This window comes from Mustela erminea, chromosome X (assembly GCF_009829155.1).
Source record: "Mustela erminea isolate mMusErm1 chromosome X, mMusErm1.Pri, whole genome shotgun sequence".
In the NCBI taxonomy this organism is placed as follows: domain Eukaryota; kingdom Metazoa; phylum Chordata; class Mammalia; order Carnivora; family Mustelidae; genus Mustela; species Mustela erminea.
The window spans coordinates 113,681,282-113,752,579 of record NC_045635.1 but is presented as its reverse complement, the minus strand read 5'-3'; the positions used below and the strand labels follow the sequence as shown (position 1 = coordinate 113,752,579).

General features: G+C 47.2%; 1 protein-coding gene and 1 non-coding gene across 2 annotated transcripts; both read right to left on the bottom strand.

Moving 5' to 3' along the window:
- Nucleotides 1-22,925: 22,925 nt before the first annotated feature.
- CT55 (cancer/testis antigen 55) lies at nt 22,926-66,468 on the bottom strand. Its single transcript, XM_032329725.1, has 6 exons — nt 66,259-66,468; nt 63,479-63,660; nt 56,289-56,433; nt 48,493-48,605; nt 47,567-47,751; nt 22,926-23,031 (listed from the first exon to the last, which is right to left on the bottom strand). Exons 1-6 carry the CDS (start codon nt 66,350-66,352, stop codon nt 22,926-22,928), a joined length of 825 nt encoding a protein of 274 aa, XP_032185616.1. The 5' UTR covers nt 66,353-66,468.
- Nucleotides 62,393-62,499, bottom strand: LOC116583752. Its single transcript, XR_004282865.1, has one exon. It is a non-coding gene; the product is annotated as a U6 spliceosomal RNA (small nuclear RNA).
- Nucleotides 66,469-71,298: the final 4,830 nt, after the last annotated feature.

Below are 71,298 nucleotides of genomic sequence, written 5' to 3'. Positions count from 1 at the left end.
GTATGTGACCTTTCGTGTTTTCAGTCTTCATCCACGTTATCTCACGTATCAGTACTTCATTGTGATGTAGTGTTTGAATGTAAGTGAGGTCCTGAGCCCACGACCAAGAAAGAATTCCTGAGACAGCTTTAGCACCAACAGGCAGATTCTTTAAGCACAGGGACAGGACAGGGGTGGCGGGGGCAGAAAGAGCAGCGCGCTGCGTTCGGGAAGGGTGACTGATTATATACTTGGGAGTTGGGGGAAGCAAGGGAAAAGGGAGGGTTTCTAAAGAACTTTCATATGCTAAAGACCACCTACAAGACACTGAAGGCCTTGCCATTGTCAAAATTAAGGTTGTTTTTCCCTCTAGTAAAGCATTAACATTAGGATCCTTGGGAGATTCCTTCTGGAAGTTAGGTTATTGTAAGAATGCTTTTTCCTTGTAAATCCCTGGCATATTTGTAAACTGAGGGAGACGCCAGTCCTGGAGGACTGTGATCTTTATCAATTAACCATTTGCTTTTTCTTCCCTTGGCTTTAGGGCATCGGGGAGTGCCTGAGGATGGTCACGCAGATGCCACCTGAGATTGGGGTGGGTTGGGGGGTGTCAACTTGGGCTCTGCCCTCAGCTTGCCCTCTGCTCCCTGAATTGTATTTTACTGCTGAGCGGTTTTATGTAGGTACGTCATACCATTGTTTGGCTATACAACCTTGTATGAATATAGAGCTGCGCAGGAAAAAGAAAATGCCATGAATTAAAGTTGACACAGTTTCTCTTTTTACTTAGTGTTGCAGAATGTGATATAACCACACAGTGGTGTGGATAAACTAACCCAGATCAGTTACAGGATACTGGGGGGGGGTTCCTACCTTTGACCATTATACATAATTCTGCTATGAACATTCATGTACAAATTTCTGTGTGTAGACATGTTTTTGTTTCTTTTGCATAGACAGATAAAGGTATGATTGCTGGATCATATGGTAACTGTATGTTTCATCACTTGGGGAAGTGCTGGACTATCTAGCAAAGAAGATACACCATTTTACAGTAGTGTAGGAGGGTTCTAATTTCTCCACATCCTCTCTACCACTTGTTATAATCTGTCTTTTTCATCACAGTACTGTGACATGGTGTCTCACTGATTTATATGGTTGATAATGATATCAACCATATCTGCATATGCTTACTGACCACTTTGTAAAGGATATTAATGTTAGCTACAAGATTTATCAAATATTTTGTGGGTGTGATATGAGCAAATTTTCATCAATAGTCATTATCTAATGTTGTTCAATTTCCCTGGGTCACTCCTACTGCCTTTTCTGTATACCAGTGTCAGGGAAGAGGCAAACATAAACTCTTCTTGTAGAAGAAATACATATAATCCCTGCTTTGTAAGAACTTACATGATCACAAGGAATCTTGTTTTCCAGAATGGAAGTCAATTTTTAGTCAGAAGTGCTTGTAAACTAGATTGAAAAATAAAGGCAAAGTGCTTCAGAATAAACATTTTTCCTTTTGTTGACCTTGATCTTGATATGCTCGAGCTCCTGGGCAGAAAGAAAAGATAGAAATTCTCTTAGTGCTAGAGGCACCTGGTTGGCTCAGTTGGTTGGGTGTCTGACTCCTGATTTGGGCTCAGGTCATGATCTTGGGGTCGTGGGACTGAGCCCCTGCACTGGGCTCTGCCCTCAGTAGGGACTCAGCTTAAGACTTTCTCCCTCTCCCTCTGCCTGCCCCCCTGCTCATGTTCAGGCATTCTCTCTCTCTCTCTCTGTCTCAAATAATAAATAAATAAATAAATAAATAAATCTTTTTCTTAAAAGAATATATTCTCGTTAGTGCTAATAAATTTGCTAGTTGATTTTCTTATAACACATATTGAAGACTTAGCCATTTCAACCACTTGTAAAAACATCTAGATAAACTCACCTCCCAAGCAGTGGTAATGATTTTGCACATTCCAGAATTATATGAATTGATGTAGCAGTTCCACCGTAAGCTTTGAAATTTTTCTCAAAAGGATGCTGGCTTTAAAACCTCAGGTTTCAGGGCCCCTGGGTGGCTCAGGGGTTAAGCCTCTGCCTTCACCTCAGGTCATGATCTCAGGGTCCTGGGATCGAGCCCCACATCGGGCTCTCTGCTCGGCGGGGAGCCTGCTTTCCCCTTTCTCTCTGCCTGCTTCTCTGCCTACTTGTGATCTCTCTGTCAAATAGATAAATAAAATCTTTTAAAAAAAGTAAAACCTCAGTTTTCTCATTACGATACTTAGAACTATAATGTCCTTCATTATTGCAGTAAAAATTTAAACTGATTTCCTGGCCAAAAAAATCAAAGTTTGGTGATTGTTGCTATAAAATGTATTCCACCTCCCACCCTAGGTCTGCTACTAGGGCTTTGTTTCCACTGTTATATAAATGTGGTACCAATTCTCTACCCAGGAGCCTCCTGCCATCCTCTCCTGCTACCCGTGCCACAAGGGGTGTGGATCTTGCAAAGGGTCCGTTCATGTCTCCCAGATACTCTCTTGTGTCCACTGGGTCTTAGGAGCCACGGATCTTTACTGTCTTCGGCATCGATTTCGCTTTTATATCAAACCAGTTGAGATCTGTTCTGGTTTCTTTTAAAGGAATATTAGACCATGAGAGGGCATAGTATGTGATGTACAAGTAGGAATATAAAAGCACCTGGCTGGCTCAGTTGGTAGAGCATGTGACTCTTGATCTTGCGGTTGTGAGTTCAAGCCCCATGTTGGGCAGAGAGCTTACTTAAAAGGGAAAAAAATTGAGGTGCCTGCGTGGCTCAGTTGGTTAAGCCTGCCTTGGGCTCAGGTCATGATCTCAGAGCCCTGGGATTCAAGCCCTACATCGGGCTCCCTACTCAGCGGGGAGCCTACTTCTCCCCCTCCCTCTGCCTGCTGCTCCCCATTTGTGCTCTCTCTCTCTGTCAATAAATAAATAAAATATTTAAAAAGAAAAAAAGAGAAAAAATTAAGTGTTGACCAGGGCACATGGCTGGCTCAGTCGGAAGAGCATGTATGACTCTTGATCTCAGGGTTGTGAGTTCAAACCCCACATTCAGTGTAGAGATCACTAAAAAATACTTAAAAGGAATATAAAAGGTAGGAACTCAGCTGTCTCTTTGTTGTGTAATGGTTTGGTATTATTTCAAATCAACTTGTTTCTGACTTAAGTCTGTTTTAATCCACTTGTTTATGACAAAGACAAAAAAGTTTTGATAGAAGAACGAAGCAAATTGTGTCAGGATGTCATCATCTCATCTGTTCTCACTGACAAGGACACACCAGCTCAGAATGCACCACCCACTGGTGGCTTATCTGTAAAAAAAAAAAAGAAAAAAAAAACATGTGAAGGAGGGGCACCTGGGTGGCTTGCTTGAGCGTCCAACTCTTAATTTCGGCTTGTGTCAGGCTCCTCACTCAGCAAGGGCAACTATTTAGAGATTCTCTCTCTCCCTTTCCCTCGGCCCCTCCCCCCACCATGCTGGCTGGCTCTCCCTGCCTCAAATAAATAAATCTTTAAAAAATATATGAGGGCGCCTGGGTGGCTCAGTGGGTTAAGCCGCTGCCTTCGGCTCAGGTCATGATCTCAGGGTCCTGGGATCGAGTCCCGCATCGGGTTCTCTGCTCCGCGGGGAGCCTACTTCCTCCTCTCTCTCTCTCTGCCTGCCTCTCTGCCTACTGGTGATCTCTCTGTGTCAAATGAATAAATAAAATCTTTTAAATAATAAAATAAAAAATAAAAATAAAAAAATAAAAAATATATGAAAAGGGGCGCCTGGGTGGCTCAGTCGGTTAAGCATCTGCTTTCAGCTGAGGTCATGATCCCAGGGTCCTGGGCTCAAGCCTGCACTGGCCTCCCTGCTCAGCGGGGCTTCTCCCTCTCCCTCCTCTCCTTCTCCCTCTGCCTGCCACTCCCCCTGCTTGTGCTAGCTTTCTCTCTCTCTCTCTCTCTCTAGTGAATAAATAAAATCTTTTAAAATATGAAGAAGCTGGGTGCCTGGGTGGCTCAGTGGGTTAAGCCGCTGCCTTCGGCTCAGGTCAAGATCTCAGGGTCCTGGGATGGAGCCCCGCATCAGGCTCTCTGCTCAGCAGGGATCCTGATCCCCCCCCACTCTCTGCCTGCCTCTCTGCCTACTTGTGACCTCTCTCTCTGTCAAATAAATAAATAAATAAATAAAATCTTAAAATAAAATATGAAGAAGCAACATGTCCATGTAAGGGGACATTTTGATTATAAGTACCAAGAATTTGGGAGGACTATCCAAGAGTGTTTGGTCTGGACAAGGCCACACTGTGCTGATCTAAACAGTTCTCCAAAGACTTTGGGGGCAATTAGCTACTGCCACAGTAAAGACACCTCTTTTTTCCAGCAGTGATGAAAGCCACACACTGGCCCTGGGAAAGACATCTTCTTGCCTAGCAACACTGGTGGGCCCATTGGTTCCCTAGCTACCTGCTCCAGCAACAGGGCACTTTTACTTCTACGCTGGCAGCTGGAGGTCAGCTTTCCATTGGCTAAGTCAGCTCTCCCTAGTACCAACATATACAGAGGTATACCTCCACTAAATCTGGACTTTATTCTTTTCATCTTCCTTAACTGGAACAATAGTGTGATCTATTTGGATTACAATGTTTCTGTATTAGTCTACTGAAAGACATTATCCTGTGTGCTATTGGCTTATGCAATTCCTAAGTCAACCTGCGTTAAATATATTGTTCAGGGACACCTGGCCGCCTCAGTAGGTAGAGCATCTGCCTTTGGATCTGGTCATGATCCTATGGTCCTGAGATCAAGCCCCACATTGGGCTCCTAGCTCAGCGGCAAGCCTGCTTCTCCTTCTGCTTCTGCTGCTCCCCCTGCTTATACTCTCTCTCTCTCTGTGACTCTTGCAAATAAATAAATAAAATCTTTTAAAAAAAATACATTGTACAGGGGCACCTGGGTGGCTCAGTGGGTTAAAGCCTCTGCCTTTGGCTCAGGTCATGATCCCAGGGTCCTGGGATTGAGCCCTCACATCGGGCTCCCTGCTGAGTGGGGACTCCGCTTCCTCCTCTCTCTCTGCCTGCCTTTCTGCCTACTTGTGATCTCTGTATGTCAAATAAATAAATAAAATCTTTTTAAAAATACATTGTACAGTCTCTGATCAGAATTTGCCTCTCACCATTGCAGTGACCTCACGGGATCCTAGAGGAAGGGGCTTGGACCTGCTGTTTGAAATCCAGCCAGGAGAGAATGGGAGGTCATCCATCCTGACTTCCCATGGCAGGTTATTCCCTAAAGATCCTGCCAGTGTTATCTTACCCTGACCCCAGGGGCAGGGACTTAGAAGAAAGGAGATCTGTCAGCTTGATCTGCCCCCAGTCGGCTCACACACACGTGTGCACACCAGGCTCTGTGCTGTTTTACTTTTCTCTTTTATTTCATTTTACTGTTTTGTGCTGAGTGTTTTACATGTGATGTTTTGTGATGCAGGCAGCAGAGAACAGCTCTGCCTGGGACAGTCGCCAGCAGGGGCGAGAGATTGGGGGCCGGGCGAGGGCTCCCCGTGGGGTGCCTTTCTACTGCCTCTCCAGTGCCTGGGGCTCTTTGCTCTTCTGGGCTCAAGGCGCAAGGCCTCCAGGAAGAGCAACCGGCATTGGATGACACGGGCAGGTCTGCCTGGGGGGAGGTGACAGTGTGGAAGAGAGGTGACACCTTGGAGCCTGGGTTTGATATGATTACAAGATACTAATTCTTATGTGTCCATATGCAATAGAACTACATGTGACTGGGGAACTCCAGAAGGAGGAAAATAAAAAGCTGTGTACCCAGAAAGGGATCTGGGGTGCACAGGAAAGTGAAGTCAAGAATGCACACCCCAGCTGGTGGGTGCTATGTTACAAAGAGGAGCAGCAAACGTCCCTCCCCCGCCAGCAGATGGGCTTCACACAAGTCCAGCGCCAGGAAGTGGGGATCCAGACTCTTCTCCGCATCTTGCGTTCCACGGAGGGGCTGGGCTCCACTTCGGGCGGCACAGCAGTGGAAAAGTGACGTGGAGACAGTGGAGACCTTCCCAGTGAAAGGAAACAGAAGCAGTGACCCCTTTGCAGAACTAGTGGCGATGTTTTGACAGTTGTGACTCGCTTCTTGTACTTGGTGCATAGAAGCAGATGGAAGGGTTAGTCTTCCCTCTGCTTCGATGCGCTTGTGATCATAAGGTTCATGGGTCTTGTTTTATGGGGTTTTTCCCTTTTTCTGGGTCCCTGGGTGAGCAGGAACCATGATTTTTTTAAAACAAAACCTTCCCCAACTTTGGACAGTGCACAGAGTATACTCTCCACCAAAATCCAGTGATCAGCATTTTGTCATAGCTGATCGTGGTGTCCCTTGAGAAACCCATGGGAATCTACCAAATTCTCACTTGAGCTGTTTAAATGGAAGAGTGTCTGGTAGAGTGCACTTAAATCTAATCTCAGTCATCAAAACAGAGTCATGGCCCCTCAATCGACTCCTCATATTTGAGCCAGTTTATTTTATTTTTATTTTCTTAAAAGATTTTTTTCATTTGTCAGGTTGAGAGGGAGAGAGAGCAAAAGCAGGGGAGTGGCAGGCAGAGAGAGAAGCAAGTTCCCTGCTGAGCAGGGAGCCTGATGTGGGGCTTGATCCCAGGACCCTGAGATCATGACCTGAGCAGAAGGCAGATGCCTAACTGACTGAGCCACCCAGGCGCCCCTTTGAGTCAGTTTATAGACCCAAAATCCCTTGATGAAAGGGAGGCCAGGTCCTCTTTAGAAAGATCTCACTACACGGCCAGAGACACATACTATTTTTTGTTTTTCTTGTTTTTTTTTTAAAGATTCTATTTATTGATTTGACAGACAGAGATCACAAGTAGGCAGAGAGATAGGCAGAGAGAGAAGGGGAAGCAGGCTCCCTGCTGAGCAGAGAGCCCGATGCGGGGCTTGATCCCAGGACCCTGAGATCATGACCTGAGCTGAAGGCAGAGGCTTTAACCCACTGAGCCACCCAGGCGCCCCATTTTTGTTTTTGTTTTTAAGATTTTATTTAACTATTTGACAGAGAGAGAGAGAGATGGCGAGAGAGGGAACACAAGCAGGGGGAGCGGGAGAGGGAGAAGCAGGCTTCCCGCTGAGCGGTGAGCCCAATGAGGAGCTTGATCCCAGGACCCTGGGATCATGACCTGAGCCAAAGTCAGACACCTAACGACTGAGCCACCCAGGTGCCTGGAGACACATACTGGAGATCTTTCAGCCAGCCTTCTCCCAAAGGGACGTATGGCCCATTACCAGGGTCACAGTGCATTAGGGAGAAGGAAATAATCAGATTTGTGGGGAGGTAGTGAACACTGTCCCAGAGCTGGCGCTAATTCCAGGCATTGCTGTACCCCGCACCCATCTGAGTGGGGGCTCATGGAGGTCAGGTGATCAGTGGAATTGTAGTGCAGTCCTGACTCACCGTGGGCCCATTAAGTCCCCAAACTCACCCTCTCATATTTCCCCAGTTCCAGACTGTAACTGGAATAGATATACTCAGCAACTGGCAGGATACCCACATTGGTTTTCTGACCTGTGGAGTGACAGCTCTTATGGTAAGAAAGGGCAAGTGGAAACCACTACAACTTCCACTACATAGGAAATGAGTAATCCAAAAGCCACGCTACATTCCTCAAGGGATTCAGAGGGCAGAGCTGCCATCAAGGACCTGAAACATGCAAGAATGGTGATTCCCACTACACTCCAAGTCACCTTGCATATTTTCTTCTTTTTCAAACTTTTATTTAAATTCCATTTAGTCACCTTGCATATTTAGCCCATGTAGAAAACAAATATATCTTGGGGCTCCTTCACAGAAGGTTAAGCGCCCCACTCTTGGTTTTGGCTGGGGGGTGGCGATCTCAGGGACACAGTGCTTTATTGTAAACTTAAGCAGGTGGGGACTCCAGGTGTAGCTACTGTTTCAGATGTGATTTTGATAAAGGAAGGATGTTATTAGGGTTTGGAGTAGATGGCCAAGAAAGAATTCTTTCTTTGGTGCAAAGATCCTTGGTGCAAAAGGTGATTTTATTAAAGCACGGGGACAAACCCATGGGCAGAAAGAGCTGCACTGAGGTCCTGAGGAGTGGTCCATTATGGACTTCCAAGTTGGGAGGGGCTTAGGGATATCGTAAGTCTCTAAGGAATTTTGGAAGCAAGGTTTCCAGCACCTTGAGGGGGCTAGCTATTGCTGGGAAAAGATCATTTATTACTGTCGAATAAAACCTTAGTCACGAGACCCTTCAGATGTATATTGGTGGGCCATATGATTGGGGAATGATTGCCAAAACATATCTCGGGGGGTTTAGAGATAAAGGAAGTTTCCAAAGCAATCTTTATACGTTAAAGTAGACTTAGAGGACCCTGGTGGTTGTGTTGATGGGGAGGTCAGGCTAGGCCTGCCTTTTGCCCTTAGCAAGGTATCAACATTAAGGCAGTTGAGTCCCTAGAGGAATGTCACTCTGCCTCTTTCAAGGACTTGTCAGTGGGCTATAGGTAGTAAGGGAATCTCATAATTTTTCTTCTACCTTTGTTTCCCACATCAATTTCATTGCTGGAGCAAATAAACAGATAATCTGGTAGCTGCTATGCCTCTAGTGATCTGGCTAATGCTTCTTTGATTCCTCAATAACTGTTAGTAAAAACAACAGAAACCATTTGAGGTCAACTGGCAAGTCCAGCAATATATCTTCATCAACCCACTGTACGGATATCTCAACTTTCTAATCCTGTGTCCTGCTTTATTTCCTGGGAACTTGGTCAACCTTCCTCCCACAAGATATCACAAAGGACTAGGACTGGTGAAGATAAGCTGACTGGATCTAGTGAGCAAAAAGTAGCAACTCCTCCAGACTTCAAGCTCCCCTGAGTGTCCACTGGCTCCAGCTGGAAGCTCAGTGACCTTCATGCTCTTCCCTGAGGCAAAGATTCCTTCAAAAGGATTTCTGTTCCCGGCCTGTTGATTCTGATCAGAAGTCAATCTGCCATCACTTATCACCACAAAAGGGACCCAAAGCAAGGGAAATTCTTAAGAGAGATTTCGGGGGAAACCTTCAAAAGAAGACCACGGGTTTGGGGCGCCTGAGTGGCTCAGTCGGCAAGCATCTGCGTTCCACTCAGGTCACAAGCTCAGGGTCCTGGGATGCAGCCCCTCGGAGAGTCTGCTTTTCCTTCTCCCTCAGCAACCCCCCGCTTCATTCGTGATTTCTCTCTTTCAAATAAATAAATACAATCTTAAGAAGAAAAAAAAGACCACAGTTTGTCCCTTCGCATTCAACAAGAGAACAAGAACAGTTTAAACAACAGGGTGAGTGAAAATGTGTGTATGTGGCTGTGAGTGGAGGGCGTGGGGGTACCCCCTTCCCAGGACCCCCCCCCCCATCTGCTGTCCTGCACGCCCTCTTTCCCTCCCCCGCCTTTTCCCTCTGCTCCCCTGCCTCACTGCGAGGTAAGCTGACCCCGAGCCTCAGGGCCGAACGGTTTTTTCTGACTTCCCCATCAGCGGAGACCCGGCCCCGCGGGCGGACCAGACCGCTGCCCCTAACAGAACCGCAGCGAAGGCTGCGTTCGTTCCGGGACGGGTCTCCCTGTGCTGTCCAGGCTGGATGCGGAGGCTGCTCACGGGCTGGGGCCGCTGCCGGTCCCCACGCCAAGCTGGACCCGCTCGGTCCCCGACCCGGGCGGCTTCACCCCTCCCCAGGCCACGCGGCGGCCTCTGGCTCCCGGGAGCTTAGCCAGAGCGACGGCGAACTTGCGCGCTTCTCCCGCACACCCGAGCAGCGCCGCGCCCGCTGCCGGGCTCCCCGGTCCTCCCGCCTCAGCCTCCCGAGGCGCGGGTCTCCGGGCGCGGCCACCACGGCAGGACGGCAAGTTGGAAGCACCAGCTACACACCGGCAGGGTCGTCCAACGTACACGCTGCTCCCCTTTCCGTCCTCCAAACCTCCCCGGAGCCTCTGAGCCACGGGGAAGTGAGGCCCAAGGGGGTGGGGTAGGCAGTAAGGGGCCCAAAGTCCCACCGCCAGGGGCCTCGAGAGCCGGGATCGTGACCCCTGGGCTCCAAGTCCCTGGACCGCCACGACTGCCGCCGCAACAGCGCCTCCCCGCGGGGACAGGCGCTCTTCGCGCTCCCTCTGCGCCCCGCGCAAATCTGGAGGCTCCAAGTCCCGGATGGAACCACAAAAACCCACTGGCCCAAGTATGGTCGCCTCGGGGCGATCCAGAAAACCCGAACCGGGAAGTAAGAGTCCGCGGTGTCTCAGTCTTCGGGACCAACCCAAACCATGTAAAAGCCCGCTCTCGCTGTCTGTCCGCCTGACCGATTCCCTCATCTCGCAAGCTCTCTGCGTGGACGGGGCAGGAGGCACAGCTTCTTCGAGGCTCTGCGGAAGCAGCTTCTGCACCGGGCTGTGGATCTCCCGGGACAGGAGGGCCAGGAGCCGCTCGGACCCCAACAGCGCTAGGACCTGCTCCAGGGTGCGCATCTCAGCGGTGGCAAAGCTCCAGGAGCCGCCTGACGGTTCCCCGGGGCCCAGGGACAGAAGCCACTAGCGCAGGAGGGTGGCCACCAGGCTGCGCCCTGGGGTGGGGGTGCGGGGGCAACTCCTGGCGGCAGGCGGCGTCACTCCTGGGGTGTCTCCATCAGGAGCCTTTCACTCCTGGGAGCCTGGGCGGGACGCCAGGGTCAGGTTCCTGGACCTTCTAACCCCAAAGCCAGCTGCGCCCCGGGCGACAATAGCCAGCAGGATCGGCGTGCCCCGGGATCCCCGTCCTCACGGAGCTGTCTCCAGGACTATGTCCTCTGTGGGTTGAGGGCGGCTGGGCGCCTTCCCCTCGACCCACTTTGGCCCCGGGTTGGAGGGCACAATCGCAGGCGTCTCTCTCCTGGGTCCGGGGCCCACCAGGGAAGTCCCAGCACTCAAGTCTGGTGTCTCAAGACCAGTGTGAGGACGACGTCTCCGCATTGACAGCATCGTCTCTGGCCTTGCACCAACTCACTGGGGAGGGAAAATGTGACCCCAGCGACGGTGCCAATAAGACAAGAGGGGGGCCGCGGGGGTGACCCAAGTATCCAGGAGCCCTCTGGTGGTGGCCGCGGTTAGGAGAGGAGTGGTCGGGGTAGCAAGGTCGAAGCTGGGGTCTTCAAGAGAGGAAACTAGAAGGGAAACTCAGGCCCAATGTGACCCGCGAGAAGGGGACCAGAGTCCTAAGCTTAGGGAAGTTTATTAAAATGTGAATTCTCCAGCTCATGCGAGATGCGGTGCGTCAGGAAGGGGCCCATTAATCTGAAGTTTTTCCAGGGCCTCTCCCTAGAAATTCTTCCTGCACTGAGAGGCATGAGAAGCAGTGATCCAGGAGTAAAAGAGTTAAAGGAGTGGGGTTGCACCGGGGCGGCTGTAAGAGAAGCCCTTGCTAGGATCAGGAACCGGGGACCTCCCACCCATGCCCCTGGGCTCTGGAAGGACCTAAGACCAGAAAAGCGAAAGCTCCCAAATCGGCAGGAGGCCCCTAGGAGGCCAAGGAAGTGGCAGCCCCTCCCACGTCAGCCGGCACCCAGGCCCAGACAGCAGAGCGAGTGCCTCTGGACCTGATGGGAAATGTAGTTCGCAAGGCCACCGAAAGCCTGCGCTCTGCGCAGCTTCTCTGTGGCTCCTGGGAAGGTTGTGGGACCAGACGCAATAAGCCCCTGAGCCGCCAGAGGGCGCAGCGGTCCCGCCGGGACGGGCGGCGGGGCTCCCATTCTGCCAGGGCGACACCTACTGGCCGCCTCCAGCCCTGACCCGGTGACCCGCGCGTGGACGAGCGACGGGCGGCGGGCCCCTATCCGGTCCGGGTCCCCGCCGCCGCTCCCTGCGACCCAGCCGGGCCTTCCCGGGGTTGTCCCGGGCCAGAGCGCCCGTCGGGGCGCTGGGACATCCTGTGGGGAGCCCGCGGGGGCCGTGCCCGCGCCCCAGGCAGCCGATTTGTAACCGGCTTTTAGACGTTCCCGCGACGTGTCTCTCCTCGCCTTTCCGCGAGTGCCCGCTTTGCACACACCCTCTTTATCCGTGGGCCGTGTGAGCGCGGGCTCACTCGGGCCGGTCTGGGGAGAAGCCGTGAGTCCTGGGGTGCAGCAGTGAGGTTTCCCCGCGGGAGGGCGGGTGGAGGGACGGCGGGACAGTGAGGGCCCCGCGGGACGCGGTGGAGGGTTCGGGCCCCTCTGGGGAGGGCGGCGGGCTGCGAGGCTGAGCAGGGTCAGGGCGGGTCCGCAGCCCAAGCCGGCCGGGTTCCTGGATGCCTTCCAGAGGAGAGGGTTCGGTGCCCAGGCGGGGACGTAGAGGCTTTCTAGGAATGAGTCGTGGGGAGCAGTAACCTTGCTCAGCGCTTCCTCTGGGCCGGGCCAGGCCAGGCGCACTGCCTCTGGCTTCCACGCAGCTGCAGCCAGCACAGGACATTTTCTGAAGCTGACATTGCAAGCAGAGACCCCGGGTGTCCTTGGAGAAACTGGCACGGGGGGGGGGGGGGGTGCCTGGGAGGCTCAGCCGCTGGAGCTGGTTTCAGCTCAGGTCCTGATCTCGGAGTGGGAAGGTCAGGCTGCAGCCCAGCCCCGAGTGGCTGGACAGTCTCTCTGTCTCCCTCGGCGCCCCCCGCCCCCCCAGAAACCAGTCCATGTTTCAGGAAGAGACACTTGCCCGGGGATGGGCGGGGAACAGTGCCGTTCTCCGAGACTGAGCAGCAAGAGTCCCGAGGATGTTTTCACCTGCTCCCCTGCAGGGAAGAGCGAAGGTCCCCGAGTTGTGGGTGGGCAGCTGGAGGGAGAGCGTGAGGGCGGGTACAGGTCTGGAGACCTGTGGAGACGCATGTCCCCACCTCTGTCACCACAAGCGTGGCCTCAAACGTTGCACGTAGAACACCTGGATGTTTGCGGACATGGGCATCACCAGGTCTGTGCATTGTGGCCTTGGCACCGTTTCCCTCTGGCACTGACCGTGGGACCTGGGACAGCTTACTCAGTGCCCGTCAGCCTCCAGCCTCAGTCCCTCCATCTGTACCCAGGGCATCGTGCGAGTCCCCGCCTGCTCGCTCTGCCTGAGCGCCACGTGACCTGCCACGTGGGGGAGACTTGGAACAGCACCGGGACATAGCGCCATGAATGTGATCAGGGTCCTTGGTTCCTGGTGCAGACCAGGTGGCTGGCGGCCTGCCTTGTGGCAGTGTGTTGCTGTCATGAGAAAGCCCTCTGACTTGCCATCACAGGACAAGGGTCAGGCTGATGTGGGCGGAAGTACAGGCGTGTTGAGTGGAGAAGAATGAAGGGTTGTGGATTGGCGGCCTGGGGAGGCGAGGCTCTAGCTGAGACGCCGATGGCTGAAGGTGACCGAGGGTGACTCGGGGTCACATGGACTTTCAGAATTATTTGCCAAAGTTGTTGATATTGCTCCTCATTTCTTTTGCGGCCTACCTATATTCTGCAACACAAGACAACCCATATTAGTGGCACCTGGGTGGCTCAGTGGGTTCAGCCTCTGCCTTTGGCTCAATTCATGATCTCAGACTCCTGGGATCGAGCCCTGCATCGGGTGCTCTGCTAAGCGGGGAGCCTGCTTCCTCCTCTCTCTCTGCCTGCCTCTCTGCCTACTTGTGATCTCTCTCTCTCTCTTTCTCTCTCTCTGTCGAATAAATAAATAAAATCTTTTTTTTTCAAAAAAGACGACCCATTTTGGACTGGAATTGGGATTTCAGGTCACCAGATGTATAGGACTTCATTTAAGGGATGAGGTTCTTAGCCTTGTGCCCATGGCTTTTAAAGCCAAGCTGTCCGGTAGGCCCTTCTACAATGTTATCTTTGGAGCATTTGAAATGTGGCTAGTTTGAATGAGAAACTGAATGTGCGGTTTCAATGGATATAAACTGAAACAGCCCCATGGAACCTGTGGCTACCATATTGGGTAGTGGAGCTCTAGAGGGTCCCTGTATGATCGAGAACATTTTGTGAGTTTTTGGAAAATGGATGCAGAATTCGATGTGTCTGTGTGTTTTTCTAGGAAGTGATTCCATGGCCTTCATTAGATACTTAAAATCACCAACAAAGATTAAGGTCCGCTGCTCTAGGGCGTGGTGGAAAGTGAGCAAGTTAAGGGAGCCGAGTATGGCCACTGGTAACCACTGCTGTTCCCCCTTTCTCGTTTTGTCCTGTCCTCAGCTGTGGGTGGCCCCTCACGATGAACCCCTGTACTGTTTACTTCTTCGTCACAGGCTGGGACCGTTAGCCTGAACCCCACTGGTGTCACACTCAAACTCTCATACATTCAGTTGTTTTAAATAGTGCCAAAAAACCCATTTTCTTTTTTTTTAAGATTTTATTTATTTATTTGACAGAGAGAGAGAGATCACAAGTAGGCAGAGAGGCAGGCAGAGAGAGAGAGAGAGGAAGAAGCAGGCTCCCTGCTTGAGCAGAGAGCCCGATGCGGGGCTCGATCCCAGGACCCTGAAATCATGACCCTGAGCCGAAGGCAGAGGCTTTAACCCACTGAGCCACCCAGGCACCCCCCAAAAAACCTATTTTCAAAGCCATTTGGAGCCTGCCTCATTTACATGCTCCATAAAACTTCACCCATCGCCTGCAAACCACAGGTGAGTCGAGTACTGGGCTGTATAAATGTCCCCAAACTGTTGCTTCTCTTTGGCCTGTCTGACCCGGGGACTCCTCACCAAGCTGCTGAGTGACATTACTCAGACACAAACATTTCCTCTCTCATTTCCCCTCCTTCCCTGAAAATGCCCTTGCTGTATTCCCCACTTAGGGGGTGGTACCCATGCCTCTGCCTCTGGAAGGTTTCTTGTGGGGAGGAATTTCCCCTCCCAGACAGCCCTGTCCTTGTGCGGCCCAAATAAAGCTTGTTACTGCGTCTCATGGTCCTGTGTCTCCCTCGATCACCTCCCCACCCCAGTTCCTGAACTCACTATAAATCCTTACAAGAAGGGAGCCTGGGTGGCTCAGTGGGTTAAGCCGCTGCCTTCGGCTCAGGTCATGATCTCAGGGTCCTGGGATCGAGTCCCGCATCGGGCTCTCTGCTCAGCGGAGAGCCTGCTTCCCTTTCTCTCTCTCTGCCTGCCTCTCCATCTACTTGTGATTTCTCTCTGTCAAATAAATAAATAAAATCTTTAAAAAAAAAAATCCTTACAAGAGAGAGACAGATGGAGCAGATGTGGTAGTAGGAGATAGTACTTTGGAAGCCAGTAGTTGGTGTGATGCCAAGAAGGGGTCACGAAGCAAAGAATGTAGGCAGCCTCCAGAAACTGAAAGAGACAAGGAAATGGAGCCTTGCCTGAAGCCACCAGAAGGAATGTCACCCTCTAACAACTTAAGTTTAAATTTCTCACCTCCAGAAGGCTAAGAGAAAAAAAGAGTTTTTCTTTTAAGCCACTAAATTTGTGATAATTTGTTACAGAAATAATAGGAAACTAACATACCTTGTATATATGCATACCTATAAATATTTCTACATCTACCCATCTGTGTCTGTCTGTTAAGATAAATATGACTTCATACCAGTGTCTCTGGCTCTGATCCATTACTGCGTGGATCATTCTAGCCTTCCCTTCCTGCTTATCTATAACTGTGCTCACCTACAGTGGCTCCCAGCATTTGGCACCCATAAACTTCGTTTGTTCAACCAGTATACATGTAAGGCAGTTTCAGAAATGTTCAGCGATAGCCCCGTGAGAATTTATCACCCTGAAGACAGTGGTTTGCCTTTAGCTTAGCCCCCCTACTTTTATCTTTTATTCATCCCCCAACTTTTTTTTTTAAGATTTCATTTATTTATTTGACAGACAGCACAAGTAGGCAGAGAGGCAGGCAGAGAGAGAGGAGGAAGCAGGCTCCCCAGTGAGCAGAGAGCCCGATGTGGGGCTCGATCCCAGGACCCTGAGATCATGACCTGAGCCGAAGGCAGAGGCTTTAACCCACTGAGCCACCCCGGAGCCCCTCATCCCCCAACTTTTAAGTTTTGAAATATTTTGAGATTTTATTTATTTGTCAGAGAGAGAGAGAACGCGAGCACAAGCAGAGAAAGCGGCAGGCAGAGGGAAAAGGAGAAAGCAGGCTTCCTGCTGAGCAAGGAACCTGATGTGGGCTCCATCCCAGGACTCTGGGATCCTGATCTGAGCTGAAGGTAGATGCTTAAACAACTGAGCCACCTAGGTGTCCTAAGTTTTAAAATATTTTAAACATATGGAAAGTTTGCTTTCTTCTTGGCAAGCTTAGTGCTATGGACGAAATTTCTCTCCCTGTTCTTCTTGTTCCTTCTGGATCTCAGTCCCCTTCCCCTGAGGAGCTCTCCCAGAAGATGCTTGTCAGGGTTTTGTTTTTTTTTTAAGATTTTATTTATTTATTTGACAGAGAGAGATCACAAGTAGGCAGAGAGGCAGGCAGAGAGAGAGAGGAGGAAGCACGCTTCCCGCTGAGCAGAGAGCCCGATGCGGGGCTCGATCCCAGGACCCTGAGATCATGACCTGAGCCAACGGCAGAGGCTTTAACCTACTGAGCCACCCAGGCCCCCTGCTTGGCAGGGTTTTAGACTGGCTTGACCCTCACCTCTACCTGGTTGCCTCACCCAAGCCCCTGGCCTTCCCAGATCTGCCTGACTCCTCTCCTGGTGGCTTTGTGGCTCCTGTCACATCCCTCTTCAACCTCCAGCGTCTCCCAGGAGCTTGTCCCCGGGTAAACACACCTGTATAATTGTATGCAGTGGCACTGGAAAGACAAGGCTATGTTCTCAGAGACTTGGAAAAGAAAGGGAGAATGTCAGGACAGGGGCGCCTGGGTGGCTCAGTCGGTTAAGCATCTGCCTTCGGCTCAGGTCATGATCTTGGAGCCCTGGGATTGAGCCCTGCCCCCACATTACTGGACCCCCTGCTCTGTAGGGAGTCAGCTTCTCCCTCTCCCTCCGCCCCTCCCCTTGCTCTTGCTCTCTCTCTCTCAAATAAATAAATAAAATACTTTTAAAAAGAAGGCTGTTTGGAGATTTCAGTACTGATGGACCTTGTGTGTTACCCACTGAAAGGCACAGTGTAGAGTTCCCCAGACATCTTGGTCAAGGGAGTGCTTTGCTCACAGAACACTTACCCATTTCATAGATCTAGTATTCCACGGAAGACTTTGGGAACTATGGCTCTATACTTTAAACTGGTGATCAATGCATCTGGGCCCAGGACACAGATGGGAGGTGATGGGGATCCCTAACGGATGGGCAGTGAGACGCTAAAGAGACTGCCCCCTCTCACATCAGCTTTGAGTGCCCCTGGGGTGGTCATGGACTGAATCCCTTCTTGGGTTTTGTCTCACTGGGTCATGCCCCATTGAAGGAAAGTTCTTTCCAAGTTCCCTGAGCCTGTCTTACTGTAAACAGGGATTTTACTGGATCTCTTTTAAAGGGGACAACTCTACTAAAGTTAATTCAGAGGGCAAGCAGCTGGGATCCTCCAGGTCCCTAGGGGTCCCCAGTCATTTCCATGATGCCCCCAAAGCTGCAGCCGGAAGTTGTGATAGCTCTAAGGCATTTTGCCAGTATTAGATGACAGGTGGGATTGGTGACAGAAAGACAGTAGGAAACAGTGGGGTCGGGCACTGAAAGCCTATTCTGAACCTCGACAGAGATCCACAATTGGACTCAAGCCAACCTAAAGAAGGCCCTCTGTGGCATACAGTGGCCATGGTGGCGATGAACTGGACTCACCACCCAGAGACGCATTTCTGAGAACCCCTAGGGCAAGAGGCACACATGATGGGGATGTCGTGTTGGGTGTGGTCATGGGTGAACCTGGTGGGGAGGAGCAGCCTAAGGTGTGGCCCATTCCTAAACACAGAGAGGGTAACAATGGGGATATTTATTTTAAAGATTTAATTTATTTATCTGTCAGAGAGAGAGAGAGTGAGTGCACAAGCAGGGGGAGCAGCAGAGGGAGAGGGAGAAGCAGGCTCCCTGCTGAGCAAGGAGCCCAACATGAGACTCCATCCCAGGACCCTGAGATCATGACCTGAGCCGAAGGCAGACGCTCAACTGACTGAGCCACCCAGGTGTCCCAGATATATTTTTTTAATTTTTTTAAATTTTTTTATGATTTTATTTATTTATTTGACAGGCAGGGATCACAAGCAGGCGGAGAGGCAGGTGGGAGGGGGGACTGAGGGAGGAAGCAGACTCCCTGCTGAGCAGAGAGCCAGATGTGGGACTCAATCCCAGGACGCTGGGATCCTGACCTGAGTGATGGGGATATTTATCAATCCGGTTCCAGCTGCCATGGGAGACCGGGAAGGGAGGTGCCGCTGCCCTCTGCACGCTGAGGAACCCCTCCCGCAGCACAGGAGACGCTGCAGCTGGGGCCCCTCTTGACTGGATGCAAGAACACAGCTGCTCACGCCCACAGCCTGAGATCCTTATGAAATCCCAGGGAGAGCCCCGTGCCCCACTGTCCCCCCGGGGTGGGGGCACACCTTCAGGTGGAACAGATGGCCACAGTCTTGCTCTCCCTTCCCTTGGGGGGAGATTGTAATGCCTACAATGCAAACGTTCTTTAGACATCTGTAAACTTCTCTGAAAACTTTCTGTGACTGGGGCTCCCAAAACCAGATTGAATTATATAATTTTATAATTATAAAGCCGCTTAACAGATTGAGCCAGCCAGGTGACCTGATCACGTATTAAACGTTTAACCAATTAGGGACTCCTGGGTGGCTCAGTAGGTTAAGCTCCGACTCTTGATTTTGGCTCAGGTCAAGATCGGGGTTCTCTCCCTCTGCACTCTGTACTGCTTCCCCTGCCCCCCTGCTCATTCATGCTCTCTAATATATAAATGAATCTTTTTAAAAAAGTGAGCATATGATCAGCCCTAGAGAAGAAATATAATTATATTTCACTGAAAATTTTACACAGTGGATAGAATATTGACATATTTAAGAAGCAGACAACGCCAAAAAGATTCTGACAGTGACTTAATGTATTTTGATTCTTGCCATTCAAAGCCAGCTGCCACCTCAACACCCACAAGGCTGCTGACTAGTCACCCATGACTCTCAGCCTGAGAACATTTTCTCACTCTTGGAGCATGCCGGACATGATACAAGGCCATCAGAAGGGCCAGAGATTTACTGCCCCTGGAAGCTGCTAGTCCTTCATTAATAATGGTTGGTATTTCACAGCTACATGCTCCAGGGACCAAACCCAATGATCTTGTTTCCTGACCCCTCCAAATACCCCAGCCAAATCCATTCTGCAGGGCCCCTTCTTCTCTGTTCCCCATCATCAACTCCAGGGTCAACCTTGTGACTTTTCTGACCACTATCCGGTAACAGAACATCTTCAGTGAGCTTAGTATGCCACAAGGTCAGTGTCCTGTCCAAGGTAATAACCACAACTCTAATCTATTTTCGGAGCCTGTGCCTCTCCCTTCCCCCAGCTCTGGCTGGCGCCAGGCTGAAGCCTTGGGTAGGAAAGGGGAACAAGGTGTGGTGTGGCCTGGTCCTCCTGCTGAGACTTGGCCGGCACCTGCCTCCCTCTCTTTTTGCAACCCTTGGTCCCGGAGGGTCTGTTCAGCATGGGAAGGAACAAGAGGTCAGGATCATGACAGGTCTCCTTTATCTGGATGGATTTTAGCAGCTGTTTAAATCTGACTTTTTCTTCTTTGGTGGGGTCTTTCAAGGCAATTTGGAGACCTCATCTCTGGGTCTCCATACCACGCTTTCCCTGATATATGACCACGTAGAGAGCTGCCCCCAACCCTCCCAGTCACTCCCCCACTTTTTTTTTTAAAGATTTTATTAATTTACTTCAGAGAGACAGCCAGAAAGAGCACAGGCAGGGGGAGGAGCAGAGAGAGGGGGAGAAGCAGGCCCCCTGCTGACAGGGAGCCCACAGCGGGGCTCTATTCCAGGACCCTAGGATCACAACCTTGAGCCACCCATAAACCCCACAGTCACTCCCTTTTAAAATGTATTTGTGAGGGGCGCCTGGGTGGCTCAGTGGGTTAAAACCTCTGCCTTCAGCTCAGGTCGTGATCCCAGGGTCGTGGGATCGAGCCCCACATCGGGCTCTCTGCTCAGCGGGGAGCCTGCTTCCTCCTCTCTCTCTGCCTGCCTCTCTGCCTACTTGTGATCTCTGTCTATCAAATAAATAAATAAAATCTTTAAAAAATTTCAAAAAGATGTATTTGTGATTCTGACTTGTTCCCACTGTCTCCCTCAAGCTTGGAGGGAGAACAATGGAGGCATCCCAGCGGCCTCCTTGAAGACCCATCCCCTCAGTAAATGCGAGGTGTAAGGCATTTTCCACTTAGAAACTCCACAGTTTTTTCATCCTCTCCCAAGAGGGCCCCTCTCAGTTCCAAACCCCCAGACGCTGCCATGTCAGGAAACCTTCTCTAAGGGGGAATTGCCAGCCTTGCCCTGTAGCACGACCAGGAGTCACAAGGACAGTGAGCACGTGAACAAATCACACCCCAAACCACAAGAAGGGACCACATAACTTCAGTTTTAATGGTGCCCTCAGGGGAAGGATTTGTTGATCCACATCATTTTCTTGGATTTTTCATAATCCCCAAGGATCGTGGGTGAGTAGGTCACGTGGCTTTTTGGCAAAGGCCAGCTCCACCCTGGTGTTTTCTGCGTCAGCGTCCACAGCCATTCCCTCAGATTCTCGTCATTTCTGTGCCTCCCCAGCTGCCTCCCCAGCAAAAAGCTCAGCACATTTTGAGAGGCCGTGGGTTTTAGGTACTCGTCTGCCTTCTTCCTGATGCTCGGCGTGGGCGTGCCGGGACCCACTTCAGAATGTTCTTCCTCCATACCTGGCTGACACTGCAGATGGCTCCAGGAAGAAGCACAACTGGAAAAAACCTGTAAAAGTGGATGGGATCTAGAATTAGTTATAGGGGAAATAACACGTGCCCCAGAAGTCCCTCTGAACGCCCATCTACTTGCACATGCGTGTGCGTGTGTACACACACACACCTAACACACACACACACACACACACACACACACTGACTTAGTCATAAGATACCGCCTTGAGGTGATAGCTGCCATGAAATGCCAGCTTTATCATTTATTTGAACCCCACAGATATAATGAAGATACTTCTAGAAGCTCTATTTTGTTCCATGGACACGTTTATCAATTCCTGTTTCTATCACTAATCCTATAGAGTATGTTTTAATAGATAATATGATAACAGATAGATAATAGATATTTAATAGCTATTAAGATAATCCCTCACATTTTCTCTTTAAGATAATTGTATAACCCAGTCATCTAGTTCCAAAATCACACTTGTGATTTCTGACTGGAATTGCACTGAAGTCATAGATTTAGAGGAGAATTGATATCATTTCAAAGATTAGTCTTCCTTCCCCTGCCCCCCAAAATAATTAAGATATTATTTTAGTGTTCAAACAGGAAGTATATAAAAGGTTCATGTATATTTTCCATAGGTTTCTTTCAAAGAATTATATTGGTAGGTGTTTCAAAATGCTTGTGACTAATGAGAATCAGACATTTTATTTCTATTTTATTTCTTAGAATATGCAAAATGTGCTTTTTATGTGTTTAACTTGTATCAACTGACCTTTCCTGATCTACCTCCTGGGTGATGGCTTTGGTTTTTCTAAGAAGGAAATTCCTTTAGAAAAAGGCAGTTTTGCTTCTTTCTTTTAGTAATATAATGCACTAATAACAGTAATATAATGCACTAATAGTAGTTTTTATCCCTTTGTGATGTCTTTTAGACCCTGAACACCGTATCTGAGTGTCTTGACACGATTCTCCAGGGGGTGGGAGGAAAGCAAGGGGAGGGGTGAGTTGGTCTTCCTGCCTCTCAAAAAAAGGAGTGTGTGACCTGACTGTCATTGACCTCAACTGCTTCAAGTGTCACATGAATGAGGATAATAACTGTCCCTCCTCTGGCACCCCTCACCCACTCACTGTTTTCAGCCCTGAACCAGAAGTAACCCAGGTGATAACCGCCAGTGTTCAGATCAGGCATGTGGCCTCAGGTTCTGAGAGCCATTGTGAGTCACCATGACACCTCTCGGGCTTAGCCAATGGGACCTCAAGGAGGAAGAAGAAGACAAGGAGAGAAGAATTGCTCCTCTCACTCCTCTCTCGACCTCTCTTCTGGACGGACCGTCGTCTCTGACCGTCGTCTACAGAAACCTCAGTGGTCTGTGAGGTAAGCCACCCATTTGTAATATGGTTTGGGGCCGTTGCCACACTAACCCACCCGATGAATCCCAGCCCTACTGGGTAGAAGGGGGAGGTTACAGGACTACCATTTGTTCAAACCGGCATGGAGTCGGGACTGTAGAGAAGTGGGGAGGAGCATGGGCTCTAGATCCGGGGCTTTCTAACTTCCTTCCTCTTCTCTTTTCAGGCTTTCTCCGTCGGGTTCCTTTCGTGAAGGCATCTACGGTGTCGACCGGTCATGGAGAAAGAAAAGTCTGAAGTCCAGCCCAGCACATCCACACCCAGTGATGAGAAGAAGACGAGTGGCCGCCGCTCAAGACAAAACATGCCAACCAAAAATGTGCTGCACTTCCTGCTGGAAAGGCAGGTGGGCAGGCACAGGAGCGATGTGGATCTGTCCACATGGCTGTGGATGCTGACCTGAGCCACCCGGGGGGAGGTGGCTGGCCCTTGCTAAAAGAAACAAAAAACAGGGGCCTTACCTGCTTATGCCTACCCACAATTTTTCAAAGTGCAAAACAAAAACAAAATAAAAATTGATTTAATATGACATCCATCTCCCTTGTTTCAGCTACTACAATAAAAACTTTTCACCCCTTTCGGTTTGATATGCTTTTATTGCTCAAAGGGCGTTTTTCGCTTAGTTACCCTTAGTTACGCTTAGTTACGCTTAGTTACGCTGGGGATTCCATGCCTGGTAACGCGGAATGCAGGGGCTCTCCGGGCCTGGGAGGTGGTGAGATCCCACAGCAGGTCCCATCTCGTCCACCTTTAACCTGAAACAAGAGCCGGGGAACGGTGATGCAGAAGCGGGTCCTTCCAGAACCGAGACTCCTGTCCCTAGGCCTGGCTGTGTCCCCCTGGGAAAACTAGTTGCTACCCTGGTGAAAGACGTTGTTGAAGAACGGGCCACGAGCGGGGTGGGAAGTTTAGGGTACTGGTTTTGATTTTGTTATTCTGCCGCTCATGGGAATATCATTTTAGACACTATAGCATTGTGCCTTTGTTGGTTTTATTTCATATTTTAAAAAAATCAGGGGCGCCTGGGTGGCTCAGTGGGTTGAGCCGCGGCCTTCAGCTCAGGTCATGATCTCAGGGTCCTGGGATCGAGTTCCGCGTTGGACTCTCTGCTCAGCAGGGAGCCTGCTTCCCCCTCTTTCTCTTCCTGTCTCCCTGCCTGCTTGCGACCTCTCTCTGTAAAATAAATAAAAATAAAAAAAAAAATCAGAGCACATGACATTTTAATACGGGAACGTAACACCTCCAGGGCCTCCTGAAGGAAAGGGCTCTTCTCGCTGTCCCCCGGGGGCCCCCCTCGGCGGGGTGGGGTAAAGCCTGGTGGGCAGCAGCTGGCAGCGGAGAATGTGCGGGGCTGAATGAGGACGTGGGCGTGCAGAAGCGGGCTGTCGTGCACCGTGGGGACGCGGCCTGCCCACGGGAGAATGGGAGGGGGCGACGACCAGGGCACCCGAGCGAGGGCGGAGCCTCGGGAGCAGCACAGCCGTGGGCTCGCCTGTCCCGCGAAGCGGGGGACGATTCCAGTCCCTGTGCTCCCTGCCGGGCGGGCACAGTCCTCTGCCACCCCAACACGCGCCTGCCCACACCTCGGGACGCCCGCTCCTCCGTGTCCCTCCCGCCGGCGGTTAAGCGCAACCACTGCAGCCCTCCACGTGCAGTCACCTCCCCGGGCATGTCCCCTGTGCCGCCGCCGTCTGACTTGGCCTCTGGGGTCGCGGGAGGGGCTGCTTCGCGCACCCGCTGCCGCGCGGCTCACAGCAAAGGGAGGCGCGACGGGCCGGGTCGCTTGGGACGAGTCCCACAGCCGCCACCTTGAGCGACGGGAAGCGCTGCGCTGAGGGCTGTGGCCATGGACCTTTTGGTGCCAGGCGGCGTGGGCGCACAGCTGTGCGCACACGTCCCCGAACCGGAGCAGTGGGTGGCACTCGAGAAGCCCCAGAGCAGCTGGCACTGCCTACGGCGCATCTCCGTGGTGCGCCTGACCCTGGGCAGAGGCCGGTCCCAGGCAGCACACACGCGGTGGCACCTCCGACCACAAAACAGCTGAGGGCCATGTTCGTGGGGCAGAGGTTGTGGGGCGGAGGTGGGGGTGGGGGGTTGGAGGTTGGAGAGGCCTGGGCACAGAGACTCCACCGAGTGCCTATCGATGGATCATCGATCGTACTGGAAGGACATCCCCCCACCACAAAGTTACGGGGGGGGGTGCATTTCAGTGTCCATGTGCAGGGCCCCATTTGTGTCTCCGAAAGTCAGAAGCACAAATAAGACATTCAATAGGGCAGCGGCTGGCAAAGACAGGAGAGGGAGACAGAAAGAGGGAACGGGAAAGGAAATTGGCCCCAGGGGTCGATCCTGGGCACTGCCTGCACAGCACTGCTCACGTCCACACCCATCCTCCTTAACAGCCTTCTGGTTCGTCTAGGGGCCCAGACCCTCTTCCCAGAGGAATCCTTCCCATGGGGCTTGACAGCATCCCTAGAGAACCAGCACCGAAGGTCCAGGAAAGAGGCTCCTTCACTCCCAAAGGCTCCGGAAAAGCGGACACAATGCCCAGCCTTCCTCAGTCTTCCTCGAGTGAGGAAAGGAACAGGAACAAGAAGTGAAAATGCAACGAGGAAGGGGTGGGCCACCTCTCTTTCTCGATTTTCAGTTGGCTGCCTGCCTCTCCTTCCCTCTCCCCCAAGTCTGAGCCAGCTGGAAGGAAAGGGGAGGAAGGGGCTCCCTCCTGTGTGTAAAGGGGGTCTGTGCTCTGAGGGCCACCTGAACCCATTTAGCGGAAGGATAAATGGACATGCTGCTGGTAAGTTACATACACATTTTTAAAAAAGATTTTATTTATTTATTTGACAGAGAGATGAGAGGCAGGCGGAGAGAGAGAGGGGAAAGCAGGCTCCCTGCTGAGCAGAGCCTGATGCGGGGCTCGATTCCAGGACCCTGGGATCATGACCTGAGCCGAAGGCGGAGGCTTTAACCCAATGAGCCACCCAGGCGCCCCACATAAACATTTTTTAATAAAGATTTTTATTTATTTATTTGACAGAGATCACAAGTAGGCAGAGAGGCAGGCAGAGAGAGAGGAAGGGAAGCAGGCTCCCTGCTGAGCAGAGAGCCCGATGTGGGGCTTGATCCCAGGACCCTGAGATCATGACCTGAGCTGAAGGTAGTGGCTTAACCCACTGAGCCACCAGGCGCCCCTACGTATACATTTTAATTGTAAAGAATCTTTCTAAAGAAAACATACATCTGGGGGCGCCTGGGGTGGCTCAGCCTGGGTAAGCTTCTGACTTTTGGTTTCACCTTGGGCCAAGATCTCCAGGTTTTAAGATCAAGCCCCGTTTGGGCTCAGCGCTGGGCACACAGTGGGCTTAAGATTCCCCTCTCCCTTGCTGCTTCCCCCCACGCGCCAGGTGCTGGGGAGTTCTCTCAGTCAATCAATACTTTTTTAAAAAAGATTTTATTTCTTTGACAGAGAGAGACACAGGGAGAGAGGGAACACAAGCAGGGGGAGTGGGAGAGATAGACGCAGGCTTCCCACTGAGCAAGGAGCCTGAAGCGGGGCTCAATCCTCAGACCCCGGGATAATGACCTGAGCTGAAGGCAGCCGCTTAATGACTGAGTCACCAAGGCGCCTCAATCAATAATTTTTTTTTTTTTTGAAAAGAAATACATGTGTCTAGGAACAAAAGTTCGAGGCCCATGGGTGGCTCAGTTGGTTAACTTCCAACTGTTCAGACTTCAGCTTCGTCTTGATCCCAGCGTCTTGGGCTGGAGCCCCATGAGGGGCTCCCTGTCCCATGGGAGCTTGCTTCTCCCTCTCCCTGCTGTTCCTCTTGCTTGTGTGCTCTCTCTCTCTCTCTCTCTCTCTCTCTGACAAATAAATATTTTTTAAAAAGTTCTATTAGCGGGGTGCCTGGGTGGCTCAGTGGGTTAAGCCTCTGCCTTCGGCTCAGGTCATGATCTCAGGGTCCTGGGATTGAGCCCCACATCCGGCTCTCTGCTCAGCAGGGAGCCTGCTTCCCTTGCTCTCTCTCTCTGCCTGCCTCTCCGCCTACTTGTGATCTCTCTCTCTCTCTGTCAAATAAATAAATAAAATCTTTTTTTAAAAAAGTTCTAGGAACATCTGGGTGGCTCAGTCAGTTGAGCATCTGCCTTCGGCCCAGGTCATGGTCCCAGGCTCCTGGGATCGAGTCCCACATCAGGCTCCTTGCTCCGCCCAGGGGCCTGTTTCTTCCTCTGCCTCTGCTCTCCCTGCTTGTGCTCTCTCTCTCTCCTCCCAACAAATATATAAATAAAATCTTAAAAAAAATAAAAAATAAAAATAAAGTTCTATTAGCATCAAGTACAGTCTCTAAGACTATAACTTCTCTCTGAAGGCAAAATAGCCATTAAATCACTTTGTTCTTTTAGACATGCTTTTGTCTAGGGAGTGGAGCAAAGGTCAGTGTGAGGCCGTCCATCCATCCATCAAACAAACAAACATAGGCAAAATACTTCTGCCAGCTCATTTTCCCAGACATCACACAGTTACAGAAACCTTTCAAAAATGTGTCTCTTTTCCCTGAAATAATTCAATTATGATTCATGAAATCATGAAGTCACGTTTACTGTCATAACATTTTAGAACTCTTGAAAGCTTAGACTGTATTTCCTCTAAACACTTCATGTTATACATAAAATGCTGAGCCGTTAAGTAGGGCACAGTGACTTGGAGCTTTCCCCAGTCTCTTGCTCAAACACTGGGACAGAAGCCCTCAGTCCTGTTGCCTAGAACTGTATACTATGTTTCTCCATGGGACTGCAACAGATATTTTTAGTCTACTCAACTTGATTCCAAGTGGCCTTTTTTTAATGAAGACTTTATTTATTGATTTGACACAGAGAGAGAGAGAGAAAGAGAGAGATCACAAGCAGGCAGAGAGGCAGGAAGAGAGAGGGGGGAAGCAGACTCCCCGCTGAGCAGAGAGCCGGATGTGGGGCCCGATCCTAGGACCCTGAGATCAAGACCTGAGTTGAAGGCAGAGGCTTAACCCACTGAGCCACCCAGGTGGCCCCTCCAAGCGGCTTTTTGTAGAATAGACATTAGAAATGCATTGTGATAGCTGTGAACCAAAAATTAAAATATTGGGGATAAAATTCCATTTACAATAACAGGAATAGAATCGGCCACGAACCACATTTAAAGGAAGAATGCAGAGCTCTGACTAGTCTTTTCAGATATTATACAATGTGCAGACCTTATTAAAAAAAGGGGGTGCCCGGCTGGCTTAGTCAGAGGAGCATGTCACTCTTGATCTCAGGATTGTGAGTTTGAGCCCCATGTTAGGTGTAGAGATTACTTAAATAAATATATAAACTTTGTAAAAAAAAAAAAAAAAAAACCTTAACAAAAGGAGAGATGAAGTTCTGCCGACCAACAGGCAGAAAGGTAGTCAGGGAACCCAATAGGTTCTAGCTCCAACAAAAGGGGATAAAACCAGAGACGGAAACCACTTGAGAACTACCCTTTTAGCTACCAGTGACCTTCCCTTTGTTCATACTCCACACCCCTCCCCTCCCCCTCTGTTGCTGATCTGTTATTAAGCAATGTCTGGCTGAATTAAGGTTGCTGTGATTCAAATCAGGTAATAGGCAGAAGTGTAAATAAAGGAGATGGTGGGTTGATGCTGTTAGGAAAACAAAAGTAAGAAACAAAAGAAATAAGGAGAACACGATAACACAACAACAAAATACAAAAGGCAGAGAAAGTATAATTCTAGGAAAAAGAACTACTCCCAGGTAGTGTATGAGAAAGTTAGACATACTCTTTTTTAATAGCACTAAGAAATTTTATATCATGGGGGAAAAATGAAATTAAAGAAGAAATGATTAGATAAAGAAGGAAATAAACAGTTAACAATGAGCAAAGTTCATGTAAGAAATGGAAGAAATAAAGCCCCTGCTTAAATGAAACCACATTAGAAAATGAGGAATCAGAAATGGAGAGTGCTGAAAAACAGAAAAAAAAGAGGGCTGATACAAGGAAATAGAATAGTAAAGAAAAAAAAAAACAAAGAAATAAAAGCCTCTCAAAGACAGGGGAAGACGTGGAAGGAAGAGCACAGTGTCTTAACCTGTGGGCTGTTGTTACCCCTCCATCTGCAACTGCAAAAGTCATTGTTTTAACCCACTGAGCCACCCAGGCGCCCCAAAGATTTTATTTATTTATTTATTTGACAGATTAGAAGAAGGCAGAGAGGCCGGCAGAGACAGTGGGGGAAGCAGGCTTGGAAAAGTCATTGTTTTAGAAGGGGGACCTAGCATTCTGCTTTTTCTCCCCCCCCCCCTTTTTTAAAGGCTTTATTTATTTACTGGGTGGAGAGAGTGAGAGAGAGAGCACAAGCAGGGGGAGTGGCAGGCAGGAGAGGGAGAAGTAGGCTCCCTGCAGAGCAGGGGGAGCCCTATGTGGGGCTCGATCCCAAGACCCTGAGATCATGACCCGAGCTAAAGGCAATCGCTTCACCAACTGAGCCACCCAGGTGCCAGTACGCTGCTTTTTCTATTCTCTTCTGCAATTTATCATGTCAGAAGGTTGAATTTGCCACAAATTCAGTGGATTAAGCATCAGAAATGTATTGCCTATCAGTTCTGCAGATTAGAAGTCAGACATCATGTGTGGTTAGTGCTACCCCTTTGGAAGGCTGTGAGGGAGAGCCTGTTCCAGGCCTCTCTAGCTCCTGGTGGTTTGCTGGCAAGATCTGGCATTTTTTTGTGTAGTAGTCAGGGTTCTCTGAAGACAGGGCCAATAGGGTGGCTGGCTGGATGGATGGATGGGCAGACGGACAGATGGATTATAGGTAGATAGAGGCAGATTTATCAGAAAGAATTGTCTGGAGTTATTATGGAGGCTCTGAAGTCCCAAGACCTTCAGTCAGCAAGCTGGAGACCCAGGAGGGCCAATGGTGAAGGATCTTGTCTGAAAGACAGCAGGCTTGGCACCCAAGGAAAGCCAACGTTTCAGTTCAGATCTCTGTCCTCACTCAATCGCTCAGTCAGGCAGGAGGAGTTTCTTCTTATTCATAGGAGGGTCCGTTTTTTTGTTCTCTTCAGGTCTTCAACTGTTTGAAAGAGGCCCACCCACGTTAGGGGGCAATTTGTTTTACTCAATCTACCAATTCAAATGTTAATCTCATTCAAAACACCCTCCAGACACACCCACAGCAATGTCTGACCATAGGGCTCAGTACCCTGTGCCTCCAGGCCAGTTGAGACGTAAAATTAACCCTCCTGCATACAGCTCTGCTTCATCTCCCAGATCTTGGCTTCCCCTTCATGTGGCAGTCTCCCTGCACACAAGTGTGCCCAAATGTCCCCTTTTTAGCACACCAAGCCGTACAGAATTGGAGGCCCATCCTCGTCAAGAATAACCTCATCTTAACTAATTGCATCTTCAACGACCCCATTTCCAAATAAACGCACTTTGAGGTGTCGGGGGTTAGGACTTCAGCATATGAATTTGTCAGGGGCACAATTCAATCCATAATGGAAGGCACAAGGCACGTCAGTGATTTTTTCAGAATATTCCATTCTAAGCGAATAGTGGCCCCCACCAGGCTTACACAATGGGAATTTGCCTACTGTGGGTAACAGATCTTCTCAAGTATGTGTGGTGTCTAAACAGGGTGTCTCTCTTGATCGGATGGGGGCCCCCAAGGGTGGATGACAATCAGGTGGAAGCCAGTGGCGTTGGTGGTGAAAAAGATTCACCTGAGGCAGAGCAAAGGGGATAGAAGTTTCTGGAACACAGCTCGAGGGAGCTGTGGGCAGGACAGCAGGGGTGAGGCTTCCTGCCAGGAGGCAGGGGGTGGGGGCCGTTTTTAAAGGGGGAAGAGGAGGGGCTATGGTGACCTATGGATTTCTCCCATTTTTGGTAACAATGCCTGGGCCTAAGTAGCCCATTGGTCACTTAGGGCCTATGGATATCTTGAGGAGGGTGGCTGGGTGGTCCTGCCTGGATTCAGCCAGGGGGTCCCTGTGGGCCCTTTCTACAATCCATCCCCAAAACATTGCCTAAAAGCAGACTCTACAATACGCAGTGACATAAGAAATTTAGGCAGCCGTGAGCCCATTTTGCAAAACTGTCTTTAAGGCAAAAAGTAGAGTCAGTCATGACCTAAATCAAAGGAAATGATTTAGGACTGGATGAACAGGTTAAAAGGAGAGGAGGATTGTGGTTGGAAGTGTGTGGAATAAGAACTACTTTTGCTATATCAAAGTATATGACATTCCAATATTTTTATACTAAGCTTGTATTAATTTGTCATCAAACCTGTTTTTTTAAAAAATATTTTATTTATTTTATTTGACAGACAGAGATTACAAGTAGGCAGAGAGGCAGGCAGAGAGAGAGAGAGAGAGAGAGAGAGGAGGAAGCAGGCTCCCTGCTGAGCAGAGAGCCCGATGCGGGATCCGATCCCAGGACCCTGAGATCATGACCTGAGCCGAAGGCAGCGGCCTAACCCACTGAGCCACCCAGGTGCCCCCAAACCTGTTTTTTTTTTACCGTTTTATTTCTCTATGTGTCAGAGAGAGAGTGCACAAGCAGGGAGAGCAGCAGGCAAAGCGAGAAGCAGGCTCCCTGCTGAGCAAGGAGCCGGCTGGATGTGGGACTCCATCCCAGGACGCTGGGATCATGACCTGAGCGGAAGGCAGACACTTAACCCACTTAGCCAACCACGCGTCCCCAAAACATGTTTTGTTTTGTTTTGTTTTTTAAAGATTGTATTTATTTGACAGGCAGAGATCACAAGCAGGCAGAAAGGCAGGCAGAGAGAGAGGGGAAGCAGGCTCCCTGCTGAGCAGAGAGCCCGATGTGGAACCTGATCCCAGGACCCTGAGATCATGATCCGGGCCGAAGGCAGAGGGTTAACCCTCTGAGCCACCCAGGCGCCCCAACATGGTTTTTTTTTTAAAGTCACTTTGTTTAGTTCTCTTTGAGTTAATACTACTAAACACAAGTCTTTCCAAATGAGCACTATCACAGTGTCCTTTGAATAACAAATATCATCTTAACAATTTACATTTGTGTATTGCTATAGAATTTTAAAAGTAATATTACAATATCATATTAATATTCACAGCCACCTAATTACATTGGTGCATGTATGTTAACTCTGTTTTAAATATTTTGCCTCAGATCATTTAGCTATAAATTATAAATTATGAACCATGAATCCATTTAGTATACAGTTTACTAAAATGTGTTAAAAATATTTGACTGAATAATGATTGTGAAAGTCTTGAGTAAAATAGAGCTAGTCTTGAGGGTGCCTGGGTGGCTCAGTGGTTTAAAACCTCTGCCTTCAGCTCAGGTCATGATCCCAGGGTCCTGGGATGGAGCCCCACATTGGGCTTTCTGCTCCGCGGGGAGCCTGCTTCCCCCCCCCATCCCTTGCCTGCCTGCCTCTCTGCCTACTTGTGATCTCTGTCTGTCAAATTAATTAATTAATTAATTAATTAAATCTTTAAAAATAAATAAATAAATAAATAAAATAGATCTAGTCTTGGTGGGAAAGAACACTCAAAAGGAGTTCTTTGAGGTACACAATAATGCTTGATGTGGCTGTGGGTGGACATCAGTATATAAAATTTAGCTTTACATCAGCATCCAAACAAATCCTCCTTTCTGTGAGTCTTTTGCTTGATTAGATTTTACCTTCTTTTTTTACTTCTGCTGAATTGTAATTTCATTTCAAAAAATGAAATAATTTGAATAAACTCATGTTTGTTAAACAGCTGTCCATCTTTCAAATACAAATAAATTGGCTTTATTTTTTTTATTTTTTAAAAGATTTTATTTATTGATTTGAGAGAGAGACAGTGAGAGAGAGCATGAGCGAGGAGAAGGTCAGAGAGAGAAGCAGACTCCCCGTGGAGCTGGGAGCCCGATGTGGGACTCGATCCCGGGACTCCAGGATCATGACCTGAGCTGAAGGCAGTCGTCCAACCAACTGAGCCACCCAGGCGTCCCTAAACTGGCTTTAAATATGAACTCTAGACCATATTGAATCTATCACTTTCCTTTGAATAACCAAGGACACAAAGCCATAAATGCAGTTTTTAAATTATTATACAATTGTCTGGGTTTTTTAAAAAATAACAAGATGCAGATGACTGAGGATCCAGATACAAATTAGTGACAAAGAAATGGAAGATTAGCAAACTAGAACTTGGGGCACCTGGGTGGCTCAGTAGGTTAAGCGTTTGCCTTCGGCTCAGGTTGTGATTCCAGGGTTCAGGGATTGAGCCCCAAGTCTGGCTCCCTGCTCAGCGAGAAGCCTGCTTCTTCCCTCTTCCACTGCCCCTGCTGGTGTTGCCTCCCTCACTGTGTCAAATAAATAAATAAAATCTTATTTAAAAAAAAAGAAAGAAAAGAAAACTAGACCTTGATGAGCAGACTAGTGGGCAGGATCTTTCATGATGAATGTTGAGCAATGATGCTGATGGGGAGCTAAATCCACCATTGTGGTGGAAAATTTTGTGCCTCGCTAAAATCTAGTCTTTTCTTTTTGAAACTGGCAACCACTTGGCTTGTGATGTCTCTAATGCATCCTGCTTTGCTTTCTCTTAAACTGCTTGCATGTGAAAGCAGAAATGAAGCTATATTAATTCATTGTCCTTTTTGCCACTGATTCTCCATTACATTTGATTTTTAAAATTTTATTTTTATTTTTTAAAGATTTTATTTATGTATTTGAGAGAGAGTGAGAGAGAGAGAGATCATGAGTGGGTGGAAGGGTAGAGGGAGAAGCAGACTCCCCAGTGAGCAGGGAGCCCAATTTGGGACTTGATCCCAAGACCCTCAGATCATGACCAGAGCCAAAGGCAGGGGCTTAACTGACTAAACCATCCAGCTGCCCTACATTTGTGAATTTTTTTTAAGCCATGGTGCTGGGAGGGAGAAGATGAGTAGAATGCCTGATACTTCCTGCACTGTTGCCTGGGAAAAGTGACCATCAATATTTGTTTGCCTAGACAGTAGTTTGGGAGTACTTTGCAGACAATATAGGAAGGGTCAAATTTGTTTGTTTTTTTTTAAATTTGTATTTTTTTCTTTAAAAAGTATAAATGGGGTGCCTCGGTGGCTCAGTGGGTTAAGCCTCTGCCTTTGGCTCAGGTCATGATCTCAGGATCCTGGGATCGAGCCCAGCATCCGGCTCTCTGCTCAGCAGGGAGCCTGCTTCCTCCTCTCTCTCTCTGCCTGCCTCTCTGCCTACTTGTGATCTCTGTCTGTCAAATAAATAAATAAAATCTTTTAAAAAAAGTATAAATAAAGAATATATTTAATTAATGATAAATAAAAGAGAATAAAGTATTTATTGTTTAAATGCTTTCATTATTGTTGCCTTTCATGATGATTTTAGCTAAAATTTTAACAATTTGAGAGTTATTTGTAGGAAACAAAGTCATAATTTATTGCTAGTCACTTCACTCTGTTCAGTGACTCAAATATTGATATACTTCGAGACAAATCGCCAAAATTAACAAAAAGCAGTTTTAAGAACTGATGTGCCCAGCTCTCTGCTTGGCAGGGAGCCTGCTTCCCCCCTCTCTCTGCCTGCCTCTCTGCCTACTTGTGATCTCTCTCTGTCAAATAAATAATAAAATCTTTTTTAAAAAATTGACGTGCCATTTCCCATGTGCCAGGTTTGTGAAAGAACTATTGTCACCATTTCATAACCGTTTCCAGGAAAAAGTGTTGTATTTAAATACATGCTCTAGATTTTATGGAAGTTCCAATTATCCATGGTTACATAGCAATTTATAACTCGGGATGAAGTCCTTCAACCAGTGTCAGTATTTAATTTGATAGTGTTTTGTTAGGTATTTGGGGCCACATTAAAGAAAATCAATTTTCTTTTCTATATTATCACATCAGAATGAGAAAAAGCACCTTTCCTCCCTGCTGTACACCTGTCGTTTCAACAGGAAATCTCACAGACATGGTAATTATTTAGCAGAACATCGACGGAAGTGCAAGTAAATAAGGCCGCATAGCAGTCTGAAACTTGTGCTCAAATGCATGTTCAAGAGAACCTTTAACATATCAAAACATTCTAAGTTTTGTCCTGGTAATCTTAAAAAAAATAAAAGTGCCAGTTATTTTACCAGCAAAGTGGGTTTATTTGGGAACAGCAGAGAATTACAACCTGCGATAAGCAAGTTTGGGCAACACCATAGGTAAGTCTAGAGAAAGAAGGAGGAGAAGGCTCTTTAATAAAGGGGACCAATGGGCAGGGCTCTTGTAAACTAGAAGTCCATTGGAGTAAACTGGGAGTTCTAACTATAGTGGCTTCTCATTGGCTGAGCTGTTGCCAGGGGGTCTTCCTCCCTCCTCCCTCCCTACTCCTCCCTCCCTTGCAGTATCCACCTGCAAGGTCCTTCTCTTCATGCTGGGTCTGCGATTGACCTTGAGCAGTAGGTAGGGGAGCTGCCCCTGGCCACCTCCCAACTCCATTTTAGAGAGGTTTCCCTTTATTAATTTTCACACCTTCAAACTGTTACCAATAATGTTCCTATATAATATTTTTAACTGACTCAGAAACTTTCAATGACTCCTTACTGCCTAAAGAATCAAGTCCAAGTTTCTAAACACTCAATGATCTGACCTCAACCCACCTTTTTAGTCTCCTGTCTCCCTGTGCAGGCTTCTTAAGTTCAGGCAGACAGCTGTGGGATGGTCACAGCTCAGCCAATGAGAAGTCACTATACTTCCAACCCCCAGTTTCCCCCACAAGAGCCTTCCTCTCCTTTGTTCTCTAGATTTGCCTATGGTTTTGTCGCAGCTAACTTCTCCCAGATTGCAATTCTCTGCTATTCTTGAATAAACCCATTTTTGCTGGTAAAGTATTTGGCAGTTTTATTTTTAAGGTTAACAAAGGATATCTTTATTAAGGGGAAACTATCATGGGCTAGCATTCTCTGAAGAAATCCGCATTTCCCAAGTATCCCAGTTTGGAGCCTATCAGAATGGTCCAGATGAAAGATGGTAAGGACCAAAATTAGGTTGAAGACTGTGCCCAGCTCAGTTTGAAGATTTAATTTTTCAATTTTTTTGACAAGCCTTAGTAATTCATTAGATGTGAAGGCTTAGAAGGATGTAGATAAAGACTTGGAAATCAATTCAACCTCACTGGCTAAAACAGTTGAAATTTTGTTAACTGAAATAGGGCACAGAAGAGGAGAAACAATTTTTGAGTTTAAGGTAATGGATTAAATTTTAGACAGATAAGGTATTTGGGAGACATCAGTGAGGAATTGTTTACCAAGCAGTTAAACAAAAGCTACTATTTATAGAGGGTTCACTGTGTGTCAGGCATTTTGCTAAGCCCTTGACATGCACTGCATTGCTTAAAACTTATGTTAGCCTTATGAGAAAGATTTTCTTATCATCTCTTAGGGACCAAGAAAATGAGCCTTAGAAAAGTTACATAACTTTCTCTAAGCCACATACTTGCTAGTAACTGAACCAAGATTGAAACTGAAGCAATCTTACAGTATGGCCCACTCTATTGGCCACCACCCTGTATTAGCTCCCTAATATGTAAGATTTGGAGCTTGGGAGAGAAATCAGGGCTAACACAGTACATTTGGAAGTTTATTCCACAAGCCTTTATTGAGCTCCTGCCAAGGTCTGAGTACAGTGTTCTGAGTTTCAAGCACAGAAAAGCCATTGGCATGGTCCTCAAAGTGAAAATGGAAATAATAGACTTGAATAAAGGAGTATGAGCAATAGGAAGAGAAGAAGCTAAAGTTAAGAATCCCAATCCCGGGTTGAGGAGCGGCGGGGTGGCTTAGTGGGTTAAGGCCTCTGCCTTTGGCTCAGGTCATGATCTCAGGGCCCTGGGATTGAGCCTGGCATCGGGTTCTCTGTTCAGTGGGGAGCCTGCTTCCCTCTCTCTCTGCCTGCCTCTCTGCCTACTTGTGATCTCTGTCTGTCAAATAAATAAATAAAAACCTTTAAAAAAAAAAAAAAGAAAAGAATCCTGGGTTGGGCCCATGAGTAGACAACACTCAAGAAGAGGGAAAATTAGGGGCATCTCGATGGCTGAGTCTATTAAGCGACTGACTCTTGGTTTCGGCTCAGGTCATGATCCGGGTCCTGAAATCGAGCCCTGCATCAGGCTCTGCACTCAGCTCAGCGTTGGCTAGTCCCTCTCCCTCTGCCCCTCCTTCTGCTTCCCCCCACCTCTCTCTTAAAGTAAATGAAATCTTTTTAAAAACAAACATTATTTACAAAAGAAGATGAGGAGGCAAAAATAAGTAGTCAGAGAAAGTGGAAGAAAACTCAATCCAAGTGGCAAGTGAACTAAGGAAAGAGTGGCCAACACTGTCAAGTGCTCCAGAAAATACTTCAATGAAAGAAGATTGAGAGGAACTGTTAAGTCTTACAGTTTTGGGTGTAATTAATTATCTTCTCAGCAACTGGCCTCTTGAGACTTTTTAAGAGAATGTAAAGGACAAATGCGAAGGTATATGTAAACAATACACAGTTAAGTCATGAACAACATGGGAGTTAGGAGCTCCCATCCCTCTGTGAAATGGAAAATCCATCTATAACTTTTGCTTCCCCAGAACGTAACTACGAATAGCCGACTGTTGACTTACTGATAACATAAACAGTCAACACATATTTTGTATGTTAGATGTATTATATACTGTGTTCTTGCAATAAAGTAAGCTAGAGAAAAGAGCATGTTATTAAGAAAACCACAATAAAGAGAAGACACATTTACAATACTGCCCTGTAGTTATTGAAAAACAATATCCACATAAGTGGGCCTGCACCATTCAAATCCAAATTGTTCAAGGCTCAACTGTACTTCAGAATTTTGAGCACGAAAAGAAAAACAGATACAAGAGGATGGCCTAAGGGAGATGCCAAAATTGAAGAGAAGGTTTTGTCTTCGGCTTTCTGCCTCACAGGTGTTTCCCTGATTCTAGAGCCTGAGGGAAGGGGATTCTTTACAAAATTGAAGCACTTTGTTCTTACAAAATCAGAATTGATGGGTAGATGATCAGATAATTGAAAATGCAGATTCAAATGCAAAATCATATTGATAATGATACCTGCATACATTAAGCATCTTATTTTAATATGAAATCTGTAAATATTCATTTACTTAGCAACTTTTTGCTATGCAGCCAAGGCCTTTTCTTTGCACAAAGGCCTGCCAGTTGCATTTCTTTGTGGGTTGTCCCAATCATCACATTCGTATGCAGTCTCCCCCCCCACCCCTCCCAGTTTGGGTCTCTTTATTTAATTTTTGGAAAGATTTCTTTTTTATGTAATCCCTACACCCAATGTGTGGCTCGAACTCACAACCCTGAGACCCAGAGTCTCATGCTCTACCGACTGAGCCAGCCGGGTGCCCCAGTCTGTGTCTCCTTGAAGGGAAGCAGACCTTAGAGTCCCCCGTGAAGCAGCTCAAATACTGAGATCTTCTTGATTTTTTTCAGGAGCCTTTCAATCTTTTGCCATTTTCTTTGTCATCAGAATTCAACGATTTTAATAACGAATTTCCAAAGACTTTGTTTTGTTAGTATTTCTTTTTTAAAAAATTTTTAGTTCCAGCATAGTAAACAGACTTTCCGAAGACTTTCAATCTCGTCTTCATAAAAGGATAAACTCTCTTTTCACAGCGGTATTTCACTGGTTTATACACTGACTCAAGCCTCCACCAGACCTCCAGACAAGCACCTGGAGAAAGGGGTTCATCGCAGTGGAGTCGGGGGCCACAAGAAGAAAACAATTGCCCTGCATTTGGGACTGCAGGGTGAAAAGAGGAATGTCCCCCTGCCCGGGCCAAATGTGGACTCTGAGTGAAAGCCTTACTGGGTCATTTGGGAAAGGACCCCAACCAAGAGAACTGCCAGGAGTCCAAAAAGCTTTAGCAAAAGAGGCAGGGAGTGGGGGGGTGTCTTATGGGAAGAACAGAGGAGAGGTGTTGCCCAGGTTCCACATTGAAGGAGCGGCCTCAGATGTTCCTAGTGGAAGAATCTCAAGGAAATACATGAAACGCATCCCACAAAGGAAAGAATCAACTCTCGACAGCCATACCCAGACCAAAGAGCATCACGGCCGAATCATGATACTACTCTTCAAATAAGACTCCTCACATCCTCAACATTCACCCTTCCTTCATCCTGCCTTGAGCCTGGAGATGTGTGACCCCATTCAGCACTTTACAGGTGTAAGGAAACAAACAAATAAACAAAAAAACGATTCCAAGGCAGGAAAATAGAAGCCAACCACATCTCTACTTTGCTACTAGAAAGTTTCTAACTTAAGTAGGTCCTAACTGGGACAGAAACATGATGGAATTTTATACAAGTGGTGGAAAGAAAAATTCTTTTCTACACTCCAGATCTATCAGCTGGATTAAGAATTAAATTTAGGGGGTGCCTGGGAGGCTCAGTGGTTTAAGCCTCTGCCTTTAGCTCAGGTCATGATCTCAGGGTCCTGGGATCGAGCCCTGCAGGGAGCCTGCTTCCCCCTCTCTCTCTGCCTGCCTCTCTGCCTACCTGTAATTTCTGTCTGTCAAATAAATAAATAAAATCTTTAAAAAAAAGAATTAAATTTAGGGGCGCCTGTCTCAGTCAAAAGAGCATGTGACTCTTGACCTCGGGGTCATGAATTCAAGCCCCACAGTGGGTGTAGAGATGACTTAAATAAATAAAACTTTAAAAAAGAGTTAAATTTGTATGAGACAGATTAACAAAGAAAAACCCATTATGTGCACATGGAGACCCAATATTGAATTTGAGACCCCCAAAAATGACCAAGTCTTCCTTTTAGACAAGGAAATAATAAATCTGCAAGGAATTGACAGGACCAAAAAAAAAAAAAAAAAACACAGAAAAAAAACACAAAACCCTTTGTGAGTTTCAGTGAGGAAGGAATTCTAAACAGATTTGGGCCAGGGTCCTACATTAGTTCAAAGTAACCAAGATTATTTCTACAGGCTTCTCTGCTCTGAATTCCCCCACCTCTGTCAATAAGGATGTCTCTGGGGTGCCTGGGTGGCTCAGTTGGTTAAGCAACTGCCTTTGGCTCAGGTCATGATCCCGGGGTCCTGGGATGGAGTCCCACATCGGACTCCCTGCTCAGCAGGGAGTCTGCTTCTCCCACTGATCTCTCTCCTCTCATGCTCTCTCTCTCTCAAATAAATAAATAAAATCATTAAAAAAAATAAGGATATCTCTTTATTTCTTGGTCCTGGAAGGGCACCTTTCAGATGGGAATTTATTTCTTGCTTTTAGGGGGACACAGGAGGTTCTGGGTGGCCTCTGTTCATAGGCTTTCTCTTAAGCAGCTTTTTTATTTAAAGATTTTATTTATTTATTTGATAGAGATCACAAATGGGCAGAGAGGCAGGCAGAGAGAGAGGAAGGGAAGGAGGTTCCCCGCTGAGCAGAGAGCGGGACATGGGGCTCGATCCCAGGACCCTGAGGCCATGACCTGAGCCGAACGCAGAGGCTTTAACCCACTGAGCCACCCAGGTGCCCCTTAAGCAACTTTTGTTTTAAATAATATGTTAAAGTGGCACATTTTGGGGAATCCCACCTTTGGCCCCTACAGTAGTTTGGGATTTTGACTGTTAAAAGAGACTGGGTATTTTATTTTATTTTATAGATTTTATTTATTTATTTATTTATTTATCAGAGAGCACAAGAACAAGCAGGGGGATCAGCAGGTGGAGGGAGAAGCAGGAGCCTGATGTGGGACTCCATCACACAACCCTGGGATCATTACCTAAGCTGAAGGCAGATGCTTAACTAACTGAGACAGCCAGATGTCCCAATAGTTCTCTCTTTTATTTTTTAAGATTTTATTTATTTATTTGAGAGAGAGAGAAAGAGCATGAGTGGAGAGAAAAGCAGAGGCAGAGGGAGAAGCAGGCACCCCACTGAGCATGGAGCTTGACGTGGGGCTCGATCCTAGGACCCTGAGATCATGACCTGAGCTGAAGGCAGATGCTTAACTGACTGAGTCACCCAGGCGTGCTGAGACTGGACAGTTAATTACTGAAATTATCTTATTTTTATGATAAATAGTGACCTTATAACTTTTTACTATCTAAAATTTAGCAAAATAATAATAGTAATCATCATCATCATCTAAGGAGTGGGGGTATCCAGTTTGGACCCAGAGAAGGTTTAAGGAAATTTGGAGGTGAAGTGCAGGAGGGGAGAATCTGCTTGTACCCTATATAGTTATCCTATTCTATGCAAAATTTACAAACAGTGATCAAGAACGTGTTTTAATTTCTGGAATATGTTGATAATAAACTGAATGTTACTTTTGCTCTTTTATCTTTACTGTGATAACCATTGTCAACCTTAAAAATAAAACTACCAATTAGACTCTCCGCAAAAATAGGTTTATTCAAGAATAGAAGAGAATTGTGATCTAAGTCACAGCAAAACCATAGGTAAGTCTAGAGACAGAAGGAGGGGAAGACTCTTTAATAAAGGGGGCCAGTGGGCAGGGCTCTTGTAAACCAGAAGCCCATTGGAGTAAAGTGGGAGTTCTAAGTATAGTGGCTTCTCATTGGCTGAGCTGTTGCCAGGGGGAAGAGGAAGTCTTCCTCCCTTCTGCTGGGATAATGAAGCAGTCACTATCCCAGCAGAAGGGAGGAAGACTTCCTCCAAGGTTCTTTTCTTCACGCTGGGTCTGTGACTGACTGGTGACAGGGCCTAAGAGCCCTCTCCCTGCAGACTTCCAGACTCCATTCTAAATGAGATTTCCTCTTATTAATTTTCACATCATCCTTCAGGATGAGGTAAGAGTATAGTCATTTAAATGTAAACATCGGAGCGCCCTGGTGGCTCAGTTGGTTGAGCCTCATACGCTTGGTTTTGGCTCATGTCCTGATCCCATGGTTTCTGATTTCCAGCCCCACATTGGGCTCCATGCTCAGCAGGAGTCTGCTTGGATACTCTCCCTCCCTCTGCCCCTTTCCCCACTCTCTCCCCTTCTCTCTAGCTCTAAAATGAATAAATATATCTTTTTAAAAATGTGAACATTAAGGGGGCACCTGGCTGGCTCAGTCAGTAGAGCATGTGAGTGTTGATCTCAGGGTTGCAAATTCAAGCCCCACGTGGGATGTAGAGCTTATTTTTTAAAAATTTTTTAAAGATTTATTTATTTATTTGACAGGCAGAAATCACAAGAAGGCAGAGAGGCAGGCAGAGAGAGAGAGAGGAGGAAACAGGCTCTCTGCTGAGCAGAGAGCCCGATGCGGAGCTCGATCCCAGGACCCTGGGATCATGACCTGAGCCGAAGGCAGAGGCTTTAACCCACTGAGCCACCCAGGCGCCCCAAGCTTACTTTAAAAGAAAGATAAAATCTTGGGGCTCCTGGGTGGCTCACTGGGTTCAGCGTCTGCCCTCAGCTCAGGTCATGGATGGAAAGACACCCCCCATCCTTCCCCAGCCTCCTGCTCCCTCCTCAGCAGGGGGGTCTGCTCCCTCTCCCTCTGCCCCTCCTCCCTGCTCGTGTTCTCTCCCTCTCTGAGAAATAAATAAAATCTAAAAAAAAAAAATACACTCTGGGAAAAAATCAAGTAAAATCTTTTTTAAAAATGTAAACATTGCTCTGATATAATTAATTCATGCATGGTTTTCCTTTCTGAGTGATTTCCCTACTGTACTACCCTCCGAATGGCTTCCTTTCCCAATATCAGGGATCAGAAACCGAGGTTTTACTTAGTTTTAGCTTTTTTTTCTATCTCCTAGGTATTGAAATATCCTTATTCATTCCATAATCATCACAAGGCACATACAAAGGCCTTAGTAAGGAGAGTACAGACATGTATAAACAGAAAGGAAAATAATGTTGAATCTAATTGTAAAACCCATGGGCCCCCTCAGCACTCTGTGGTTAGCCTGGAGCTTAAGTGGACACACATTGTGTTCTCACTGTTATGCCTGATTCTGTCTTTGTGTGAGGTTAAAGCTGCAGAGAACTGTGTCTTTTGAATAAAACAATATCTGAGGGCACCTGTTTGTGCCATTTGAATCCCCAATGAAGATTCATTTATTTCTTTTTTGAAAGCTTATAACCACCTGGCTGACGGTTCGTGAAATTTGTCCAAAATAAAAGCTGAAAGCAAGACTGTAAAGCAATATATGGAAACTAAATAAATTCATCTGCGTGAACGAACCCGCACACGCACCAAGTATTGTACGTAGAATGAAAACTCAACATGGCTTGCATACAAATGGACCTTTTTTATATTGTGTAGATGCTGCCATAATTAATAAAATAAAGCAATTTAAAAATATTTTACTTATTTATTTGACAGAGAGAGAGAGAAAGAGCACAAGTTGGGGAAGTGGCAGAGGGAGAGGGAGAAGCAGGCTCCCCACTGAACAGAGACCCTCCCCCCAATGTGGGGCTCAATCCCAGGATCCCGGGATCATGACCTGAGCCGAAGGCAGAGCCTTAAGTGGCTACACCACCCAGGTGCCCCAAATAAAACCATTTAAAAACAACAAAAACATAAGTCACCTGTGACATCTGGGGACAGATGCAACTGACCTTTCAATTGAGGACACTATTCCTAAAACTAAATACGAAATCGTAGAAGGAAAGAGTTTATAGTCATAATTTGGTTTTGATGGAACAGAATATGCAAAGAAACACAGACTTGCAGCTTGCATTGAGCATATAAGGATATCCTTACCTTGTATGTATACTTGATTTGAAGGAGTCGTGACATGGTGTGCCCTCCCCACAGACACAGCAGGTGCAGGCTGAATTGGGTGATCACTGAAGGGACATGTGCAAGCTGCACTAAGATCTTCTAACTGCCCACTGCCCAACCCCTATGAATGCTCGGAAATGCTCTTGTGCCAGGATCTGTAGGCTTCCTTATGTTGCTTTACACAGTTTCATTCATTGATACTCTCTTTATTTTTTGATTTTTTAAAAAGATTTTATTGATTGATTGATTTGACAGAGATCACAAGTAGGCAGAGAGGCAGGCAGAGAGAGAGGGGGAGGCAGGCCTCCCACCGAGCAGAAAGCCTGATTCGGGGCTCGATCCCAGGACCCTGGGATCATGACCCTAGCCAAAGGGGGAGGCTTTAACCCACTGAGCCATCCAGGCACCCCTCTATCTTTTTTTTTTAAGATTTTTATTTATTTGACAGAGAGAGAGATCACAAGTAGGCAGAGCACCAGACAGAGAGAGAGAGGGGGAAGCAGGGTCCCTGCCAAGCAGAGAGCCCGATGTGGGCCTCGATCCCAGGACCCCGAGACCATGACCTGAGCCAAAGGCAGAGGCCTAACCCACTGAGCCAGCCAGGCGCCAGATACTATTTCTGAGGTGGGTATAATAATACACATATCAATTAGCTTTTCATACATTTTGAATATGGTTAAAACTGTTGAGTCCATCCTTGATGCTAATATACAAATTATACACTTGGATGTATGCATTCACTATCCCAAGATAGGGCCACTGTATTCCCGTTGTGTGGAATGCACTTGACCTCCATGCCCCACCATGAAACTCCTACCTGTACTTCAAGGTCCTTTCTTCCATGTGTTCCTTAATAAACATCTTTGAAGCCTCTGCCTTCGGCTCAGGTCATGATCCCAGGGTCCTGGGATCAAGCCACGCATCAGGCTCTCTGCTCCGCAGGGAGCCTGCTTCCTCCTCTCTCTCTGTCTGCCTCTGCCTACTACTTGTGATCTCTGTCTGTCAGATGAGTAAATAAAATCTTTAAAAAGAAAAAAGAATAAACATCTTTGAAATTAATTTCTTAGTCTTTCTATAAACACAGTGGAAGAGAACACAGTAGAAGGGTTACAGGAGTTGAGGCATTTAGAAGATGGATTTAGAAAAGAGGATATATAGAGTCCTACCATTTGCCTACTGCAATCTGTCTCGAGCCCAAACTCAAGTGTCATAAGACCTCTGTTCACCGTCCGTGTCTGGAACTATACCTCGCACTTGCTATATTCCATGTCCTAGTCACTAGGACCAGCTACCTTCATCCAAAAGGACATGAACTACTCTTGCAACATGTCTGCTGCTTTCCTTGTGCTTTACTGCTGTCAATGCTATTCACTATTTTCTAGAATTTCATCTCTATATTCTTTACAATTCCACTGGTGCCTGTAAAAATCCCATTTCAGGCCAGAGGCAAACCTAAATGTGCAACAGAGGCTTAACCAGAATATACATTAAGGAAGTAAGTGCGCATTAGTTCCAAGCTCTATATGATATATTGTCTTCCTATAGTATTGAAAAGCACTATTTGCACTGCATCAACCAGAAAGTAAGTAGGACGAAGGCTCTAGGAATGCTGGCTATTTGCTATGAGAATGGTACTGGGCCTCTGCTTTCAGCAAAATAGAGAGAAAAATGGTCATGAATTTTGACTGCCCAGTATCCTCATGTTGGACTAGCAACTTGGATCCACTATCTCATTTAATCCTCAAAATCATGGTCAAGGTTAAGGAGTCTTTCTGACCCTTTAAAAAAAAAAGATTTTATTTATTTATTTGACAGTAGGAGAGCAAGAGAGAGAGCACAAGCAGGGGGAGCGGCAGGCAGAGGAAGAAGCCCACTCCTTGATGAGGAGGGAGCCTGATGTGGGAATGGATCCCAGGACTCTGGGATCCTGACCTGAGCCAAAGGCAGCCGCTTAACTGCTTAACTGACTGAGCCACCCAGGCCCCTGGTGCTTTTTGAATTAAGGTTTTATTTTTAAGGACCAAGCCCCATGTCAGGCTTCCTGCTCAGCAGGGAGTCTCCTCTGTCTGACCCTCCCCCCTCTGGTGCTCTCTCCCTCTCTCTCTCTCTCTCACTCCTCCTCTCAAATAAACAAAATATTTTTTAAAATATTTTATTTGTAAGTAATCTCCACACTCAACATGAGGCTTGAACTCACAACCCTGAGATCAAGAGTCGCATGCTTCACTGACTGAGCCAGCGGGGCGCCCCTCATCTGTTAACTTTTTAAAGCAGTATTGTTACATGCTCAGCTAATGCTGGTGAAAAGATAAAAAGGCACAGTTCCCGTTTTTACCGGGCTCATGTGTTTGAATCCCTTGCGAACCCATTCTTGGGAGCCGAGGGGAAGCTGAAGTAGGAGCCCCCCAAGATTGACTCTGTCCAGAGAAGGTCTGCTCTGCCTCTGAGACAGTGAGCAGGACACCCAAGAACTCTGTATGTTCCTGGCAAGTACTCCCACCTTTGCCTTACACCCAACACTCCCTGCCTCACCACCACGATCGATCTTGAGACCTTCATGTCAATCTCCACAAAAAGCCCGGGAGATCCTGGGACCACACCGCCCCCCCCGCACACCTGTTGGGAAGCTCTACCGCAGAACTCCCGGACCCAGAAATGGGGTGTTGGGTCCCTGGGCTTTCAGGCGACTTATTAAAACCTCGTTGCTAACACAGCCCAGACGGATCCTTCCTGCCCCCTGGTCCTGGCGCCATGACATCATCCATTCAGGGAGGCCAGGGTGATGCCCTGACGGGGGCGAGATAGATGGTCAAGGACAGTGGCTCAAGATCACCCTCCCCACAGGTACCCGGTGGGAGAGTACGGGGGTTGGGAGGTGAGGTGGGAGAATCCATGGCCCCTGAATCTCTCCTGTTCAGTGGTGGGCTTCTCTGGGGTTCCCATGGGGCTGGTGCTGCTTCAGCAGGATGAGTTTCAGGGGGATCTGGAGCTGACCGTGTCCCACTTGCCCCATCCTGTCCCGTGACTCCATGGCTCAGGAAGCCTGAACATGAACAGAAGGCATGAACAGAAGGCAAGCTCAATCAGGGCAAAGGGTTGGCTGACACATAGAAGGCAAACACTATTTCTAGAGTGAATCAATGAGTGATACCTAAAATCTAGAAGACACTGACTCTACCTACTGAGCATAACATGGGGGATCTAACCAGAACATGGCTGGGTCATCTCATGGACCTGTAATTCAAACTCAGATTAACAAAAAAAACTTGGGACGCCTGGGTGGATCAGTGGGTTAGAGCCTCTGCCTTTGGCTCAGGTCATGATCCCAGAGTCCTGGGACAGAGCCCTGCATCGGGTACTCTGCTCTGCGAGGAGTCTGCTTCCTCCTCTCTCTCTTCTTGCCTCTCTGCCTACTTGTGATCTCTGTCTGTCAAATAAATAAATAAATAAAATCTTAAAAAAAAAAAAACTTATGGTGAACACCACATTTTAAAAATAAAGGTTCTTGGAGGCGCCTGGGCAGCTCATTGGGTTAAGCCTCTGCCTTCAGCTCGCCTGGGATTAAGCCCCAAATCGGGCTTTCTGCTCGATAGGGAGCCTGCTTCCACCCCCCACCCCCCGCTGCTTGCCTCTTTGCCTACTTGTGATCTGTCAAATAAATTAATAAATAAATAAATAAAAATATTTAAAAAAAAAAAAAAAGGTAAAGGTTCGTAGGGGTGCCTGGGTAGCTCAGTTGGTTACACGTATGCTTTCATCTCAGGTCATGATCCTGGGGTCCTGGGATTGAGCCCTAGGCTCCTTGCTCATCGGGGAGTCTGCTTCTCCCTCTTCCTCTGCCCCTACCCCACATGCCTGCTACTGCACTCTCTCTCTTCCACTCTCTCAAATAAATCTGGCTTCAGGGATGCCTGGGTGGTTCAGTCCGTTAGGCGGCTGGCTGCCTTCGCCTTAGATCTTGATCCTAGTGTCCTGGGATCGAGTCCCGCATTGGGCTCCTTGCTCAGCAGGGAGCCTTGCTTCTCTCTCTCCCTCTGCCTGCCAGTCTGCCTGCCTGTGCTCTGTCAATCTCTCTGTCAAATAAATAAATAAAATCTTTAAACTAAATAAATAAATAAATAAATAAATAAATAAATCTGGCTTTAGCTCAGATCATGATCTCAGGGTTATGGGATCAACCCTGCATCAGGCCCTCTGCTTAGCAAGGAGTCTCCATATCCCTCTCCCTCTGCCCCTCCGCACCCCCTACTCATTCTCTCTCTTTCTCAAATAAATAAAGTCTTTAAAAAGATAAACAAAGGATTATGGTAAAAATGTCTTTAATCAATAATGAAAAATGCTGGCCACTCTCCAGAAGGTACACTCCATTTAACCAACCCACATGGAACTTGAAAGGCTGTGCTTGAATTAACTGTTTAGTTAATTTAGCTTGAATTAACCTAGGCTTACTAAGCTCTTTTTCACAAAACACATTTAAACCAGGCCTTTTTCTAATAAGAAAAGAGAAGACACCCAGGGAACACAAATGCTATTCTCTTATTAGCACCTTTTCACTGGAGTCATAGAAATCGCCCTCCAAGTATAGCAGGACTGAATGCTCTCCACCACGACAGCGTTAACAACATCGGATACTTGAGGTGTGTATCCAGCAGGAAGCTTCAGAGATTCCAAGGTGAAAAAGATGCTATCATCTATCACCCCATTTCTTCCATGGAGGCTAGTAATGCAGACCTGTAATTACAAATAGAACTGTTGATGTAAAAGCACTGTCCGCTATAACCCGGCCTGCATCTCCTCGCTCTCACTTTAATCTGTAGGTCACTCCGTTCCCAGCCTGGCCACCATGTTGGAAACACCGGGAACACTTTGTAAAACTACCCATGGCGACCTCTACCTCACAGCCGCTAAATCAGAAGCCCTGCAGACTTAGCCCCAGTCGAGGATTAGAAACTTTGCACTAGATATACCACATAATGTCCATTAACCTCTCCAGCAACCGCTGAGGGAGTGAAAGGGATAGAGCGAGAAAGGAATGCGGTGGCCAACAGAAGGCCATTTCTCCACTTCCGGGGTCACATCCCAAGCACCATCTGTCCCTTTGTGCAGACCAACTTTTCCATTCATTTCCACTCTCCAATACCTAAGTCACACTCAGCATTTACCACAAGCTCTGGTCCCCTTCTTCCCCCAACAATTCCCTCAACAAGATTTATTTTCTGTTCTGGTTGCTCTCAGGGTATTTTAACACCTCCCAAGTAGACTGCCTAATTTAGATCTTAATTATACGTGTGTTGTATAGTATCTTCAGATTGTGTCCATTTAGAAGCACAGTCTGTTCAATAAGGAAAGAGACTCTTCCTTGGCAAAGAATGGTTTTGCCAACACATCACATGGCATCCCAGGCAGCAGCAAAGGTCACTCAAGGAAGAAGCAGCAGAACCCAATAACAAGAGCTACACGCCAACGGACTACCTCATGCACATGCTTATGTCTCTGAGGCTTCACCGACAGGGCTCTTCTGCTCAGTGTGTCCGATGGGGTGCAAAACTCAACTTCTACTCGGTCCCCCTGGTAAGGCTCGAAACCTAAAACAGCCATGGAGAGAAACTGAGTTGAAAGGATCTCTCAGTCTTGGTAATGTTCAGTTTCACAGTCACCTCGACATTATGAGACCGTAAAATAATCTCAATTACATCGAGAGTACATTTTGAACCTTTTAAAACAGGGAACCTTGGAAGTCTTCCTGTCAGAAAGGACGTCTGTAGGGGCACCTGGGTGGCTCAGTGGGTTAAGCCTCTGCCTTCGGCTCAGGTCATGATCCCAGGGTCCTGGGATCGAGCCCTGCATTGGGCTCTCTGCTCAGTGGGGAGCCTGCTTCCCTTCCTCTCTCTCTGCCTGCCTCTCTGCCTACTTGTGATCTCTGTCAAATAAATAAAATCTTAAAAAAAAGAAGGACGTCTGTAATCCTCTAGACATCGATTCTCTCTCTGGTTTAACTAAGTCTGTTGGGCATCCCAGGCCAAGCTCTTTGAGAGCAGCACGGAATTTATTAAACCACTGTTCAAGTTTGCAACCACTCTGGAGACGCAGAGAAGTGTGTAAGTCAGGGCACATGTGTCAGTCTGGCTGCCTAGCTTCCAACTACTCGACCTGCAACCTTGGGCAAGTTTCTTAACCTCTTTGTGCCTTGATTTATTCATCTATAAAATGAGAAGCATAACTGCTGGACTTAGCACAGAGAGTTGATGGGAGAATTAATCAGTGCATATAAAACTCACAGAATAGTGCCTGGCACATAGTCAGCCCCAAATACACTCCACAGCCTAAAACTGGCAAGATTCTGCCGGGCTATCAAGTCAGGAGGATCGCTGGGAAATGCAAGAAACTCCAGGTTAGCTTTACCTAATACATTTATAGGCAAACTCAACTCCGATGTCTTGTCATGCAGGGTAGAGATTAGTCTGAATGTCCTTGCCATAATGTAAACCTATAACTACTTACTTGTTTAATAATGTGGTAACCCCCGTTTTTAGTTTTCACTAAACCCTTTTGGCAGCAATGAGCAGAAGCATGAATGCATGTTTAGGGAAAATGAGTCATGAAATAATTTTCCAGGAAAGTTGATGAATACACGAATTATATGATTCCTCTGGGCTATGGACTGAATGTGTCCCCCTAAAATTCCTGTGTCAAAGCCCTGATCTCCAGGGTGACTGTAATCAGAGATGGGGCCTCTAAGGAAGTAACTAAGATTAAATGAGCTCCTAAGAAGGGGCACCTGGCTGGCTCAGTCAATAGAGCCCATGACTCTTGATCTTGGGGTCATGAGTTCAAGTCCCATGTTGGGTGTAGACATAAATAAAAAAACAAAGAAAGGGAACCTAATCTGATAGGATTAGTGTCCTTGTAAGAAGGGGCACTGAGGGTTTTGTGCTCTCTCTCTCTCCCCCTCACACACACTAAGGAAATGTCATGTGAGGACTCCGTAAGCTGGTTAAGCATCTGCCTTTGGCTCAGGTCATGATCCCAGAGCCCTAGGATTGAGCCCCATGTTGGGCTCCTCTGCCCTTCCCCCTGCTTGTGCTGTCTGTCTCCCTTTCAAATAAATAAAACTTAAAAAAAGAAAAAATATATTGACTATTGTAAATGCCTAAACTTAGAAAACCAATTTGTTAGTCACACATAATAATTTCTAAAGTCGATTTAACTTTAAGCAAGTGTAACACCGTTTTTTAGCCCCAGAATGACTCAGATTGGACAAGAGAGGATATGGTCACCTCCTATAGCTATAGCTCTAGGAGCGGGGTGCCCTACACAAGCTATGGCCATTGGTAGATGTATAAAGTCATTGCCAATGTGCAGCCTAGCAATGAGGTTATCTAGAGGAATAAATACTCCAACATCTCCCAGTCTACTCTAGTCTCCCGAATCCAATCATAAGAATGTCAGCAGCTGGGGGCACCTGGGTGGCTCAGTGGGTTAAAGCCTCTGCCTTCGGCTCAGGCCATGATCTCAGGGTCCTGGGATCGAGCCCCGCATGGGGCTCTCTGCTCAGCGGGGAGCCTGCTTCCTCCTCTCTCTCTCTCTGCCTGCCTCTCCATCTACTTGTGATTTGTCTGTCAAATAAATAAATAAAATCTTAAAAAAAAAAGAATGTCAGCAGCTGAAGAACAGGGTCTTTTAGTGACTGTTGGTCACTACAGAGGCATACTGAAGCAGGGAGGCTGCCTCTGAACGGAGTAAGATGCCGTGCAACTGAGTAACTCAAGGCATAAGAGAAAATCCAAAAAGGGTTAAGAAGGTTACATGGAGGGAGGCCTGGGTGGCTCAGTTGGTTAAGCCTCTGCCTTTGGCTCAGGTCAGGACCTCAGGGTCCTGGGATCGAGTCCCGCATCAGTCTCCCTGGTCTCTGAGGAGCCTGCTTCTCCCTCTGCCTTCCGCACCCCCTGCTTATGCTCGAGCTCTCTCTTTGATAAGTAAAAAATAAAGTCTTAAAATGTTACATGGGATTTCCTTTTACTCTTTCAAATGGGCACACAAGTCAATATATTCTTTAAAAAACAAAAGTGTTACTTATTTACGGGAGAGAGTGTGAGTAGGAGAGGGACAAAGAATCTGAAGCAGGCTCCCCGCTGAGCAGGAAGCCTGACTCAGGGCTTGATCTCAACCTGCACCAAAGGCACGTACTTAACCGACTGATCCTCCCAGGTGACCCTCAGGCCAGTATATTCTGAAAAATAAAGAGAAAAACCTTACTTGAGACCCCAGGGTTCTAACTCAGACACACTGGTTAGATAAGCATATGTAGGATGTTAGGCACCCTGAAAACTACAGAATGAAATTCCAGCCTTGTGTACTTGGTAGACTCCGCACCCCCGCCCTGAGGCTGAATGCTCTATTCTATTTTAGCATTCTTCATCAAAATGGTTAAGATTTGCTGTTTATTTACCTGAAAAAACATAATCTTGGACCCATTCCTGATGTTAACCATTTCGAACAAGCAAACACTCATGAACCTAAACCCTCTCACCCTTGTCTGCAAAATGGGGCAGGTCACCACCATCCTGTGAAGCAGGTCACCACAAATGGGATCTTGGGCTTGGAAGCACCCATTCGAGCACCTCCACTGACATAGAAACACCTCTGAGTTCTGAACGGAAGAACACACAGGCTCAGCTACTCCCTCTTCCGTGCTCCAGGCTCTCATGGTCTCCACAGATTCACTTCCCACTTCTTCCTCAACCCACTCTTAGCTGTTTCCGTCACTACCCCATCCTACCAGAACCAACTGCATCCGGGCTACCTCAAAAGGTTCTCAACAGGAGTAAATCTAGTGTAAATTACGAACCTAACACAGGACCACATCGTACCACAGGGATCCTCCTGGCACTTACAATCCCATCTCATACCACCCCTCGTTCAGGTCATATCACACAAGCTCACCATGCCCTGTCCATCCTTCAGTTCCTACGACAGGCCATGGATTTTCCCACCGTAGGACTTTTACAGTGACTCTCCCCTGATTTAAGTGTTTTCCCCAGCCAAACTCCTCCCTCAGGTCCAAGTCATTTCCTCAATGAGGCTTTCCCTAATCTGCTACCAATAGCAAACCCCACCCCAGCCCAGCCCAACCCACTCCCAGTACTGTCACAGTACCTGGTTCAAGTCCTGGAGAGGAGAAAATACTCTGGGACTCTCTCTCTTTTGGCAGCGGTGGGGGGACTCACTCACTTGCTGCCCATCTGAGATCTACCTCATCAGAATGCAAATATTAGGAAAACAGTACCTGCGACAGGGCTAAGCACTCAAATATTCTGTTGCATGAACATCTACAAGAAAAGAATATACACTGAGTCCCCACCCACCATGTGGGATGAGAAAATTTAACAATTTTTCCATCTTTTAGATTCCCATTATTTTTTTTAAAGTTTTTATTTATTTGAGAGAGAGAGAGAGAGAGAGAGAGAGAGAGAAAGAGAGATTGGGGGCAGGGGCAGATGGAGGGAATCCCAAGCAGACTCCCCACTGACGGTGAAGCCTGAGTCGGGGCTTGATCTCAGGACCCATGAGATCATGACCTGAGCTGAAATCATGAGTTGGACCCTTAACCGACTGAGCCACCCAGGCATCTCAATTCCAATTATGTATTTGGTTTTAGATTTATTTATTTATTTATTTTAGAGAGAGGGAGTAGGGGAGGGAGCAGAGGGAGACGGAGAGGGAGAAAATCTCAAGCAGATTCCCCACTGAGCATGGAGCCCCACATGGGCTTGACCCCCACAACCCTGCGATCGTGACCTGAGCCGAAATCAAGAGTTGGGTATCAGGGGTGCCTGGGTGGCTCAGTGCATTAAAACCTCTGCCTTCGGCTCAGGTCGTGGTCCCAGGATCCTGGGATCGAGCCCCACGTCGGTCCGCAGGGAGGCTGCTTCCTCCTCTCTCTCTACCTGTCTCTCTGACTACTTGTGATCGCTGTCTGTCAAATAAATAAATAATATCTTTAAAAAAAAAAAAAGAGTTGGGTGTCAGTCACTTAACCAACTGAGCCCCTCCCATTACATTAAATCGGAATTTATCTTTGGTCTTTTTCCTTAGGTTTCATAATCAGATTAACATCAGCTCTTCTGACAATGCTAAGTATGATTGATTAGGCGCTCAGGCCTTTCTAATACATTCTTCTTTTCCACTCTCCAGAGGTCTATTATGCTGATTCACTCAATTTAATTTTGCCGCAGTAAAACCTTTCACCTGTGCTCTGGGTCCAGCCTCTTTTATGCCTCAGGGCCCTGGTTCCGTAGGTCCTTCCCACTCTTTACTGCACCTTCCATCACTACCTTTGGCATTAAAAACACTTTCAAGTGTTTCCCATCTTGAGATGAATTCTCCTAGGGAGGGCTACCGTTGGTGGCGCCTTCCTGTTGGCATGGTTACATGGACTGGGAAATTGACTTCAGAGTTTAGCAATCCCAGGGGACTTTTCTCCTTGAACGAGCTATTTCTAACTAAACGTGTCTTAAAATCCCAGCTGTCACCAATAATCATCTCTGGGGACTTCCACGGTTACCAACTACAGTCAAGTCCTGACTTTTTTTTTTTTAAGATATTATTTATTCATTTGACAGAGAGAGAGATCATAAGTAGGCAGAACAGCAGGCAGAGAGAGAGGAGGAAGCAGGCTCCCTGCTGAGCAGAGAGCCTGGCACAGGGCTCAATCCCAGGACCCCGAGATCATGACCTGAGCTGAAGGCAGAGGCTTAACCCACTGAGCCACCCAGGTGCCCCAAGTCCTGACTTTTTTTTTTTTTAATGTTTTTTTTTTCTTAAAGATTTTATTTATTTATTTGACAGAGAGAGATCACAAGTAGGCAGAGAGGCAGGCAGAGAGAGAGAGAGAGGAGGAAGCAGGCTCCCCGCTGAGCAGAGAGCCCGATGCGGGACTCGATCCCAGGACCCTGAGATCATGACCTGAGCCGAAGGCAGCGGCCTAACCCACTGAGCCACCCAGGCGCCCGTCAAGTCCTGACTTTTAAATCTCAGGAAAATTAAGTGGAAAGCTGCCTGGTATGGCTGAACCAACTTCCCCCTTTGGTATTCAAGCTACACAACAGCTGGTTGGGCTTAAACAGGTACCAAAGTCTTACTTCTATTTGTCTTTCCAAAGCTAGCCTGGCAGAGGGTGGCAAAGTATAGAGTCTGGCTAGGAAAGCATCTTACCCAGGCAGCCCTCCCCAAGTCTCCCCACAGCGGGTGGTCATTCTGTCTTCCCTGCTCAGTAATGTTGTTTTCATCATGTTCTTTCAATGTACCCACATGTCCTAGGGAACCTGGGTGGCTCAGCTGGCTAATTGTCTGCCTTTGGCTCAGGTCATGATCCTAGGGTCCTGAGATCAAGTCCCACATGGGGCTCCTTTTTTTTTAAAGATTTTATTTTTTTTTAAGCTTTTACTTATTTAACAGAGAAAGATCACAAGAAGCCAGAAAGGCAGAGAGGCAGGGTTGGGGGCAGGGGTGAAGCAGGCTCCCACTGAGCAGAAAGCCAGATTCGGGGATCGATCCCAGGACCCTGAGATCATGTCCTGAGCCGAAGGCAGAGGCTTTACCCACTGAACCACCCAGGCGCCCCTCACATCAGGCTCCTTGCTTGGCAGGGAGCCTGCTTCTCTCTGCCTGCTGCTCCCTACGCTTGGCTTTTTCTCTCTGACAAATAAATCAAATCTTTAAATAAATAAATAAATAAATAATCTTTTAAAAAATGTGCCTACACATCCATCTCTCCCAATTAGACTATGAACCCTTTACACACAGGGTTTACAAGTCTTACTTGTCTTGTCTTGCCACTACCAAGCACTACATCACCACCTGAGTTAAACTCAACTAGCATAAACAAATTAAGAAATAATCGCTTTAGGCATGAAACAACACACTGTTAGACCTGATAATTACAAACAGAATTCAACAATAGTACACACACACACACACACACACACACACACACACACACACCCAGAGCAAGTGCTAGGGGAGGTCATCAAGAGGATGTGACCACCAGCTGACCCAGGAAGAGGAGCCTGGGGGTTGGGGGCTCCTCACCCCCTGCCCTGTCCTGGGAATGTATGTTCTAGCCCTCCAACTCCCGCAGGTGGAAGTCAAAGCCTGTAGAGAGTAAGGTGTGGCAGAGACAATCTGGACCGTATAGGTGACTGAACTCAATTAAGGCATTTATGTCAACTTCTAATATTCTGGCAGATGGGTGCAAAGATCTACTCCTTTTGTGTCCCCCCCCCAGACAAGCTTCGTTTGTAAGTTCCCTTGCTTATTACACCAGCTACCCACCAATCAGGAGTGGCCTGCCCCTTTTCCTGGTCTCTCTGGGCCCTCCATGTATGGTGCTGGGGGCCGGGCAGGGGGGCTGGCAGAGTTTGCAAATGAACAGAAAGGTATAAGACTAACTCCAAACTTGGTTTTAAGGCATTTGAAATAATTTTTTAAAAAGACTTTATTTATTTATTTGACAGAGATCCCAAGTAGGCAGAGAGATAGGCAGAGAGAGAGGAGGAAGCAGGCTTCTTCCTGAGCAGAGAGCCTGATGCATAACTTGATCCCAGGACACTGAGATCATGACCTGAGCCAAAGGCAGAGGCTTAACCTGCTGAGCCACCCAGGCGCCCCTGAAATAATTTTTAAAAAACAGTATCCCTGTGCAGCGCCTGGGGGGCTCAGTTGGTTGGACATCCGACTCTTGGTTTTGGCTCAGGTTGTGATCTCAGGGTCCTAGGAATGAGTCCCACATGGGGCTCCGCACTCAGTAGGGAGTCTGCTTCAGGATTCTCTCTCCTTCTCCCCCACTTGCTCTCTCTCTAAAATAAATAAATAAATCTTTAAAAAATTCAAATAAAAGAAAAAGAATATCCCTGTGGACCTGTATTATTTTTCAGTTAGATTAGAAATTCAGTGCCTATATGAATGGGAAAATGACACAAAACTAGCAACCACATCCAATAAATGATATGTCAACAAATGACAGCCTCAGTTTCTAAGAACATTATGTCAGCTTTCCCTTGCTGCACATTATTTTCGATTTCTAAGGCCCACCTCAAGTACCAAAGAGCCTCTGATTGGAGCCAAGGACACTAGAGAAGTAGTTCAAATCCAAAAATCCTCTTGCCAAATGGATTTCCTGGAAATGGTACCGGTAACCATCTCCAAAGCCAGTCGATAAAATTAAAAGGCAAAACCAAATTTTAAATGTTGAACCATGTAAACTGTACCTTTACAAACGACATCTAGAGAGAAGTAGGTTGTGTGATCAATGTAGTTAGCGCCTTCCACGACAGTGGAAACACAGCCAAATGAAACTCTAGCATAGGAGTCCGGGGGCCCATTGCCATGGCAACTGTCACAGAGCGCATCCACCTGTGAGAAAAGGAAACCATTCCAGCAAACATAACGCAGTTTGAAAAAGCAGAAACATGCTTAAATCACTGTCATTCCAGAAGTGGTTGAAACAAGTATAATAAACAGTTCACCTGACAAATGTATCACAGGCATGAGATGATGAAAATAATGAATGAGCTTTTTATCTTTTATTACTTTATTTTTTAGAGCAGTTTAGGAATACTGAGCTGAAATTTCCCATACATTCTGCCCCTCTGTCCTTAGTGTGCCCTATTACTAGCACCTTGCACTGTTGGACTGGTCCATCTCTGTCATTGATGAACTGATACTGATACCGTATCTTTAAAGTCCACAGTTTATTTTTTTAAGGTTTTATTTATTTATTTGCCAGAGAGAGAGCACAAGAGAGCACAAGCAGGGGGAGCAGCAGGCAGAGAGGGGGGGGGAGCAGGCTCCCCGATGAGCAGAGAGCCCCATGTGGGGCTCGATCCCAGGACCCCGGGATCATGACCTGAGCCTGAGGCAGATGTTTAACCCCCCGAGCCACCCAGACATCCCTAAAGTCTATAGTTTAAATGAAGGTTCACTCTTAGTGTATCTGTCATATATATTTTTTAAGATTTTATTTATTTTGAGAGTGAGTGAGCTGGGGGAGGGGCAGAGGCAGAGGGAGAGAATCTTTTTTTGTGTGTGTGGGAGAGAGAGAATCTCCATGCCCAGTATGGTACCCGATGTGGGGCTCAAACTCACGAACCTGAAATCATGACCTGAGCCAAAATCCAGAGTCTGATGCTTAACTGACTGAACCACCCAGGCGTCCCTGTTCTGTCATATATATTTTAAATGTGTCTAAAAACATACTTTGTGTACCAACCAAGTTCAATGCCCTGATAGTACTAGATTCAAAGGTAGGAGATATACTGTTCCTGCCCTTTAGCTAGTCACAATCCAGGGGGAATAAAAGACAAAAATCAATTATTCAGTGTAAGTTATGACAAATGATAAAACCAAGTGCAATGTAGGCTTCTGGGAATTCCCAGTATGGAGAGAATTTCAGATGAAAGAACATAGGACACAGTCTTGGAGAGAGTGGGATCTGACATGGGCTGTGAGAGAGGAGAATGATTTTTAGCCGGCAAATGGAGGCAGGGTTGAGGACAGGGGTAGGAAGATGGCAGGGGAAGAGAGACAACACATTCCAAGTTAGAGGAACAAGGAAGAAAACTAAGATTCCAGATCAGTGCACCCAGAGGGCAAAACATGAAATATACAGTTGGGAAAATAACATGGGAAGGGAGAAGCTCTAAAATGCAAAGACTTAATTTATCTACAATAGGGGGGCATTCAAAACCTTTATTACTGGAAGTACAGTGCCTTCATTTTGTATTTTGTTTTTCTTCTTCTTCTTTTTTTTTTTTTTTTTTTGAGAAAGAAAGAGCGTGCGTATATGTGGTGGGGACGGGAGGCAGAGGGAGAGGGAGAGAGAGACTCTCAAGCAGGCCCCTCCCTGAGCACAGAGCCCCATGTGGAGCCTGAAGCAGAACCTCATGCAGGTCTGGGACCCCACCACCCTGAGATCATGACTTGAGCCAAAATCAAGAGTTGTCCTCTTAAGTGACTGAGCTACCCAGGTGCCCCTTTTCTTTTCTAACTGTGAAAATAATACATATTCATTATAGAAATACATGAGACAGAGAAAGAAGCAAAAAACTACACATAATTCACAAATCTACTACCTACCTAAAGATAAACACTGACCCCATTCTGGTACTGACCCTGCTCCAGATGTCTGTACTATCCATAAATATCTATGCACTTTTAAAAAAAGATTTTACTGATTTATTTGACAGAGAGAGACACAGCAAGAGAGGGAACACAAGCAGAGGGAGTGGGAGAGGGAGAAGCAGGCTTCCTGCCAGGACCCTGGAATCGTGACCTGAGCCGAAGGCAGGCACTTAACAACTGAGCCAACCAGGTGGCACTCTACGCACTGTTTTAAGGGAAAATTTAGTATTTATATGTATTATTGATTTATTACCAAATGATTGCAAATGTCAATAGACTGTTGACACATTATTTTATTTTTTTAAGATTTTATTTATTTATTTGTCAGAGAGAGGTAGAGGGAGAAGCAGACTCCCAGCTGAGCAGAGAGCCTGATGCAGGGCTCGATCCTAGGGCCGTGGGATCATGACCTGAGCCGAAGACAGAGGCTTTAACCCACTGAGCTATCCAGGCGCCCTCATTAGGTTTCTAATGGAAACTTGATCCATAGAGGTGTCAATTCATTCTCATGGGGCTTTTGTTTTTGTTTTTAATAGCCTAAGTCACGGCCTATTTCCATTTCTCTGTCTGTGCATTTCCAGCTGCCAAGGTCAATCTCATGGTCAGTTCCCCCTCATTCATTTTCAGTGAGGAATTAAGCACCAGGCTCCCAACTACGGCCCCACCACCACTTCTGTCAATATCCAAATGGATGACCTCGAAGACCCCGTGTCCTCTCTGTTCCTGACTCTCTACTAACCACCACACGGAGTAACCATGCCTTCTCACAATCTGAACCTAGCTGCCCACACCTGGAACACTGGTAGGCTATTTTTTAAATTATGCAAATATTTTATGTTCATTAATGCAGAAACAGTGAACACAGATGTTTTCTATGAGCAAATAAAGGCCACTGGACAAGGCCTCCTGTATCAACTTCCTGGCACCTGGATTTCTCTGCCTTCCCTATAATAGTGGAGGGTCACGGGGCGCCTGGGTGGCTCAGTGGGTTAAGCCGTTGCCTTCCGCTCAGGTCATGATCTCAGGGTCCTGGGATCGAGCCCCGCATCGGGCTTTCTGCTCAGCAGGGAGCCTGCTTCCTCCTCTCTCTCTCTGCCTGCCTCTCTGCCTACTTGTGATCTCTCTCTGTCAAATAAATAAATAAAATCTTTAAAAAAAACTATAAAAATAAAATAGTGGAGGGTCACCCAAGCCCCTTACCCAAGACCAATGCCCCAGCTGGGCACACGGTACCACTCTGTCTTGTCTCTGTGTCTTCCCTCTGTATCAACAATTTTTCCTCTTCTTTTTTTTAAAGATTTTACTTATTTGACAGAAAGAGACAGAGCGAGAGAGGGAACACAAGCAGGGGGAGTGGAAGAGGGAGGAAGCAGGCATCCCACTGAGCAGGGAGCCCGATGTGGGGCTTGATCCTAGGACCCTGGGATCATGACCTGAGCCATAGGCAGACGCTTAAAGACTGAGCCACCCAGGCACCCCAATTTTCCTCTTTCTAATAAATCCACATACAAACATTCTCTAGACCTTCCTCTTTTTTTCTGGTAAGTATCTGTGAATTTTATCGAGTTTATCTTAAACTTATGATCACCTCAAAAACCAAAAGTTTTTAAATATCCTTTTCATCCAGAAGCATTCTGGCTTTCCATTCAATCAGTTCTCTTTTTATTGCCATCAGGAATATTTTGTAGCTGTCTTCATTTTTATTTTGTTTTATTTTTATTTTCTTAATTCCAGTACAGGTGATCTACACTGTTCTATGAGCTGCAGGCATACAACACAGTGATGCAATTCCATACATTACTCACTGCTCATCATAAGGGTACTCTTAGTCCTTCTTTTTAAAAAAAAAAAATCTCCCTTGATCCTATTTCTCCTTCAGTCTCATTTCTTTGCTCCTCCTCCCAGCAAAAGACATTTAAAGATTCGTCTATACTCACCTCCCCATCTCCCATCAGCTCCTCACTGCTCTCCTATCAGGCCTTATATCTCCAATATGCCTCTGAAACTGCTCTTAAAATCACCAGCAAGGTTATCAAATCCAACAGTCCATTTGCTCCGCTCCCATCACTCAACCTCTTAGCATTTGATCCAACTGGAAAACCTTGCCTGGCTTCTATGTGACCTCCCTCTCCTGGAGAGGCTCCATCTCAGCCTCTTCTGTTAACAATCACTTCCTGTTTCCTATCCTTGAACTGAATACACCAAGTTACAGACATAGTGTCCCGTCAGTATCTCAAGCTTAACATGGACAAAACTTAATATATTCTGAACTTCCCAGAAAAAAACCTGCACTCCCCCCCATCTTCTACATCTCAGAAAATGGCAAGTCCGCTCACCTGCACCAGATGGGCACATTCCAGTATATCAAAATTAAGTTGCACGGGCGCCTGGGTGGCTCAGTGGGTTAAAGCCTCTACCTTCAGCTCAGGTCATGATCTCAGGACCCTGGAATGGAGCCCCACATCGGGCTCTCTGCTCAGCAGGGAGCCTGCTTCCTCCTCTCCCTCTCTCTGCCTGCCTCTCTGCCTACTTGTGATCTCTCTCTGTCAAATAAATAAATAAAATCTTTTTTAAAAAAGTTGAACTGCACAAAGTCAAAAGACAGCCTTGGAGGAAATACTGGCAAAACATTCATATGAGGGGTGCCTGAGTGGCTCAGTTGGTTAAGCATCTGTCTTTGGCTCCAGTCACGATCCCGGGGTCCTAGGATTAAGCTCATGTTGGCAGGGGGGTCGTCCCTGTTTAGTGGGAAGCCTGCTTCTCCCTCTCCCACTCCCCCTGCTTGAGTTCCCTCTCTTGCTGTGTCTCTCACTGTCAAATAAATAAATAAAATCTTTAAAAAAATAAAATTTAAAAAAGCTCACATGAGAAATTTCCCAACAAAGCTCTCATTCCCATAACATAAATAGCTCTAATGCTCCTACTGTGGAAATGGCTCTCAGAAGAGAAACGTTGCTGTACTCTCCCCAACACTCACAGAAATGCAAAATAAAATTGTGAGACTGTTTTTTTTTCAAGATTGGCAAATATTTCAAAGATTGAAATATTTCCATCCTTCTTAATATTGGCACAGGCATTTTCCACAGCCTGCTGTTGACAGTGCTAATTGGTAAAATAAAGCTGAAGCATAATTTGATGATGGTATCTATTAAAATGGTAAGTATCAGGGCACCTGGGTGGCTCAGTGATTAAGCATCTTCCTTTGCCTCAGGGTATGATCCTGGGGTTCTGGGATGGAGCCCCGCATCAGGCTCCTTGCTCAGGGGGAAGCCTGCTTCTCCCTCTCCCACTCCCCCTGCTTGTGTTCCCTCTGTTGCTCTCTCTCTCTGTCAAACAAATAAATAAATAAAATCTTTAAAACATGGTAAATATCGTCACTGAGGTGACAGTTGCATGACTAAATGCAACTACATTTACTAAAACGTCCAGGAACTACATTTACTAAAAACGTCCAGGAACTATGCCTTTAAAATTGGAGAATCTTGGGGTTCCTGGGTGGCTCATGGGGTTAAGCATGTGACTCTTGGTCTCAGCTTAGGTCTTGATATCAGGGTTGTGTTCAAGCCCCGTGGGGAGCCTACTTAAAAAGTGGAGAATCAGGCGCCTGGGTGGCTCAGTGGGTTAAGCCGCTGCCTTCGGCTCAGGTCATGATCTCAGGGTCCTGGGATCGAGTCCCACATCGGGCTCTCTGCTCAGCGGGGGGCCTGCTTTCCTTCCTCTCTCTCTGTGATCTCTTCCCTTCCTCTCTCCTACTGTGATCTCTCTCTGTCAAATAAATAAATAAAATCTTTAAAAAAGAAAAGAAAAGAAAAGAAAAAGTGGAGAATCAGGGGATTTGGAGGGTAGGAAAAGAATCAATGAAACAAGATGGGATCTGGATGGAGACAAACCATAAGAGACTCTTAATCTCACAAAACAAACTGAGGGTTGCCAGGGGGAGGGGGTAAGGAGAGGGTGGTTGGGTTATGGACATTAGGGAGGATATGTGCTATGGTGAGTGCTGTGAAGTATGTAAACCTGGCGATTCACAGACCTGTACCCCTGGGACTAATAATACTTTATATATTCACTAAATAAATAAATAAATAAATAAATAAAAATAAAAATATTTTTAAAAGTAGAGAATCTTATGGTATGTCTGTTGTACCTCAATACTGCTCTTTTTTTTATTTTTTAAAAGATTTTATTTTTAAAAAATATGGAACGCTTCACAAATTTGCATGTCATCCTTGCACAGGGGCCATGCTAATCTTTTCTGTATCATTCCAATTTTAGTATATATGCTGCCGAAGCGAGCACAATACTGCTCTTTTTTAAAAATGGTTAAAATGGGGTGCTTGAGTGGCTCAGTCGGGTAAGTATTTGCCTTTGGCTCAGGTCATGATCTCATAGTCCTGGGATTGAGCCCCACATTGACCTCCCCTTGGGCTCCTTGCTCAGTGGGGAACCTGCTTCTCCCTCTCCGCGCCCCCCCCCCCAATTCTCTATCCCTGTCTGTCTCTCAAATAAGTAAATAAAACGTTTAAAAAATTGGTTAGGGCACCTGGGCGGCTCAGTTGGTTAAGCGACTGCCTTCAGCTTAGGTCATGATCCTGGAGTTCCAGGATCGAGTCCCACATCAGGCTCCCTGCTCAGCAGGGAGTCTGCTTCTCCCTCTGGCCCTCTCCCCTCTCTCATGCTCTCTTACACTTTCTCTCAAGTACATAAATAAAATCTAAAAAAAATTGGTTAAAATGCATGTCTGTTCACCTAGCAATTACAGTTCAACAAAATCAACAATCTTTTACAAGGCTGAAAAAAAGAAGTAGCAGAATAATATAGACTCTAGGGGCGCCTGGGTGGCTCAGTGGGTTAAGCCTCTGCCTTTGGCTTGGGTCATGATCTCAGGTCCTGGGATCTGAGACCACATCGGGCTCTCTGCTCCGCAGGGAGCCTGCTTTCCCCTCTCTCTCTGCCTGCTGCTATGCCTACTTGTGATCTCTCTCTGTGTGTCAAATAAATAAATAAAATATTTTTTAAAAGAATAATATAGACTCTAGTAAGTTATTATCGCTAACCACATTTTTAAATGCTGAAGACTAGATATACAATTTATATTTTTGTAAGCAGAAACCACTACAAAGCTAAGACCAAGTATCCCACACAAGGCAGTGAAGTGGACTTCAAATCTCAGTGTCTACCCGTCAGACCAGGTCATCTCAGAGAGGCCGAATAACTAGAAGCAAGGCTGAAAGTCCCCCAGGCATAAAGTCGGTCCCCAAACTCATCCTAATCTTACTTTGATTGCTTTCAATCCATATGTTTTATCTTTTCCCACAATGGCAGTGACTTCTTGTCCAACCTTCAGAGGGACATCGCCAGTCACGACATCACTACTGAAGTAGATTAAGTCATCAATCAAACCATAATCACTATAGATATTCGTCACAACTCCTTGCACAGTTTTCAACCTGGTGCCACCTAAGAGAGGGGGAAACAAAACATTCCATTAGTTAATGTCCAAAGCGAATTACACATGAGAAGTAAGCCTTACCACAGGAAGTCCTGGTAGACGACGATCTAAATCAAGAAAGAAATTGGATGTAGCTTGAGATACGGATGCCTGTGACAGAGGAACATAGTGATTAAGTGTTTGGGAGACAGAACGCTCACGTTGAAAGGTTGGTGCCACCATTTCTCTGTATGGCACAGTGGCCCAATGCCCTTGGTAGAGGAGCTCCGCTGGAGAAGGCAGAGTCTGGAACCTGCCTGCCTGGCCGGGAACACAGCTCTTCCCTTTACCATCTGTGTAACCCTGGGCACATTTCCTAACCTCCCAGAATTAGTTTTCATCTGTAAAACCAGGGCATTACTAGTGTCTGCCTAGGAGAGTAGATCTTAAATGTTCTCATTGCGCACACACACGATAATTACATAAGGTGACGGATGGGTTAATGAACCTTACTGTGCAATCATTTCACAATATATACAGATAGCAATTCATCACCCGCACCTTAAACTTACAGTGTTATACATAATTATTTCTCAATAAAATGGAGGGGGAAAGGGTTGTTTTAATTAGGAACTGACACATCTGTGTCAACAGCTTAAAACTGTGACTCCCTCCCTCTCGTTAGAGCTTACATGTTAGTTGTTGTCATGGTTTCTGCATCTAGAGAGTCTTTAAACAGCCATTATTGTTACTGAATTTTATCCTTATCGACAAGAGCAGCAGAATCAGGGGGGATTATGCAAACGTCTCACCAGACAAAAGCACATAAAGAGATCTGAGGGTTTAAATCTAGCCCAAATGCACATCCAAAACACTCAGATTTATTTTTTTTTCCTCAACACAGCTAGTAAGCCATAATTTGGGATCTGAACCTAGAGAGTAAGTCTGCAGAGCCCATTACGAACCACAAAGCTCCGGTGCCTGCCCAAAAATGAGACTGGGAGAAACAGACAAGGAGGCTGGGAGAAACACTGATTATAATTGATTATGGTTTCAAGAAGCAAAAAAAAAAAAAAAAAATCTGAGAACTTTTATTTAAAGATTTCATTTATTTGAGACAGATTGTGCCCACGGATGAGGGACAAGGGCAAAGGCAGAGGGAGAAGCAGACTCTGTGAGCAGGGAACCCAAGTCGGGGCTCGATCCCAGAACCCCGGCCTCACGATCTGAGCTGACGTCAGCCGCTTAACCGACTGAGCCACCCAGGCGCCCCCTGAAACCTTTTAAAATGGGTCAAATTCGTCATGTCAAGTCATAAAACATAAGAAAAGTGAAAGCGCCAAGAGGGACTGACAACTGCCCCTTAGGCTCAAGAAAGTATGTCATAAACTCTTCTGTATTGCCCCATGGGCAAAAATACAGCAAACAGGGGTGCCCGAGCGGCTCAGCTGGTTGGGCATCTGCCTTCTGCTGGGGTAGCGATCCTGGAGTCCTGGGATCGAGCCCCGTGCCGGGATCCCTGCTCGGCGGGGAGCCTGCTTCTCCCTCTCCCTCTCTCTGTTAAATGAATAAAATCTTTAAAATAAGTGCGGCTGACGGATGCAGCGGTGAGAGCTTCCGGCTCAAGCTAAGCAGCAGCCTTCCGCAGCCCACTCCGCTGAGACTCGGCCTCCTCTGCGGCTCTCACACTCCGGGGGGGGAGAGGAGCTGCCGGCAGATTCAGGCACCTGGCAGGACGGGGCGCTGCTGGGGGGGATGACACCGACCACAGAGGGGACCCTCCTGAGCCCGCCGTGCTCATCCTGCAGAAGGAGGCGGGGGGCGAGGGGAGTCACAGGAGGAAATGGCTGCTGGGCCTCGGGGTCTGGGTGACTCCAGCCGGGTGCCCGCTCTCCCCTGGGCGTGTGTCCCCTGCCCCCCGCTGTAACCGGGACGTGAGGATGCTCCCACTTCCCTGCGGGGTTTTCCGAGGGCCACGTGGCAGTAATGGTCGGACGGCCCTGAGTCTGATGCTTGACAGAGACGCGGGCTCGGCCCATCGGATTCATGCTTCAGGGCAGGACTGCCGCCAACCCCGGCGAAATTCTCGGTGTTCACGGGTGCCCCCCGACACAGCAATGCCTGCCCTGGTGTCCCCTGAATCACCACCCCCTCAGTCCCCGACTCTGGGGCAGGATTTCAGGATATAAAGGGCAGCCCCTTCCATGTGGCCCCAGGCCTGCTTCCAGCGACTGACCTAGGACTTGATCACTTGGCTTCAAATAGGCGCGTGTTTAAGAAACAAAATCGAATGCACCCGCTAATCTGGGTGATCCACTGCTAGTGGAAATATGAGAAGGAATCGGTTGTACCTTACATAACATATGCACAACGTTAAGTTCCAAAGGCACGGGCGCGGAGAGTGCAAGGGTGGGGCACGGCTCCCCAGGGGCCTTCTCTGTCTACACCACCATCGATCACTTTGGACGGGAGGGTTCTGGGTATGCTCAGGGTCGGGGATGCCTCTTCCCACAAGGAGGCGCTGCCACGCCCATGCAGCCCCCTTCTGAGCGCCTGAGGCTCTGAATCAGGGGAGGGGAGCACCCTTAGGTGCAGGCCTCTGAGAGGGAGAAGACGAAAATGAATACCTTCCAAGAGCCTCATATGCTGCTCCCTCTCGGCCTCCGACGAGTCCACCCTCCTCCGGAAGAAGGCAAGAACTCTGGAAATAAACCGAAGCATGGTCGCTTCGTCAGGGCAGCCCAGGCCCCTCAGAGACAGCGCCAAGCTCTCTTCTGTGTGAGTCTCTGCCACCGGTCGCACTTTGATCGCAGCTGCTAGCCAGACGCCGCGCCCAGCCCTCCGCACGACCGTACGTCTAGCCGAGGGTCTACGCGAACCTTGCTGCGGGCAGAGACCCGAGGGCCTCAATCTGCCGCGTGCCCCCCGCCCAGCCAATGGGGGCGTAGTGCGCTCAGTGGAAGCCACCCAGAGGCTGTGAGCTGATGGGCGGGACTTCGTGGCTCCTCCCACCACAGGCGAGGGCGGAAATGTGGTGGCCCACCAGAAATCACTTCTTAGAATAGAGGGCCTCTGTGCACTGCGGCGGGGAGGTCCTGATTCCTGTCTTGGAAGGTGGCCAGGCAACTTGCCCCAAAGTTGGAGGCAGGCCCCCAGACTCTGGCTCCCGGGTATGGGACCCCCATTCCTCACTGCGTGAATGATTTTCTCTTCCTTGGCCTCTAAGCCCCCTGCACCACCAGCCCCCATCAGCCCTACCTCCTCACCCCTGCACCCATTCCACGGGAAGGTCAGTGGTCAACTCTAAGCTACGGCTTTCAGTTCAGTGTTCAGTGATACCACAGATACGGTGGAAAAGTCGAACTTGCATGTCTGCATGGGTCTCAAGCCATAGGCTGTGTCTTGCTCTCCTTGGAAGGGAGCCAACGGTGCCAAAACACTCACTATGGGGCTGACAGCCACTTTTAAGTACAATATGGAGATGAGGATGGCTGGGTCAGGAGGGCCGGGTGATGGAGCACGAGGCAGGGAGTTTGGATCGCATCACTAGTCTTTTCTTTGGGGGACCAGGCGGACATTACATTAAGAATATTAGTTGAAAAAAATAAATACTGTAACAGCAAAATGAGTTTATTTGGGAACAGCAGACCAGTTGCAATTCAGGGCACATGAACCATGACGAACTTTAAGCCAGTACAGAGTACAACAAAAAGCTTTCTTTGATAGAGGAGAGGAAGTTGGGATGGGTGGTTTTGAAAGAAACTCACTAGGGGAGAGTGAGAATCCAAGGTTGTGATGGCCTTTGGTTGGCTGAGTGGTGGCAGTTTCTCATTGGTGGGGCAGTAGGTGAGCCCGGAGGAAATCGTCCCTCCTCCTGCTGCTCCTGCTTCCTCCTCCAGCTTCCTCCTGCTTACTTCTTCCTGCTGCGGTAGTAAAGCAGGCTCCTGCCTGTTGGGGGCCGAAAATTCTGCTGAGAAGTGGTAGTAAGTGAAGGCTCCCTGTTTAGGGCTTCCCCATTTCTTCTTAAATGAGGTTGCCTTTATTCATTTTTGTATTTCCCCTTTGATCAAGATCTTCCCTCAAAAGCATCACTGATCAAGAGTCAGGTTTGCCACGTTTAGTGGTTTTGTCCCTCAGTAACAAGGAGGACCTTCCTTCATTGCCATATCTAACATCAGAGGGCAACCATTGAGATCACACTTAGTAACAAGGAAGGGCAGGAGGGAGAGCTCTCAGGCATTCATGTCTAAAGTGTTTATCTTGGGGAGCCTGGGTGGTTCAGTCAGTTAGGTGGCTGCCTTGGGCTCAGGTCATGATCTTGGGGTCCTGGGATCAAGCCCCACGTAAGGCTCCCTGCTCAGCTGGAAGCCTGCAAGCATACTTCTCCCTCTTCTCCCTGTCTTGTGCTTTCTGTTGATATCTCTGTCTCTCTCTCACATAAATAAATAAAATCTTAAAAAATAATAAACTAAAGTGTGTATTTTATCAGGTTTCTAGGCATTAGAGATTGTCTCAATGTGTTGGGCTAGCATCATCCTGTTAGGCATGTTGTTTCTACAAAGGTTTATCAGGCTCATATACAAAGCTTAGAAATAGAGCAGAATTAAATCACCTTGACAAATCTAGATTGAGCAATGGTTCTAAACCTAGAGCCCCAGCCTGAGGGTAGCCAGCTGAAGAGATCAAAGGACCATGGATTTTAAGGTGAAATTCACTGTAGCCAATATTCTTCCTCTCTCGTTTTACACAATTGGGTTTGTGCTTCTGCAGAGGGATTTCTGCAAGGGTAGCAGGTGGTATTGGCTATGGCACAAGCACCTCTTTGTTCAACAAGTAGATGGTCAAGGGCTTTAGCCAGTGAGTCAAGTGATTGTCACTGGGCTGCTACTGCTTTGGCTGTGGAGTCAACAACCTCTCCTAATGGAAGGGAGAGATTTCTGACCATGTGTTCATGGGCACATACTCTGACCCAAGGAGCTAAGGCCCTCCCTACAGAGGCGAACCCAGAGTCACATACATCTCTTGGAAGTGTCCATTTAAGGCAAGTGTGGAGGTTTAATGGGATGGGCCAATGGGAATCTTCTGCTTTATTATGGATGTGGACAGGGATGGCTAACCAACCCAATAAACATTGACCTCCAGTTCCCAACTATCTAGTTATACGCCCATGGGGTATGCTATCCACCGCCAGACAAAAATGAAACCAGGCAGAGCTCAGAGTACTCTAGCTGGGGTCTGGGGTCTGGTTATTGATAGATCCATGAGTCAGAATTTCCTGATTGACACTTTCAAGCTGAGAATCAGAGGAGTTGGGATGATGTCCCATGAAAGGCCGTCCCATCCTCAAAGAGTCCTTTCAAAAAATCCTGCAAAGAGGAACTAGCTGATTTGTTTTTCCTCTGGCTGCAGGGATACAGGACACATTAGGTAAGGAAAAGGGCATGCATGACATGGTGAAGATTATACAACTGGCAAAGATGGAGGGATTTAACTGAACCAGGACAGTTATGGCTGAAGAAAGATGGAGACAAGTTATGGGGACAGTAGGCCATGATAGTGTAACTTGATAGGTCACATCCATAAGCCTGTGGGTATAATTGGAAGTGGCATTTGGGACTAAGGACACATTGGTGATGGGTAAGACCAAGGGGTCTCCGACACCATGAACAGATCCAGCAGTCTGAAAGCTTTCCCGTTTTTACAATAGATTGGATAAGAGTGCTATTTTCCCAAGAATGAGAGGGTGAAAATAAGGTAAAAAGCAGCAGTAAGAAAATGGTATGTTTTACACATAATATCTGATCATAGCTCACTGACACTGACAATTTAAACCACTTCCAGTGAAGTATAGAAATCTTGCTTTCATTTAGGTCTATTGAATCTTTTCACTTTTTTAAAAAAAAACCTGTGCACAGGGTTGCCTGGGTGGCTCATTGGGTTAAAGCCTCTGCCTTCAGCTCAGGTCATGGTCCCAGGGTCATGGGATCGAGCCCCACACTGGGCTCTTTGCTCAGTGGGGAGCCTGCTTACCCCCCTCTCTCTCTGCTTGCCTCTCTGCCAACTTGTGATCTCTGTCAAATAAAATCTTTAAAAAAAAATAAAAAATAGGGGCGCCTGGGTGGCTCAGTGGGTTAAGCCTCCGCCTTCGGCTCAGGTCATGATCCCAGGGTCCTGGGATCCTGCCCCACATGGGGCTCTCTGCTCAGCAGGGAGCCTGCTTCCCCTTCTCTCTCTGCCTGCCTCTCTGCCTACTTGTGATCTTTCTCTCTCTGTCAAATAAATAAATAAAATCTTTTTAAAAAATAAAAATAAAAAATGGACCCTGTGCACATTTTAAAAATATTTTATTTATTTGCTTATTTGGAAGAGCGTTCACAGGGGAGTGGCAGAGAGAGATCCTAAGCAGGCTCCATGCCAAGGACAGAGCCCAATGCAGGGCCAGATCTCATGACCTGAGCCCAAACAAAGAGCCTGTTGCTTAACTCACTGAGCCACCCACACACCCCAATCTTTAAACTTTTAAATATAAATGTCAAGTACTTCATCCACATCAGATAACATAATTTTTGCTTCAACCATCAAAATAATTATAAAAACTCAAGAGGAAGATGGTTTATTATATTTTCTCCTATTTTTACGCATTCCAATTACTATTTTTCCTTCCTAAATTAGTGCCATCCTCCTTGGGTGATCACTTCCATTCTGTTTAGAAAACTTCTCTTAACTGTTATTTTTTTTATTTACTTATTTGACAGAGAGATATCACAAGTAGGGAGAGAGGCAAGCGGGGGGGTGGGGGGAAGCAGGCTCCTTGCTGAGCAGAGAGCCCGATGTGGGGCTCGATTCCAGGACCCTGAGACCATGACCTGAGCCAAAGGCAGAGGCTTCACCCACTGAACCACCCAGGCGCCCCAGCTGTTATTTTTTTTAAGATTTTTGCATTTATTTTGAGAGAGTGTGTGTGCACCCACAGCGGGGGAGCGTCAGGGGGCAGAGGGTGAGGGAGAGAATCTCTAGCTGATAAGCGTGGAGCCTGATCCGCAGCTCCTGGTCTCTTGACCCCGAGACTCTGACCTGAGAGCCAAAACAAGAGTCAGTCGCTCAACTGACTGAGCCACCCAGGCACCCCCTCCTAGCCACTCTTTCATGGTATGTCTACTGGTCAAAATTTCTCTTAATTTTCCTTCGTCTGAGAATGGCTTTATTTCTGCTTTATTTCAGAAGGATGTATGCACAGAGATGGAATTTGTGTTCAGGTGGTAAAGTGAACCACTGATTAGTTCTGCTCATCACCACCTCCTTCCGTTTCTTTGATGCTTCCAGTTTGCCTTTTTCCCCTTGAGCGAGTAGGAAGGAATTGCCAGATCAGTATACATGACTTTGCCGAGTTCCTTAAACAGTTCTAGAGAGGCCCCCGAGATGTTCAAGTGCAGTGGTGAACAGGCATTTTCAGAGTCTAAATACTCAAGCCAGCTCTCCTTGTTAAAGGAATCTATTTCTTGCAGACAGCTTTTTAAAAGTTGTATGTATAAGCAAATCTGCATATTTCCACAATTTATTAAATGGTCTTAAAAATGATCAAGCTTGGGGCCCCTGGTTGGCTCAGTGGGTTAAGTGTCTGCCTTCGACTCGGGTCATGATCCCAGGGTCCTGGGAATGAGCCCCAC

Coding starts and splice junctions, on each gene's coding strand:
- CT55 (XM_032329725.1), bottom strand. CDS start 66,352: ATGCTTCGGTTTATTTCCAGAGTTCTTGCCTTCTTCCGGAGGAGGGTG. Junction 63,661..66,258: donor GCATATGAGGCTCTTGGAAG/GTATTCATTTTC, acceptor CCCCTCTCTTAG/GTGGCACCAGGTTGAAAACT. Junction 56,434..63,478: donor ATGGATTGAAAGCAATCAAA/GTAAGATTAGGA, acceptor CTTTTCTCACAG/GTGGATGCGCTCTGTGACAG.